This window comes from Hippopotamus amphibius, chromosome 1 (genome assembly GCF_030028045.1).
Source record: "Hippopotamus amphibius kiboko isolate mHipAmp2 chromosome 1, mHipAmp2.hap2, whole genome shotgun sequence".
NCBI classification, from domain to species: domain Eukaryota; kingdom Metazoa; phylum Chordata; class Mammalia; order Artiodactyla; family Hippopotamidae; genus Hippopotamus; species Hippopotamus amphibius.
This window is the reverse complement of record NC_080186.1, coordinates 96,519,684-96,591,772: the sequence shown is the minus strand read 5'-3', so window position 1 is coordinate 96,591,772 and position 72,089 is coordinate 96,519,684. Positions and strand designations below refer to the sequence as shown.

At 40.2% G+C, this 72,089-nt stretch overlaps 3 protein-coding genes across 3 annotated transcripts; 2 read left to right on the top strand and 1 right to left on the bottom strand.

Annotated features, from left to right (window-relative positions):
- The first annotated feature begins 17,094 nt into the window (after nucleotides 1–17,094).
- Nucleotides 17,095–21,546, top strand: LAMTOR5 (late endosomal/lysosomal adaptor, MAPK and MTOR activator 5). The gene is made up of 4 exons (XM_057697509.1): nucleotides 17,095–17,213; nucleotides 18,056–18,117; nucleotides 20,228–20,345; nucleotides 21,014–21,546. The coding sequence occupies exons 1-4, from the start codon at nucleotides 17,179–17,181 to the stop codon at nucleotides 21,072–21,074; spliced, it is 276 nt and encodes a 91-aa protein (XP_057553492.1). The 5' UTR covers nucleotides 17,095–17,178; the 3' UTR covers nucleotides 21,075–21,546.
- An 8,749-nt stretch (nucleotides 21,547–30,295) lies between these two features.
- On the top strand, nucleotides 30,296–50,827 carry SLC16A4 (solute carrier family 16 member 4). Its single transcript, XM_057730171.1, has 9 exons — nucleotides 30,296–30,348; nucleotides 31,574–31,692; nucleotides 35,937–36,069; nucleotides 36,782–36,925; nucleotides 37,097–37,258; nucleotides 38,542–39,054; nucleotides 40,597–40,808; nucleotides 41,475–41,568; nucleotides 50,667–50,827. Exons 2-9 carry the CDS (start codon nucleotides 31,606–31,608, stop codon nucleotides 50,825–50,827), a joined length of 1,506 nt encoding a protein of 501 aa, XP_057586154.1. The 5' UTR covers nucleotides 30,296–30,348; nucleotides 31,574–31,605.
- Nucleotides 43,012–71,528, bottom strand: RBM15 (RNA binding motif protein 15). Its single transcript, XM_057730160.1, has 3 exons — nucleotides 68,663–71,528; nucleotides 63,066–64,624; nucleotides 43,012–56,692 (listed from the first exon to the last, which is right to left on the bottom strand). Exons 1-2 carry the CDS (start codon nucleotides 71,526–71,528, stop codon nucleotides 64,602–64,604), a joined length of 2,889 nt encoding a protein of 962 aa, XP_057586143.1. The 3' UTR covers nucleotides 43,012–56,692; nucleotides 63,066–64,601.
- Between the last annotated feature and the right edge of the window lie 561 nt (nucleotides 71,529–72,089).

The following is a 72,089-nucleotide window of genomic DNA, read 5'->3' as shown; positions in this document are numbered from 1 at the left end:
AGAAAATGTTGAGATCAGCAGGGTATGGAGCAGCACAGTTGAATCCTTTAAAGGGAGGGGGTCTTAGGAAGCACAGCTGGCCAGTGGTCACTACATGCCCCGAGGGCATGGGCCAGCGGCGAGGTACCAGGGACAGAGCTGTGCCCCTTGCCTGCCCTCAGGAAGAAGGAAACCCCAGCCCTGCTTCAAGCTGCCCTGCCTAGAGATGGGAAAATTCCTAGGGCTGGATTAGGAACAGGCAGGAACAGAGGTTGCTTGTGGCAACATAAGAAGAGTCATATTGAGTCTTAAATCAGAAAATGGTAGGAGCAGAAAAATACCCATGGCTCCCCTTGACCCACTTCCTCCATCTACTTCTACCCTTCCCAGCTACCTCCTGCCCTCATTCTTTTTTAATTGAAACATAGTTGATTTACAGTGTTGTATTATTTTCTGATGTACAACAAAATGTATATATATATTCTTTTTCATATTCTTTTCCATTATGGTTTACTACAGGATATTGAATATAGTTTCCTGCTCTATGCAGTAGGACTTTGTTGTTTATTTTACATGGAGTAGTTTGTATCTGTTAGTCCCAAACTCCTAATTTATCCCTCCCCCCTCTTTCCTCTTTGGTAACATAAATTTGTTTTCTATGTGCATCTGTTTCTGTTTCGTAAATAGGTTCAATTTGTATTATATTTTAGATTCCACATATAAATGATATCATGTGATATTTGTCTTTCTTTCTCTGACTTACTTTACTTTGTATAATAATCTCTAGGTCCATCCATGTTGTCTCAAATGACACTATTTCATTCTTTTTTATGGCTGAATAATATTCCACTGTTTATATATCTCACATCTTCTTGATCCATCCATCTGTTGATAGACATTTAGGTTGCTTCCAAGTCCTAGCTGTTATAAATAGTGCTTTATGAACACTGGGGTGCATGTCATCTTTTCAAATTAGAGTTTTCTCCGAATACATGCCCAGGAGTGGGATTGCTGGATGATATGAACTCTTTAGTTTTTTAAGGAACCTCCATACTCTGTCCTCATCCTTATTGGGAAAAACAAACAAAGAAGTCCTGAGGGCTTTCTAAGTATTCTATCCAATGAGAACCTAACATACATTTCCTGCTTATGATTATAAACTAAATCAGGAAAGTCAAAGGATTTAATTCCATAGGCCAATGATGATTGATTATAATGGCTGCCTAGAGAAATGTGTTGAGACTGGGTCTGAAGCCATTTCTGTGGGAGAGAGTGCCAGTGTTGATTGGTGATGTCTGCCATGAGTACAGGATGAGAAACTGTTGGCACACATGCCATGTATTTTCTAATCATGGGATTCTATTCAGAAATAATCCATGTATACTGGATTTATACTGGAAAATATCAATGAGAAAGCAACCAAAGGCTCAGGATCGTGGGAGTTTCAACTCCCAGTAAGAGGCCCCAGTTGTGTTTTTATCTCCGATCACAGAAGCGGATTCTAGCAATGCATTTAGCTTCCTGGTTCAGGTCAACAAGTTAGAATCATAGTTCTTCCTTTGAGAGCTATAGATTGTTGGTGCTGGGAATGGGGTTATGACTCATCAGTGTTTTCCCCATTTCTAGTGGTTCATAAAATAAACTGTTTTTAAGAAGCAAAAACAAACAAGCAAACAAACAGAAAGAACTTTTGGCAGAGAGGGCAGGGCTGAGGCTTGGAAGGGCTGCCCAGGAACCTTGACTCCTGGACTGCCAGCCCTTTCCAGGGAGGTCACCCACCTGGGTGGGCATCCTGGGCAGAGGCTATGTGACACATACACAGGGGCCAAGATGAGTCCTGTAGGCTCAGAGGATTTACCACAAAATGAAATACTCTTCATTTTCCCTCAGTTAGTGGTTCACTTCAGCTTGAGCTGAAAATAAGACCTAGCACATTCAGGTCTCAAGGTCAGCAGTTCCTACCATGTCCATGCAACATCTCTTTGAGAATTGTTTCCCAGAGGCCAACAACTACTTCCCTTCGGGAAACAGGGACTAGAGCGGATGCAAGGGGTCAGCCATCCTAACAGGGCTGGGCATCATTCTCTGCTCTTCTTCCTCTGGTTCCAAATCCACTCCGGCGGGTAGCACACAGCCTAGGAGCATCCTTGTGGGGAAAGCTCTCTCTGACTCTCTCTCTCTGTCTCATAGTATTTGAAAAAGATAACAGGCCCATCCTGAATAGACTTTGATAGATTTACAGACAAAAAGAGTATGTGTCACTTGCAAAGCAAGCCCCTCAGTACAAACCAGCTCAGTCTGCTGGAAAGGGCTCTGTTCCTCTGGGGTGCAGTTCAGAGAGGAGGCATGTGACAGGACACAGAAGCAAACAAAGTTGGCAGAACATGTCTTGGATGAGTTAATGAGCTCAGGATTGAAGATTATTGATGTAGGGAAATGTTAACATTATATGGCTAAGTGGGAAAAGCTGGAAACAAAAAAGAATATACAATGTAATTCCATTATGTGTGTGTGTGTGTGTGTGTGTGTGTGTGTGTGTGTGTGTGTGTGTGAATGCATGGACACACACAAAGAACAAGATAGAAAAGAAAGGAACTAAAATGTTCACATTTTATCTTGGCAAGGAGGAATTGCTAATGACCTTGGGTTTGGTTTATTTGTCTTGGTGGTTCTTCTGTCTTCATGCATTTCTACATTTTCTGTTTTCTACTTGAGCACACGTTCTTTTTGCAATAGAAAATGAAGTAAATGTTACTTTACAATAATTATAAAAGGATGGGGAAGGGAAAAATAAAAAGGAACATAAGTATCGCAATTATTGAGAACTAATAATAATCCTCATTCTGTCCCTTTTTAGCTGGTGTCCTTGAACAAGTTATCTTCCCCGGGCCAGTTTCCTCTCCCTAAATCACCTACACAGTACATGCTTACACAGAGAAGGCAGACCTACTGTTTTTATGGTGGTTGCTTATTGTTCTCAGAGCAAGAGTGCTTAGCAGCCAGCAAAAGATGGTTGTGGTGCTAGGGAGAGATATTTGGTTTCCCCTGCTGAGACCAGGGGTCTAGTGTAGACTTAAGGAAACCTGGTGGATGCCAGGAAATGGTACAGATGGGAGGTGCCCACGCTCACCATTCAAACCCCCTCCAGCACCTCCAACCCAAGCCCAGGGAGTGCCAGCTGCCAGAGACCTTTGGGACCCCAGTCAGAAAGATTCCCATGGCCCCATCCGTGGCCATGACGAATGTGAGCTGACACTCAAGAGTCTGGGACCCAGTTTCCAAACATTTGCTAGCAGACATTTGCTTCCTGAAACACTGTGTAGGTGTTTACTGGGGGAGGGGGGGCAAAGCCGGGCTGAGAGGAGGGATAGATGGATTCACCTGCAAGGTGATGAGGGCCCCAGCCAGGAAAAGTGGCTGGCCCCCGTGGCAGAGGTACGAGGGACACGGGAGATGCCAGGATGGGCCTGAGCATAGCTCCAAAGGCTTTGGGGACGTTGTACACAATGGGAAAGCCCATCCACAGTGGCCCAGCAGCTCCTGCCAAAAGGAGAAGTCCCCACTTCATTCTGCCGTGCAAATCTGGCTCCAAAACACTCGAGTTAATTTCAGCAAGAGCTCCCCAGAGTTCCCAACTGGGCACATAATTTCACCTTTTTAATAGTTCACCGGGAGTCTTCTGTCCTAAGAAAAACAAGAAGAGGAACAGCAAGCATCTGTCAAGAAATTAATTGAAAACAGCAACAAGAGTCTCATGTATATATAATGACTAATTTCTCCTTTCTCAAAGGCAGCCTCGCAGGTCGGGTACTTTCCCTCCGAGGCCTGCTGACCCAGAACCCTGCAGCTGCCAGGAGGAGGCGATCCTGCCTCCAGCAAACTGTAGCTGTTCCCTCTCTAGCAAAGCTACACCTAGCACATCTTTGTACACCTCCCAACCCAGAAGCCAGAGCCACAGACATCACATAACATCAAGGATGGCTCTTCTAAGAAGAGAGGAAAAGATGCCTCTGTGTATTATGTGCACCTGACAAAGGCTCCTGTGTTTGTTCATTATATGTTTCATGTATGTGTTTGCATCCAGTAACTCCTTTCTTGTGCGAATGATGACCAAACTAGGAACCCAGGATTTTAGAGCTGGGAGAAAACCCTGAGATTAGACAGCACCCCCAGTGCCCTGCACAGCACCCAGGACTCGGGGGCAATGCCCTCATTTGATGGGTGAGACTACAGTCATGGTCACAAGACACAGTGAAATGCAGGTGTGCTGCTTCCAAGTGGCTCTATTTCACAGGTCCTTCTTCAGTTCCATTCAACAAACCAGAGCACACAGTGAGGAGGCAAAGTTAAATAAGACAGAGCCCCTGCCCTCAAGGGGCTGGTGGGAAAAGCAAGGATGTAAATGACTGTGATGTTAAAAAATAATAGTAATCATTCAAAACCTGGAAATAAGGCCACAGGAGGACAGTAAGTCCTTCCAACGTCATTTGGTCATTGTTTCACAAGCCCACCCAAGGATTATTTAATTACCTAGGGGAATGTATCTTTGTTTAATGGCTATTTACCATTAATTACTGGCTCAGACTCTGCAAAGTTACATGTTAGCTTGCAGATCATGTCCAGTAAAGATATAATGTCTATCCAATAGAAAGCATAACATCAAAGATTGATTTTTTTAACTGCCCTGTAGGACATTAACCAGTTATGTTTTGTTTTTTCATTGCGGTAAAATACACATCAAATTTTACCATTGTAACCATTTTTAAGTGTACAGTTCAGTGTCATTAACTGTATTCACATTGTTGTGCAACCATCACCATCATCCATCTCCAGACCTCTTTTCATCCTGCAACATTGACACTCTGTACCCATTAAACAATAACTTCCCATTCTCCCCTCCCACCAGCACTGGGCAACTGCAGTCTACTTTCTGTCTCTATCACTTTGACTACTCTGCATATCTCATATTAGTGGAATCCTGCAGTATTTGTCCATGAGACTGGTTTATGTCGCTTAGCATAATGTCCTTAAGTTTCATTCATATTGTAGCATGTGTCAGAGTTTCTTTCCTTTTTTAAGGCTGAATAATATTTCATTGTACATATACACCACATTTCGCTTATCCATGCATCTGTCCATGGACACTTGGGTTGCTTCCACCTCTTGGCTGTTGTGAATAATACTGCTATAAACTTGGGTTTACAAACATTTCTTGAGACTCTGCTTTCAGTTCTTGTGCATATATATCCAGAAGTGGAATTATGGATCATATAATAGCTCTATGTCTAATTTTTTGTGGAACTACCATACAGTTTTCCACAGTAGCTGTCCCGTTTTACATTCCCACCAACAGTGTACAAGGGTTCCAATGTCTCCAGATCCTTCCCAACACTTGCTACTATTTTTTTTTTATTCTAATGGGTATAAGGTTTTGATTTGCATTTCCCTAATGATTAGTGATGTGAAGCATCTTTTCATATGCTTATTGGCCATTTGTATATCTTCTTTGGAGAAATGTCAATTCAAGTCCTAAGCCCATTTTTAAAATCAGGTTGTTTGGTTTTTTTGTTGTTGAGTTGTAGGAGTTCTTTTATATATTCTGGATATTAACCCCTTACCTGATACATGATTTGCAGATGTTTTCTCCCATTTCAAGGACTGTCTTTTCACTTTGTTGATAGTGTGCTTCCATGCACAAAAGTTTTCAATTTTGATATAGTCCATCTATTGTTTTCTTTTGTTTCCTGTGCTTTTGGTGTCACATTCAAGAAATTATTGCCAAATCCAATGTCATGAAGATTTTCCCTTATGTTTTCTTCTAAGACTTTTATAGCTTTAGCTTTTCCATTTGGGTCTTTGATCCACTTTGATTAACTTTTGTATATGGTTCAAGGTAAGAATTCAACTTCATTCTTTTGCACACAGATGTTCAGTTTTCCTTGCACCAGTTGTTAAAAAATGACTGTCTTTTCCCCGTTAAATGCTTTTGGCACACTTGCCAAAAATCATTTGACTGTATATGTGAGAGAAACCACTTTTGTTTTTAACCTAGAAATTTTACTCAATCATTTCCTTTCAAGTGCTTATAAATACCCAGTTCCTCAAAATGCTCTTTGAACCAGCTTTGCAATCTTATTGGTTCCCTCATTCATGAATTACTAAATCTTTGACACCTGCCCATTCCATATTTTATGAGAGCCATGTTGTTAAATGTTTGAACGATATGCTTTGACAGTAACACACAAAGTGCTGTGAGTGTCAGGGTGAAGATCATTTCCAGTTGAGGGATTCAAAAGCCTGCTCATTTCTGAGATCAGCCTTATGATTAATGGGTAGACTTTTGGTAGGTAGACATGGTGGTTTGGGGCGAACACTAAAGACCCCAGAAACAAGTGTTTTCCTTCCTGTTTTCTTCCTTTCTTGTATGTCTTAGACAGCAAAGTCTATTGACCAACACAGATGTGATACTTTTCATGAGAAAGACTTGGGAAAAAAAAAAAAAGCTTCTTGCCTCTTTCATATGTCATTTCTCTTCATGACAGGTCCCTGCTACAGCTCCAGGTCAGTGCCTTCCTCCTAAGCCTCCCTACATCACACACCCTTCCCCTACCTGATGAGAGATTTGAAAGGGCCTGGGCCTTTCAACCCACACTTCAGATTCATCTCCAATTCTGCCTCAGCTAGGGAACCGCATTTCCTGACTGTCTCCATCCCACCACATGGGGCACCCATGAAATATCTTCCTGACAGACTCTAAATGTTACCAGCATCAATTACAGGGATAAACTCCAAAAACAAGCCCAGGACAGAGCAGCCATCTCTGTCAGATCCAAAGTGGTATTAATTAGAAAACTGAACTTCTGGCCACAGAGGATGAAAACTGCCACCCTCAAGTGAACTCGACCTTGGCAGCGAGTCCCCAGCCACGGCTGGCGGCAAAGCCCCTCTCTTTGGGGATCTTTACTCTGCAGGGTGCTTCCGCCCCTGGTCGAATTTAACGCTGAGACTTGAGATCACACCGTTGTGGTCCCCAGGCCTTTCCCACCGGAGCTTCCTAGACCATGGCCGTGATGTTTCCTCAGGCGCTCAGTGGCCACAGCAGCCTGCATGGTGGCTGGACATTGGATGTGCCAGCTTCCGACTTGCTGAGAGACTGTCGCTGACTTCCGCTCTCCTCCATGGGAATCCACGCACAGCGGTAACCCGGAGGAGCCTCAGCAGAGCCTGCACCCTGCGTGCTCCTGAGACCCACGGCCTTGGGCTTGCCCACTCCTCTGCCCCTCCCGGAGCCTCAGCTGTCCAGACGCCCTGACTGAGGCCTCCAGGCATCCCAGCCCGTCAGCCTTAGTTCAGCCTCTACAACTAGTAAAGACACCTTCCCTGTGGGATCATCAGCAGTCGCCAAGGGGCTGACCGAAGAAGGACTGAGTAGAGTGAAGAGAAGCCTCAGTGATCTCAAAGCCGGGCTGCTGGGCTACTTTCTTGGCTGGGTAACCATCGTGTTCTGTGGGTGGTTGAGGACAGGCTCGGGGTCAGCCAGTCTGTTCCTGATTTCACCCTTCACTAGCTCAGCAACCTTGGGCAACTCACTCCACCTCTCTGAGCCTCAGTTTCCACATCTGTAAAATGGTACTCATAATCACACCTCATAAAGCTGCTCGACAGTACATATAAAACCCTTAGTACAGCACCTGGCAATAATCAATCCCCAACAAATTTTAACTGTTTCTTGGGGGTCAGGGGTGGGTTTTGTCCTGTTTGTGTGGTTGTGTGTACTCAAAGAACAGAAGGTCTTAGGGGAAGGACAAGTGGAACAAAGGCCAGAGATTCTGCCACTTGCTTATCTAGACTTTCTCTTTGCTGATCAATATTTCTACCAACTCATAAAGGAGGCTGTCCTACTTTCATATTTGCTTGTTCAGAGAGTGATAAACTGTTATCTCCTGAAAGTAATCCAGCCTGCTTTTAGATGGGCCCTTCTCCACCTTGACAGATGGGATTACACTCACCTCCCTTCCCCTTTGGCAATTGGAAAGATCAATGAGACATTAGTCTCCTTGCCTCTGACTTTCTCCTGGGGGAAATACTGATGGCCCAGAATTAATGTGGCAATTGATTTACTTCTGGTGTCTAAAGGCACAAGACAAGTCCTCCCACTGCTGGGAGGGGAGATGGGGAGACAGCAGCCTCTGGCCACTTTATGGGGCTGGCTCAAAGGCCTGTGTTGTCTAGACTGGTTGAGGAGACAGTTGCAGAGGGACTGATTCACCTGAGATCTACATCCTGGAGATTGGCTGGCCTAGCCTTGGAGTCCCAAAGCCATGGACACTCAAGTTCTACAACCTTGACAAGCTACAGACCTCCCCAGATCTCATTACTTCATCCCTTATGGGATGCTGTGAGATTAACAAAAAATAATGTGTGTGAATAGATGTGCTTTGTAAATATTACTTTTTCACCTGTAAGTACAAGAGTAAATGCAACGTTCTTGAGTGAGAAACCAACCAAGTTTACAGATGTTAAAACTGAGCCCTAGAGAGATGAAATCCGTATTAGTCAGGTAAGTTAGGGAGACTGTCCACCGCCTTCACTGCTGTTGACACTGATTGCTCCCCAGTTTCTACTGGTTCCTTGAGAGCTGGAATAATGGACAGAGGAAGGGTTGGAGAGGATCACTTTCCCATGAGATTTCCAAAGGGGATTCCCCCTCCAACAGAACAGACATTTGTTGGACATCTTCTGTGTCCCGTATGCTTTCCTAGAGACCGTGGAGGGTGGAGGGCAAAGACAGTGCACTCAGGTTCCGAAAAGCCCTTGACCCTGAGGGTTTGGTGATTCTCTTTTCACCCTCCTGCCCTCTCTCTCTTCTCCCTCCCAAAAGCAGCTCTGCCTGCCCCACTGTTTTCTCCTTAGAATCTGGCCCCAGTCTCCACGCAGGTTGTTACTGGTAGTGATGATTGGTCTGAAAAGTTTCTCTTATCCAAAATAAAAGTTGGGTTTGTTTGTTTGTTTTTTTCATTATCTCTAGCTTATTTGCTATACAGAACACACATTCCTTGAGTAAGGAAGCTCTGCCTGATTTACTACTACTACCCACATAGAATTTGGCAAACTAGGAGTGAGAAATCAATTTTTCAAAATGAAACTATAGCTCTACAGTGAGGTCACAGCATGAAGCTGGCCGACATGCAAGACCCTGAGATGTATTTTATGACCCTTATCTCTAGAAGCACAAGGCAAAATGACCAACCTCTCATATTCCATGTATACTGGGCTCACACAGAAGAAAGGGCAGAAAGCTCTCTCCTCCCCTTGCCTTTTGGAATGTTGCCCAAGGAAGTTGCTCTCCAAGCTGTGGAAGGAGCTGTGCGTGCCTCACCCAAGAACTCCCCCTCATGCAAAACAAGAAGCCCCCTTTTAGGAGACACTTGAAATGCTCTCTTGCTGCCCAGCCCCATGTGAATGCCTTTGCTTTGGTCAGGGCACTTTCAGAACAGATCTTCAGCCTCCTTACCAACGAAAGCCAGGCATGTGATCCAGGCTGCAAGGCTTTAACTTACCTACACAAGACTTCAGTTCAGAGGCTCTTGGAAAATTCCACCTTGCTGGCAAGGGCAGCAGCAGAGGGGTCTGGCTTCAGGGGCATAGTGGGTATAGGATTAGTTCCTGCCACAGTAATGGCCTCGGTGCCACAAGCTGTCGTGGGCTGCCACAGGACCGTGGCAGGGGTGGCATGGTGGGGTCGGAGCCTTGTCACTGGAAGCTTAGACTGAGCTCTCCAGCCCTCACAACACCTGGGTAACCGTGAGCTACCCAGGGTCATTTTAAAATGTCTTTTCCTACTCGATAAGCCAGAGGCAGCTTCTGTTGCTTGCAACTAAGAGCCCCGAATGACAGTCTAGTTCAACTTTGCCTCAGCTATCATTTCCTGAGGTCCTGGCAACAATAGCAGCTCTCACCCGTTCGCTGTCTGCAGTGGCCCCAGAGACTGTGTTCAGGGCTTTACATGTATCGTCTCGTGGAGTTCCCTCTCCACCACTGTGAGGTAGATGCTATTCTCATCTTCAGGGAGAGCTGAAAAAATCTGAGATAGAGGACTTGTCCAAGGTCTTACAAGAGGGTAATTCAATGTTGTAACAATAGGTAAGCTTTCAGAGCTAAACTCGGATTCCAAGAAAGAGGGTGGCAGCCAACAAGAAAGCTTCTCACTCTGCTCTGAATGGCAGGATGCGCAGACCTAGGTGGGTCCTCTTGTCCTCACGACATTCTCTACTCTGAAGTAAGGACCCATAACACTTCACTAAGTTCGTAGATAGTGAAATAAAGACACAAAGATATTTCACTGCCCAAGAAAGATTCTTCTGGGACAGTGGCAGAGATTATTGACAAAGAAACACGTTGTTACCCCACAAGCATGTTTTCTGAAGCTCCCCAAGGGGTAAGGGAGTCCATGTCGGGTAGACCGTGTGGGGTAGCCAAAGAAGCTGAAAGCCTGCATTTAACTAAAGCCATCAGTGTGCAGGCCTGCACGGCAAATACATTTTAATACAGGTGATTTCTTTTCCATTCATTTTCAAGCGCTTATTTCATTTACACAATTCCAAGGCCAATAAATCTTGGCATTAAGGCTGATTTGATGTGTGATGCAGACAGTCTAATTAAGGACAGGGTATTTTATTAGCGCCTCTAAATTTCCTTTTCCCTAGTCTACAATTTTTTATACTGGGCTGATCTTTTTTTTATTCATAAGGGCTTCATTCCCATTTGTCATGGCTGCATTAACTGGGCATCTAATGAAGACTTGGATACGGAAGTCTGCATCTCATCTGTCCTCAGTAGCAAAATTAATAAAGCAGCAGGAAAATAGCTTCCTGATCTGAAACGTCCTCAGCCCACCCTGAGTCATCTAAAATATATTTTGCTTGTGTCTTCCAAAATTGGGGCTTAGCTATAAACTTTAGGAGACAGTGCTCAATTTCAACTTCCGTCCACTGACAGCCTGTATCCTACTCCCCTGCCCAACCCATTGCTTGGAGAGGTTTGGACTAGAGGGGCCAGAAGTCTATTTTCCCACTATTACCTCTACATGCATTTATTGAGGACCTTTTCCAGGCAAGGCTCAGGGATATGAAACCGGCTCTAGAAGGTCACAGTCAAATGGGTCATGCCACACTGTTGGCCAATGTAGGAAAAACACCTTAGGAAGCCAAGTATCAAAGTTGGAAATGAGTATATTGGTTTCCCAGGGCTGTCATAACAAAGTACCACAAACTGAATGGCTTCAACAACAGAAATTTATTACCTCACAGTTCTGGAGTCTAGATGTCCAAAATCGAGGTGTCAGCAGGGTTGGTTCCTTCTGACAGCTGTGAAGAAGGGATCTGTTCCAGGCCTCACTCTTTGGCTTGGAGATGGCGGTCTTCTCTCTCTGTCTCTTCACATTGTCTTCCCTCTGTGAATGTCTGGATCTAAATTTCTCCTTTTTATAAGGACATCAGTCATATTGGATTAGGGCCCACCGTAATGACCTCATTTTAACTTGATTACCTCTGTAGAGGAGGAGGAGGAGGAGGAAGACAAACGTGGTGACATTCTGGGGGCCAGGATTTCAACATATGAATTTTGGGGAGACACAATTCAACACATAGTCGTGAGTGTCTCTCAAACTGGTTTAACTAGGGAATTCCCTGGTTGTCCAGTGGTTAGGACTCTGTGCTTCCACTGCAGGGGGCACGGGTTCAATTCCTGGTCAGGGAACTTAGATCCCACATGTTTCATGGTGCAACCAAAAAAAATTTTTTTTTAATTTTTTTAATAAAATAAAATTGGTTTAACTAAAGCTCTAAGCCTGTAGCAGCACAATATAGTTAGAACATTGCATAGAGCGTTAAGAATTCCATGCTCAAGTTCTAAATTAGCTACCTCCCTCTCAGCGCCTCAGATTTCTTCTCTAGAGAATAAGAGAGCTGCACCGGGCCTGCAGGACACTCTCACACCCCCAGGGTCATGCTGCTGGTGAAGCGAGAGAAGTTGAGGCAGCACAGCGGGAGGTTAATGGTGGCACAGGCTCCAACGCTCACAAGCAGGCTGGTCCTGCACAAGGACTGATCTGAGCCTCAGGGATTTTTTTAGCTCTAAAGTGAGGACAGTGACAACAGCTACTTCAATAAGGTTCTGAGGACCAATAAGGCCTGTGAATTGCCTGGCACGTGGCTGTCACTCCATGTGTATGAACTGCTAAAGGTATTACTGCTCTTATTTCTGTTGGGAGTCAGGCTTTGGATGGAGGACTCGGCTCTCGGGTCGTGTCTATGATCGAAGGCAGGGGTCTGCGCCCCAGTGACCTATCCGGGAGCTCATGTGGAGTGAGAGGCTTTAGCTGGCAGGACTCCTGTGAACCTTGTGACATGCCTTTCCCCATCTCCACCGGATTTAAATCCCATCCCATTCTATTTAGCTTATTCACATTCATGTCATGTTAGGGCTAGGATTTCAGGTGATCTTTTTTTCTCACTGTTTTATCTATTTTATACACCCTAGAAAAGTGTAATAAAACATATGTGATTATCTCACTTGAATGCAGCCCTGCAACCTCGCTCCCACATGAACACTACATTGTCTGAGGTCTGTAGTAATCATCTGGCTTTTACCTTCATTGAACTGTTAGTTATCTGCTCATGTGTGTCCTCGCCTAGACTGTAAGCAACTTGAGGAAACAAATGGGTCTTATTACTGAGATTTAGCAAAGCTTATTGATTGACTCCCACAATACATCGGCCCCCTTACATAAAATATCTCATATCATCCTCCCCACAACCTGATGAGGCAGATAATGGAGCTCCCATGTCACAGATAAACCCCTGAGGCTCAGAGGTCATATGGGTAGGCAGTGGTCAAGCCAGGATACAATTCTATGTCTGCCTGACTCCAAGGCCACCAACTAGCCTTGTGCTGTCCTCAACAAGCTGAGGAAGCTTATGGGCCCCCATCTCTCACCTAGAATCCTCCAGCCTGAGTAGGGTTTTCCATGGCCTTGGTGCCCCCTGGTGGCATGTGAGGGCCCGTGCCCCAGCCCCGCTTCAGGCTCATTCCACTGTAGGCCTGCGACCCTTAGCACTTGAAAGAGTGACCAATGGGGCTGGCCCTGGTGCAGCAGAGCCCTCTGTACCCAGGCAAGGGTAGAGCCTCTACCAGAGTGTCCCTTTTTAAATGGACCCCCCCCACCACCAGGAGGATTCTGCTCCTGACAGGTCAAAGAAGAGGGCTTAGGGTCTCAGGCCAACAGCCATGAGATGACCTACAAGGTCTGGTTCACTCCACTCAGCTTCTCATCTCCTGCTTCCAAGTCAGGATGTGTGGGCATGGGCAATCTCTGCAGGACCCTCCTGGGATTTCCATTTTCCAAGAGCTTGTTTATGGAGGAGGGGAGGGAGAAGAGGATAAAGGTGGTTAAAGTTGAGGACTTATTGCTTCTTTATATAACAGAGACCTTTTCTCAAAAAGCCCGTCAAGATTCTTCAATAAATATAACTGGATTCCTATTGCGCTCCACAGAGCTTAGGATGCAGAAATGGAGAAAACACTCTTTCTGTCTTAAAAGACAGAAAGACACATTAAAAATTACATATAAAAACTATAAACATATAAAAAAGTATTTACAGACACATAAAAAATTACAGTGCAGGAATTTCCCTAGTGGCACAGTGGTTAAGAATCCGCCTGCCAATGCAGGGGACACGGGTTCAAGCCCTGGTCCGGGAAGATCCCACATGCTGCAGAGCAACTAAGCCCATGTGCCAAATAAGCCCATGCGCCACAACTACTGAGCCTGTGTTCTAGAGCCCGTGCTTCGCAACAAGAAAAGCCACTGCAATGATAAGCCCACGCACCCCAATGAAGAATAGCCCCTGCTAGCCACAACTAGAGAAAGCCCATGCACAGCAATGAAGACCCAACGCAGCCAATAAATTGATAAATAAATAAATTTATATAAAAAAATTACAGTGCAATGAGGCAAGTACTCTAATTTGGGTATCCTGGGACTTCTCCTTTTATCCCAGAAATAGTTATCAGCATTCAAAACTGAGAATAAAAAATCATCAAATACCCCACAAGCCAAAGAAAGTAGAACACAATTAGGGGTCAGACACCTCCTCTAACTAACCATCACGCCAGCCCCCAGCACTTCCCCGGCTTATATAAGCCACCGCTCCCTCTGCCTACCTGCGCAGGGACAAAACAGCAAGAGGACACAGAAAGAGGGGATGGTGTAGAATAGCCTGCCTTCCCACCTCCAGAGCGACAAGGATGTTTGAGCCAGCGGTCATCCTTTTCCTACTTGCTCATTTTCCCTTCAGAGGCCTTCCTTAACAGCGTAAAAAGTGACCACTGTGGTGCGCTCCAAGGGCAAAGAACAAGATAAACTCAAAGGGCCGATGTTGCCGGAACAGTAACAGGACTCCAGTCACTCTGTCACAATGCGACTATTGCCATGGCCCAGAGCCCTCCCAAGCAGCACACCCTGCCCCTTGCCCATCCCATGCAAGGAAAGATACTTGTCCTGTTCTTCTCCTGCTCAGCACACTGAAAGTATACACACTCTGCCCAGTCAGTAGAAGACTCGCAGTTTCCCTGATTATAAACAGACAAGCAACCCATGCTTATGGTTGACCCTCCCTGGCTACCAGGAAGTCAGCCCACTGCTCTGGCAGTATCCCTTCTCTTTAATAAATTCTACCTTTCTTACATTTCTTACATTGTGTTTGGAAATTCTTTTCCAACCCACGCTTGGACCACGACAATCACCAGCTTTTCTGAGAGTCCTATACAGTAACCATCAATCTGGCTTTGAGATACTCAGAGATGGCCTGGAGCTGCACTAGCTAATGGTAGCCACCCACCACACACGGTAATTGAGCACTTGAAATGTGGCTAGTCTGCATCGAAACACGCTGTCAGTGTAAAATATACACTGGATTTTGAAGACTTAGTCTGGGGTCAGGGGGATGCAAAAAATCTCTGTATTTTTTAAATTGATTACATGTTGAAATAATATTTTGGACATAGTATTTGGATAAATAAAAAATATTATTAGAATTCATTTCATCTGGTTTACTTTTTTTAGTGTAGCTACCCGACCATTTAAAATTACAGATGTGGCTCACATTATGTTTCTATTGGACGTCGCTGCCCTGAAGGTTAAAAAGCAGAGAGAGCCGAGATGCCCCAACCCAACAAAGGTTTACACCACGTGGGACCACAAGGGGGCGGTACAGCACTGCCGAGCTGCCTGGGGCAGGACTTCGGAGGCAAGCGGGCGGGCTCCTTACATTTTCTAATGCTATTCTCTAACGCTATTTTCTAAGGGTAGTTTTAAACTGCTTTTTCTAAAATTTAAACGGCCCATATTATGTGACCCCTAAGTTAATATAAATCATTTCTCTAAGGCAGGAGTCTAAACGTCCTGAATTACAACATTCAAGACTGGAATTTTAAGGCAGCTGCAGGTTTCTCCCCATCACAGCTAGGGAATGAAAAGGGACTCTGAATTCCAGTCGAGATGAGCCTTGAAGCTGGGCCCCAGAACAAAAAGTGGGCTGTAACTAAAAGCTGGAGGTGAGAGGGTTGGAGAAAAGGTAGATCCAAGAGTGATGTTAGGAGGACTTAAGCACAGGGGGTGGGCATTGGCTTATGTGGGATGGGTGAGCTCTGGACATGCTCCCATTTTCACCAAAAAGCTACCAAACTGTATATTGTTACCACCCTTCTGGGGGGCAGTCTGTAAGTGTATATTAAAAGTCTTAAAAATGTCAATATCTTTTGATCCGATAATTCTATTCTAGTAACTTATAAGAAAAATTTTAAACCACAAATATTTGGCTATAAAGATATTCATCCAGCATTTGTAAAAGGCCAAAAAAACACAAAATATCAAAAAAACGATAAGCAACCTAACTAACTGTGCGTTCGTTAAATCAATTAAAGAACAGCTATAATATGGACTATTTTGTAAGCATTACAAAGGATGTGTAAATGAATACTTACTGACATGGAAAGACATTTATGCTAAATTCTGTGAGAAAGGTCAGCTATAGAATTGTACGTCCAGTATGTGTGTCAATCTTGCTTAAAAAAGAAAAACAACAATAACATTAAAAGTATACATTTGCAAAGAATTGGCTGAAAGAATATTCTCTAAGAGATTAATAGTCCTCTCTAGACAGAGACTATGGGTGGGCTTTCTTTTTTATAAACTATTTATTTATTTAATTTATTTATTGGCTGCATTGGGTCTTCATTGCTGTGGGCAAGGGCTTTCTGCCTTGTAGTGTGCAGGGTCTACTCTTCATCTCGGAGCACAGGCTCTGGGCATGCAGGCTTCAGTAGTTGTGGCACACGAGCTTAGTAGTTGTGGTGCATGGGCTTAACTGCTCCCGGGCATGTGGGATCTTCCCGGACAAGTGTCCCCTGCATTGGCAGGCGGATTCTTAACCACTGTGGCCACCAGGGAAGTGCATGGGCTTTCTTTACTTATTTTTAAAATTGATTTTATAATTAAGTTATGTTAAGGTTATTTTTAAGTAGTCCTACCTGGTCTTTATCACAAGCGACACATTTTACCTAAACTTTACCGAGCCCTCGCCAAAGGGGAAGAAACAACGTTTTCGTTAAAAATCCGACACTTTCCCCATACCTATTAGCCTTGTTCCATCTCGTCCTCTAGTCCCTGTGTCCAATCTTTTCCCCTACAAACCTGGGGACGCTTCACCGGGGTCCTGTATCTATCTTGTCCGTCCCCGCCCTACCGCCTGGATGAGACCCCGCCGGACCAGCTGGGTTATTGTAAAACTCCAACCAGATCTGGCCTGACTTCTCGCAGTCGGTGGAATCGGAATCCAAAGGTCTGTATGGCGGAGACAAAGGGACAGGCCAGGAAGCTGGCTCCGAGGGACGACTGCAGACCTCTCTCCTAGGGGGAAATGCCGCGCCATCCCCTCGCCTGTCGCCGCGCGGGCAGCAGAACCCCCGCCCATCCTACGGCGGGCGCGTAATGACGTCATCCTGGACACAAAGAGGAGGCTTCGCCGCAAAGTTTGTCCCTTTAGAGGCGCCGTCCCTGCCCATGGCCCGCTTGCGTCACGTGACCGACCGAGGGGCCACCCGAGACTAGCGGCGAAGAAGGAGGTTACGCGCGGCGGGATGGAGGCGACCTTAGAGCAGCACTTGGAGGACACGTGAGTAGTATCCTCGTCAGCCTGTCCTGGGGTCGCGGCTGGGGAACTTGAACGGGACAGAGGGCGCGAGTTGCGAGCGCCGGCCGGGCGTCTTGGGGACGCCCTGTCCCGGGGCCTCCAGTGGGGATGCGAAGTGCTCCGGAATTAAATCCCGCCGGGGCTCCGCACACTCCCTCCGGATCAGGTCTCCGCTGGCCCGAGCCCAGACCCGCCTGTCTTGCTGAAATTGTCTGGACAGGGTCGTTCTTCAGGAGTTCTAGGAACCGGGTTCGTTTGGGGGAAACATAAACACACCCACCCGCGTATTTCCTTCGGGGTGTAACTAGTTACTTGGCGCTTAAGAAGATGAAAGGCATTTCTCAAATTTTTTCGAATGAGTAACATCTACGTAAAATCCAAAATTGGAAAAATATAAGAAGGAGTACAGGGAAACACCTCCCTCGCACCAGTGCCCGTCAGCTTCGCACTTCCCCTCCAGGAGGCAACCAGTGTTACTTAAGAGTTTTTCAACAGTTGTTTTGAGTGAGTCAGCATGCTAAAATATGTATTTTTAACGAAAGCAACAAAATCCCAACTGTTGCAATGTTTGTGGCCTTCCAGAGCTAAACAGTACCTGGCACAATCTTTTCTCTGATAAGAGAAATTGTTTTTAACTATTTAATTTAAATTAGTTAATTGTAATTTAATTTTTCTTGGGGTAGGGGTGGGCGATAGTGAAAAAAGATTAACACTGTATTAAAGTACTACAACGTCTGGTACATAGAAAGCCTATTTGTGTTATAGTTATTTAAATTCACTTTCCCACATCATTTGCTTCTTTCTTCCTGCGTTCCTGGAATTAGAATGAAGAATCCATCCATTGTTGGAGTCCTATGCACAGATTCACAAGGACTCAATCTGGGCTGTAAGTATCTCACATCAACCCTTTGGTGGTTTGCACAGCACTTGAGGTTGACTGGGAGCCTAGTGTGCTATTATTCTCTAGTTTTTACTTCCCGTTACCCTGCCACTTTCAGGGGGCTTCTGTGAGAGTGGAGATCATCTCCAAATAACAAAATTAGAAAACTGAAACTTTTCAGTTGGTATTTATAAAGGTAGAAATGGTCCTTGCAATTCTAGCACTACACAGTTATTTCTACCAAAATAGTACTTGCATCATTTTAAACTGGGTCTAGAAAGGACTTCAGATAATAACAGCAGTTACCATTTATTGAATGTATGCCATATGGTGGGAGTGCTAAGCTTTGTATACATTGTCTAATTTTCACAATAACCCTGCTAGATGGATGGTGTTACTTTTTAGTCCAACTTCACTTAACAGTAAGTGGAGTAGGCAGTAAAAATGGCAGCTACGGGGTTGGACACACCTAGGTTCAACCCCTTACTCTTCCATTGACTAGTAGTGTGAACTTGGACCAAAAAGAACTTTTCTGAGCCTCAGTTCTTTTACTGAGTTGTTGCTTAATAATTATTATTATGATGCCACTAAGCAACTAAGCCTGTGTGCCACAACTACTGAGCCCTCATGCCACAGCTACTGAAGCCCGAGAGCCTAGAGCCCGTGCTTCACACCGAGAAGCCCCCTGCAGTGAGAAGCCCAAGCAGTGCAACAAAGTCCCAATGCAGTCAATAAATAAAAATTATTTTTTTAATAATAATTATTATTATGGAATTGCATTTATTGAGCTCTATGTGCCAGGCACCATTCTATGTGCTTTACATACATTAAGTCATTTAATCCTCATGACAACCCTGTGAGGTAAAGAAATGGAAACACAGAGGTTGAGTAACTTGCCTAACATCACACAGCTAGTAAGTGGTTGAACTAGGCTTTGAGTCTGGCTCCAAAGTCTCTTAACCACAATACTATAAGATTATACATGTAAAACACTCAGCACAGAACCCAGACATAATGCTCAATAAATGCAAACAATTATAGATGAGAAAATAAACCCAGAAATGAAGACAATGGAAGCCTTCAGCTAAGGTTTGTCAGAACTAGTAAACCCAGAATGCCTTGCTCCTTACTGCTCTGTACTGCAGGACTTTTTAAAACTCTGAATTTTTGCTGGGAGGGTAACTGAAGGAATTAGTTATATAACTCAGGTTTTACACACAAATCAGTTAGTTGGAAGGAAAAAAGCAGATTTTTTTGAGGCGCTTGCCAGGCTCACAAATGGAAAGGCTGAAATTCAAGTGAGGAAATCTGAAACTAAATGTATTCCTTCAAGAAACCTTCAAGGTCCAAAAGACTGCACTGTGAGTCCAGTTAATGTTTTATATAACAACAGTAAATCCATCAACTCTGCCATATTGGCATGTCTGTTACTTGACTTAGTTTCAGGCAGATGGGCTTGTGTTGCCTTTGTATACAGAAAGATATTGTAAAGTACACTTAGTAATTACTTTTTGTACCTGACACCCAAGATTTGGTTATTATCTATAGGCTAAAACAAACATTAGTAAAAAGCCAATTCTGTTGCCCTTTGAAAACCAGCTTATTCTAGTAGAAATAATTACTCACAGAATATTTATATATGCTGTCAAGTTGATCATAGAGCTGAACTCCTGAGTTAAAGATCTTTATATCCTTTGAGGTTGAACTCAGTAAAAGGAAATCAGATTTCCCATGAGGAATTAATTAGTTTCAACAAGTCTCTTGCCCTTACTGACTGGTTTTTGTTAGTCTCACCTCTGAATTTCTTCTTGGTTTCAGTTTGCTTTCAGATTGACTTGATTTATAGCTTCCTTACATGCTTGAGAAGGTGTTTAAAGATGGTGACGGGAATGACTTGGAAAATTGAGTGTTATGGCCTTACTGACTTACAAGCTGTTGTTGGCTTTCTCACTGATGTAACCAGTTGAGTATCAGGGCAGAATCACTTTATGTCAGTACCTAACCTAAGAGACCATGAGCTGAACCTTCTTTTTGTGAATAATTCAGTTCAGTTCTACTATACCTCTATCCTTATTTTTGGACAGTCAGGTAACATGATATCATCTCTGTCTTCCAGGCCGGGGAACCCTATCAGATGAGCATGCTGGGGTTATATCTGTTCTAGCTCAGCAAGCAGCTAAGCTAACCTCAGACCCCACTGATATCCCTGTGGTTTGTCTAGAATCAGATAATGGGTGAGTAGATGGCAGCAGATCCCTTCCTTTCCTTTTCATTAAGAAAAATCCTTGGGAAACTTGACTGGGGCTTGCCCTGTGTTTATCAGTGATTCCTCATTCAAAGTATTTGGAGGGAGGTTCCACCTTTTGGACCACAGGAGCAGATGGATTGATCTCTGAAGCTAATGTGCTTTCAGACCACAGTGACATTTAAATGAAGAATAAGAGTTGTCATGAACTATCAATAAAAGAAAGCAATAAATAACACAGAGGAAGACTAAACAAAGAACAGAAACAATGTCTGTAGTCATAAAAATACTAAAGACATTCCAAGTGAGGGTCCTCCGAAGAACAGTAAGTGAGAAAAGCAGAATACAAGACGATGCACATTATGATCACAGTTGTGTAAAATGAGAAAAAATGTATATATAGCATACATGCAGATTAAAAATGGAAAATATTAATAGTGGTTGTCTTTGAGTGATAGGATTATAGGATTAATTTCGTTTTTATATTTTATACTTTTCTGTATTTCCCAAATGTTTTATTGTGTTTAGATATTGTTTTCATACACAGAAAAATAAGTATTATTTTTTTAGTTGTGTCCTAAACCAAACAGCATCTTTAATCTTATATGGACTCTCCCTTGTAACACTTGACTGAATATCTTCCACTTTGCCTTTCAGGAACATTATGATCCAGAAACATGATGGCATCACAGTGGCAGTGCACAAAATGGCCTCTTGACATCTCCTATCAGTTCTCCAGCAGCCTGTCATAGGGACTCAGCTGTACCTTATGTTAATTATCTTATAGAACTATTAGAGTTCCAGTAATTAGGCCATTCATGTCATGTGCATTGGGCACTTTTCTGTTAATTTTAGAGTAAGCTGCTTTTTGACACTCTGTGGATTGACTTATCAAAATACTAATTAAGGGAAGTCCCGTGCTCTGAAGCAGCAGGTTTAGGTCACTTTGTATATAGAATTTTGTTACGTTTAATAAAACTGGTTGCAGGAAAGCTTGGATCTTTTCTGAATTCTTTAAACTCTTATCAAATGTGTATTTTTTTCAATTATCAAATTGTAATTTTTCTTACAAAGGTAACTGCTCCAAACTGTTCTCTTTTGGAAGCTCCTGAAGTAATAGATTCTCACAGAAGCATCCATGGATATGTAAAACAAGCCAAGCATACTCCTACCCCATAATAAAAACATAATAGCAGATATCATAAGTACTTACTATATTCCAGGAACACATTTAATTCTCATTAACAACCCTATATGGGTTCTCAGTAGCAAAGAGGTGGAAACAACTCAAATGTCCACTGATGGGTGAATGGATAAACAAAATGTGGTAAATACATACCATGGAATAGTATTCAACCTTAAAAAAGGAAGGAAATTTTGACACATGCTACAACATGCAGCACTCTAGAGGACATTATAATAAGTGAAATAAGCCAGTCACAAAAAGACAAATGCTGTATGATTCCACCTAAATGAGGTACCAAGAGCAGTCAAATTCATAAAGATAAGAGAGTAGAATGGTGGTTGCTAGGGTAAGGGGAAAAAATGGGGCGTTACTGTTCAATGGGTACAGAGTTTCAGTTTTACAAGCTGAAAAGAGCTCTAGAGATGGATGGTGGTGATGGCAGCAGCAATAATATGAATGTATTTAATACTGCTGAATTGTATACTTAAAAGTGGTTAAGATTTAAGAAAAATGGTTAAAATAGTAAATTTTATGTTGTATGTATTTTACCATTATAAAACAGTTTTAATTTAAAAACATGAACTAATAAAAACACCACATGAACCAATAATTCAGCACAATTACCAGATGAAGATAAGTTAACAAAAGTGAAAAAGATTTTTCTATACCTCAAAATAAAATAGAAAATAAGAAAACATTTGCAATAGCAACAAAAACAATAATACATTTAGGAATTAACAAAGGATGAAAAAAACCTGTATGGAGAAAAAGTTTAAACTCTTAAGGATTAAAAAATGAGCAGAACTAAATAAATAGAAAATATTGAATATAATGTAACAAAAAGATACCAGATCTGCAAAGAATTTTTCCTGAATTCAATGCGGTGCTAAATAAAGATGGCAGTAGAAAAAAATTTTTTGTAGACTTGACTAACTTTTCTAACATTATAGGGAAGAATAAAGGTTTTATAAATAGTTGTCAAAAAAAAAATCTATACAGTAGGTACTCTTATTTGTCCCATTTTGCATTTGTGTAACTAAGGCTAAAGGATTAGCGGAGTCACCATTTGGAATTAAGATGCTAACTCGGAGCCTTACTTTCTACAGCCAGACCCCTGCAAAAATAGGTATGTTTGTCCAGAAGAAAATCCACCATTTGAAAGTACAGGACATTATCTTCTCTTCAGCCTTTATCATTCTCAACAGCAGAGTGGTGCACAAGCAGGTACAAAAGACTTCATTTTGTTGAATTTTAACACAGCTCCTGTTGCTCTCTAGCAATTTAATATTTGACAGTATAAAAAAAACTCCAGAATAATGTCATTTATTCAAAAATATCAAGTACCTACAAATATAAAGTGCTTGCTTAAGCACAGTGATCTATTATAATTTAATGAATGGTGGGACCCCTCCCCAAATCTTAACTCTTTTTCTGCACAAAGAGTGAGCACAGGGAAAGATTCAGCTAAAAATAAAACCTTGGCACTGCTGTACTATACTCTAAGTCCCTAAGTGCCAGAAAGTATTCATGGACTGTATTTGTCAGTGGAGTGAGGGTAACAGTAGAGACAGGAAAATCATACTGCATCCTTGCTGAATAACTTTAGGGCCAAGAGCTAGAAAGTCAGAGGCTGACAGAATTATTGATGTTTAGTTTAAGATCCTATAAGTTTTATTAAGTTGACTGGGTACAGATGTTAAAAGTTAACTAATATTCCAGGGCTTCCTAGGTGGCGCAGGGGTTGGGAGTCTGCCTGCCAATGCAGGGGACAACGGGTTCAAACCCTGCTCCAGGAGGATCCCACATGCCGTGCAGCAACTAAGCCCGTGTGCCACAACTATTGAGCCCATTTGCCGCAACTACTAAAGCCTGCGCGCCTGGAGCCCATGCTCTGCAACGGGAGAGGCCACCGTACTGAGGGGCCCACACACCACAACAAAGAGTAGCCTCCGCTCACCACAACTAGAGAAAGCCAGTGTGCAGCAATGAAGACCCAACTCAGCCAATAAATTAATTAATTTAAAAAAATTAACTAATATCCCAATAGTAGCTTAAGAGTTCTTTGCTCTTGATATTAAGCCCCACATGGTTAATAAGAACCATTTTTAGTGAACTAAGTACCAATAGTAGATCTGTTAATGTGCAGTTACTATATATACATAGTCCTCACAACAAACTTGCAAATAATATTAGTCATATTTTACAGATTTGGAAACTTGCAAATAATATTAGTCACATTTTACAGATGTGGAAACAGATTTTTACAGATTTCAGAGAGGGTAACTTGCCCAGAGTCTACAGGCTTAAAGGATGGCAAAGTTGAGATTCTCACCAAGTCTGCACTTCCCACTATAACTCAAAGCTTTCTGTATAAAAGATAACGTTTCAAGGGATTCATCTCTGACAGCATCTTTGCAGCTTTCCCCAGCCTCAATAAATGACTCTGTTCTGCCACATTTCAAATCTGACCCAGCCCTTAGCATCAGAGCTCTCTATCAATACAAAGGTAGCCTCATGTCATCCTGTGATCAGAATCATAGATAGCTCTGCTTTAAAAGAGCAACAAGTACCTACCAAAAACAAAACAAAGTCTCACAGATGTTTACTAAAAAATGCTTTCTAGATTATGTTAGTAACTACATATAACTCTCTGAAAAATATTCACCTTCCCTCTCTGGGGTTTTGTCTTGTGCTAAAGGTTTATTTGATCCTTACCAACAGCCCCACATAACTGTATAATCTTTTCCATTGTTACGCTTAGAGGCCATCTTCCCAAACCACTAAGCTGTGCTTCTGCTAGCACTTGAATCAAAAAGTATTATAGAGTAGGTTTTAAGAGCCTGAGAAGCCCCTTACTTTTTAAAAAGGAACATGCGTAAATATGTGCAGATTTTCCAGATAAAGCAAGAAAAACATACTCTGGTTTAAAACCTGGAATGTTGGTGTTGGGGAGATGAAAGGCAATTTCCTGCTGACTTTTTTTTTTTGTTTTTGATGTGGAGGGTGGAGCAGAGGAAGGAAATGGGATAAGAAAACTGAATTATCTCAGTAATTTTCTAGGAGATTCAGCCTTAACCATTTCCAAAATCCAATAGAAAAAAAATTTTCAATAAAATTAAAGTACACCTTATATTTATATACATATAATTAAAATAATTATAAAGTTATATTTATAAACTTATAAAATTAAATATAATACACCTTTCATGGGAGGTATTTGGAGTTAAGGTAATCAAGTATAGAAAAGCAATTAAAACAGGGCTTGGAACTCCAAAGTACTAACCAGAATCTTCAGTCATTACACAGGTCACACAAATAGGCAGCAGATTGCCATTTGTAGCCCAGGAAATGTATCTCCCAACTCTGGAGCCCCACACCCTGCCTTGAGCATAATATTAAAAAATAAACTGAGGCATATTAAACATGATAACAGTTTACCTGAGGGACTTCTTTGGTGGCACAGTGGTTAAGAATCCGCCTGCCAATGCAGGGGACATGGATTCGAGCCCTGGTCCAGGAAGATCACACATGCCGCAGAGCAACTAAGCCCGTGTGCCACAACTACTGAGCCTGCGCTCTAGAGCCCTCGAACCACAACTACTGAGTCCACGTGCCGCAACTTCTGAAGTGTGTATGCCTAGACCCTGTGCTCTGCAACAAGAGAAGTCACTACAATGAGAAGCCCAGGCACCGCAATGAAGAGTAGCCTCCGCTTGCCACAACTAGAGAAAGCACACGCACAGCAACGAAGACCTGACGCATCCAAAAATACAAATTTATTTAAAAAAAAAAAAAGCAAGTAGGGAAAAGGCAAAAGGAATAAAGTTTTCAAATAGGAGAGAAAGATCTTGATCCGTGATCTCAGGAGAGTTGTCCATCTCAAGATACTATCTGCTTCTGGGGAGGAGTCTCCATAAGCCAATTTTCATTTTAGGTCTCCAGTTGGTACACAGTTCCAAGAGTCTGAAGGAGCCCTTTTTGGGAGATATGGACCCAAGGTTTAAAGCCCTGAAGCTTGACTGCTGTCTTGGTATGGTCCCTTCTAAGGAGGTTCAAGGGTAGTCTTTGTTCTTAGTGATTTCAAATCAGAACAGTGGGAGAAAATTGGAACTCTTAGTTTGGAGAGTAGCCAGATATTTGAGAAAACTAGAACAATTCAGGATCCAGTTTGGTTTACAGGTATATAACAAAAGCTCAAACACAATGAATAGGACTAGAATCTGATAGCCACAAGATCGTATTATAGTTTTCTATTGAAACATAATTTTTTTCCAATCACCCCCATTTCTATCAAAGATAATCATAATGAGATTAATTTGTTTGCAAAATAAGTCTAGTCTCATTAAACTTGGCCTGATTATTTACAGAGATGCAGTAGGAGTAATTGACCATACAGGCTCCTTTTTAAATCTGTTTTGCTAGAACTTTTCATAAGAAATCTTAGATTGAACTTTTAAAGGCTTTCCAGATTAAAAAGCCAAGTCAAGGATTTGTCACTTCAGACTTCATCTGGAATACCTATAGAGTTAGGTGAATTCCTCTCTTCTCAAGGTCCCCAAGTAAGGAAGGTCACTTTCTGGCAGGCCCAAGAACCTCCCAAGATATCCTGAGGTTCTTGGGCCTGCCAGAAAGTGACCTTCCTTACTCACCTGGTAAGATTTCTGGGAACCCTGTAAACAAGATGCCAGGCCAGTTTTTCTTAGGAGCTTTATTGCCTCCATAAAGTCAACCTGAGTTCCTTAAAACTGGTCATATCTGATTTTATGCATGTTCTCAAATATGACATTACAGTCAAAGCCTTGGTGATAATAACCACTGCTTCCAATTGTGTCCTGTTATAAGGACATGTTCTTATTGGGCTTATGTAAATCATTATATTGCCATGAAAATAAGAATACACAACAAATTTCCAAGCTCTGGAGGGATCAGGTAGGGAGAAAAAGTGTTTCACTTTTGTTTACAAAAGTATACTTTACCAAATTGCCTTAAGTCATAAATAGCTTAAGAGAAAAAGGTTTCCTTAAATTTGGAAAAACAAAACATGAAGGAATCAGCAATGTTTCAAAGAAAAAGTTGTAAAAAAAAAACATTATAATTGTCTTCCTCAGTTCATTTGTTATTAATTCTTGTTCAGCTTGAATCCAGTTTTTTCATTAGCTCTGAAATTTCTTACCCAGTTCACTTTTATGATCTTAAACTTATCAGAAACCTGTATTCTAGATCTTTCCATGAATCTCTAGACAAAGAAGCACTTTTGTGAAAGCATCAGAGTAAAACAAAAACTCTCCACAAATGACAAAAAGACTTTTTAATAAAGTCCTTCCATACCTTTCCTTACCCCCTAAGTAGACACATTCTACTTTCCTTCCTACTTTTCACAGGCAGTTGTTTCCTTTCACCCTTATATTTTTAGTAGTTTTAAATGACATATAATGATTAGAATTCTTAATCCTTAGAATCCTTACTTTCTAGTGTCAACTATAAGTTGGAACTTGCCATCTGCCTGTAGAAGGACTAAATCATACTGTGCTGCTACTGCTGCTGACCTTCAAGGGAATTCAGGGTGGAGACCAGGAATGAGGCACTCTGTGCTTTGGAGGATGGGTGGAACAGGTCTTTAGATAGTTAGATGTTTTCAGGAGCTTATTTTATGAGCCCAACCCTTGCATCTCCTCATATCTAGAAAAACACTACGTGACTAGCAGAAACCCTTTACCAAAAAATGTGTTTGATTGCATGTACTCCTCCCTTACCAAGAATACATATATACTAATCTTCTCCCCTGTCCCTCTGGAACAGTTTCTCAGAGCTATCTGGGATGCTGTATTCCAGGTTGCAGTCCTCATTTTGCCCCAAATAAACTCAACTTGCAACTCTCATGTTGTCCTTTTTTTTTTTTAAGTCGACACTAGTGAAAACTAAGAAGTAAGCAATTGTGGACTGTCTGTTACACTAGCATTCTGTGGACTGGCACATTTATAAATACATTTCATAATTTCCAGAAGTATATTCTTCCTCATAGTAAATTTTTCAATGTGGCATAAAATGCATTTACCAATAAACACAAATATCTTTAGTTCTTCTGTAATAAGAAGCCAAAGTAGATAAAAAGCCAAAAGTAGATAAATTTGTGTTCAATAATTAGTTTCAGTATTTTATCTTATTTAGAAATGATCTAGATAGTGAATATCTATAATTTAACTTACTATAACTTTCACCTAGTTTCCAAATCGCCCCCACACACACTTTTGTTTTTGTCCTTTTAATAAGAATCACCTCCCTGACATCTGCATTTCAAAGAAATGGCTCTAGAACACTTGAGATGTAGAAAATTTACATCTCAAAGCTCAAAGGCACAGAAAAAGGATGTAAGTTCCATCAATGAGGACTCTTATTCCCTCAATCCAGATGTTTTATATCTGCAAGCCTTTTGAGCTGAATAGGGGAGGTTTCCAGATTGGTAAAAAGGATAGGCGGACTTTTCATTGTTACTAGAGCTGCATTTCTATTCTTGTCAAAACTTGATTTGTAAGACAAGTAATTGTTCTTAATTCCTCAAAGAACTGGGTTGCAAGTTGAATGATATCAAGAGGCCCAATGAACCCACCCATCCAACTATATTATTTTCAATTTGCTTCTTTCTGTCAGGGAGATTGCCAACTAAGATGAAAATTAAAAGATTCCTATGTTTCAGATTTAGAGCTGTGCACCTTTTGAATGTTTTAGTAAATTCTAAAACAGTGGCTTCAGAATGTTTTTCTTTCCCTCTGGGTACATAATTTCATTTCAGCTTAGTGGAGAAGGCCTTTTAAAAAAAGCTCCTATCAGGCTCTGAATATCAGCTTCCAAAGTAACCAACTTTTTTTTTTCGTTTGTATTTTGGCCGAGCTACACAGCATGCAGGATGGCATGTGGGATGGTTCCCTGACCAGGGATGGAACCGGCCTCCACAGTGAAAGCACCAAGTCCTAACCGCTAGGAACTCCCCCAAGCCGCCAACTGCTAACCACAGAGCTCACTAAAAAAATCCTTTGAAATATCTTATGAACACATTTTAGGTGGAACAAACAGTAACTCTTTCTGGCAATACTGAACAAACTTTTCTTTTACTTTTAAATCAAAGGTATCCCTATCAAATGACTCAAAACCAAAACCATGATTTAACCATGGATGCAAGGGGCATCCCCAGAGAAGGTGCAAAAGATATTATTCCCCCAGCCCCAAGATCCAGAGCCACTCCCAAAGATAACCAAAGAAAGAAAGACTTAGACAATTCCCCTGGTAGCAGGCAACCCACATTTCTGTCCGGCCATATTTTGGGGGTTCCCAATGTGACAACTGAGCCACCTGCACACATAAGAACAGTCAACCTGCATGCCCTGATGGGCAGAAAGCAAAGTCAAGTTCTCAGGATATAAAATAAGATAAATGGGAAAGCTCTAGCAGTCCCTGGGAGGAAAAAGATTGATAACCAATGGGGACATAAAAATTCACAAGCCATCATTCAAAGACCTAATGCTTACAAATGTTGTTCTCCTGCCAATCTGAATCTAGAATGGAAGGAAGAGTGTGAAGTTGTACCTTCCTCTCTCAACCAGGCACCACAGGTGGAGGTCCTGGAGAACTGACTTTGGTAAGAATTCTCACCCTTTGTGGGATTCTGCCAGTTTCCCCAGGATCCCATCAGTAGGCTCCAAAGCATGTGGGGTGTCCCAGCAGGTCTCATCCCAGTCATCAGAAACTGTAAAGGAGGAAAAATAATTTTCCCTCTACCCTTTGTAGTAAGCACTCAGCTGAGATCCCTTTTTCTCTAGGGCACCTCATAAACGGATAAACTGTGGCCACTGTTATACAAGATTATCTTTGGTAAGGTTAGCCTACTTGTTCACCCTTAAAACAAAATTTTACTCCCCTGAGGTATCATACAGGACCAGCCCAGTTTAAGTCTGGCCCAGTCTGACCGCGGACCCAGGCAGACTCTAGCCGGTTTCTGGACCCAGTCTGGAAAAATGAATGCTCAAACAAAGCCTGACAGTTCATAAGGCAAAAGCTGCAGAGCTGGGGTGGGAGAGGGACTCACCCACAATTCCAGAGGCAGCTAGGAAGCAGCGAGCCAATGGGCTGCGCGGGTACCTACCTCTGGCTGCTCGGGGTCTCCTTCCTTTGTTCCCTCTTTCGACACCAGAACTGTTAAAAGACAAACTGAGGCATATGAAAAAAATTAAAGTTTATTTGAACAAAAATGGATTCAAACTTGGCAGTGTCAAACTGGAAGATGTTAGGAGCACTCCATCAACTGGAGCTCAGGGAGAGGCTTTCATAGAGAGATGACAGAAGCGAAGCAAGGAAGCCACTGATGGGCCATAGCTTAACTCCAGGCTGGCTGCTTCTGATTGGTCATCCTTAGGTTTCCGTTTTGTAACCCTGTTTCAGTTTTGGTTTGCTTACATAGGCCACCTTGGCATTAGAGCCACCTCAGTGTGACGGCCTCCTGGTTTAATTAACAACAGTTACCCAAAGGATTTTCTACTTGGTTTACTCTGATGCTTGCTTCTGGGTGGAGGGAGGGCCTAGAATGATGTCAAATCACAGTCTTTTCTCCTCCCCTCAGGAAATAAAGTCCACTGGCAGGAGGACCTAAATTGGCTCTAACCCTGGGCTCTTACAATACTCGCTTGTTTTCACAGGGCAGCAGAATGAAACGCCTTAGAAAAAGAGCAACATTCTGGAAAGCTGCATAGGTTATTTTTCTTCCCAGATTGCCTCAAGTCTGTGGAGGATTCCCTGGCTGAATACCACATCAAAGGTAGGATGAAAATGGGACTGTATGTTAGGGTTGGTTCTCTATAATGTCTTGAAAAACTGGCATCTCTCCCTGTTTGGCCTGCTCACCAGGCAGACGGCCATGCCACACGCCCTGCTGGCATATTCTCCTTCCCAGGGAGAAACAGCTGCCTGCCTACCTGCCGGTGGCAAATAAAGAATGCTGCCCCACTCCCTCAGAACATTTACATTTTCTCTTTGCTCTTTCTATACATATATATTTATTTATTTTACTGAACCACTTGTGAGAAGGTAGCAGGCTCTATGACACTTCACTCCTGAGCTTCCTAGCACACATCCCTAAGAAAAACCACATTCTTCTGCAGAACCACAAGACCACCATCATCCCCAAGAGATCTAACCTGGTCTACTATACAGTCCTCATTCAAATTTCCCCAATTCAGCTCCCAAAGTCCTTTCCAACTTTTTTTCTGGCCTGGGATCCACTCAAGGAACAGTCATTGCATTTTTTTGTCATGTCTATTTAATCCCTTAGAATATTTTCATTTTAGCAAGTGCTGTGAAAGGGAATTTCCAAACCTAGAGTTCCCCATCCCTTTTTTATTTCTCTAAAGTCAAGAGTTTACCCAGAGGACCAGAGGGTGGTGCACAGCTCACCCTAGGATTTGGCTTGCAGACCTGGGGGGAGGACAGTGCGAGGAGTGGCCACCCAACAATCAGTGAGGCCAGGCTCTGTGGTCAACTCCTTCGCGATTCCTGCCTGAAGTGAACTGAGTGGCCATCTTTCAGAGGCCATTCCAACCGGTGGAAGAGAGATTCCTGAGGTGGCCCTGATGTCCCTCACATCACAGCCTTTCATTATCTTTTTATCATTTCTCCCGTGGTTCTGCCTGGATCATGATTATGGAATAAACAAGGATAAGGGGACAGTGTAGTTGGGCAGACTTTATATGTAATTAAGGATACACTCCAAGAGAACTGTCAGCACCCTGTGGACTTCCAAGGGAAGCCAGGCAGCAGACCTCCACAAAAATCCCCCAAATGGTACAAAGTCACGCCTGTATTTTTGAGGTTGAGATCAGAGAGTCTATAAACAACTTTAGAAGTGAGAAGAAATCATCTATTTTTAAAGAAGTTGGCTGGAAAAAAACTATGGTACAAGTGGTTTTATACCACAGAGAAAAAGCAGGTTTGAAAGTTCAGATCAGTTTGTCAACTGAGTCAACTCCGTCTTGGATTTGTTACAGGGATCTTCTGCATTTAAAACAAACAAAGCATCATGCTGAAGAGGGAGCAGAAGGTCCGACCCTACACAAAAACCCTGGATGGAGGTTGGGGATGGATGGTTGTGTTTCATTTCTTTCTGGTAAGAATTTACTTTCCCTTTTGCTACTGCCTGAAAGAAGGCTCTCTGGAGAAAGGCTCAGAGCAAACTAAGATCACTTATGAAATCCTTGACGTTTGAATGGAAAGGGGGTTAAAGCAAGGCCAGGAACTGCCAGTGAGCCCAAGAGAAAGTTGAAAATGTCCTCCTTGAGTGAAAGCAGAAGCATTCCCATCCTGTCTCCTACCCCTCCTCCCTACCATTCCTTAAACCTACAGACTGCTCCAGCCACCATCAGCAGCTCTGCCCTGGCTTCATAGCAATTAGGATTTAGGGACAATCATACATTTAACCATCCCAGAAGTAGCACTAGAAAGTGCTAAGAAGTGCTTTTGCAGGGGTAGGTGGGAGGGATTTTCCCCAGCTCAGTCCAGCATAGCCATAACACTGCTGGAAGCAGTTTCCTTCTCTCCTGGGGGTGGGGACCTTTCTTCTGTTCTGCCTGCTATCCACTTCCCAACTCATTGCCGCCAACCATAACTTAGGCTAGAGTTAGGCCCAATGTAGATTTCTGACATGTCTGGAAAGGGAAAGAAGTATGTGGATACTGAAACAGGAGCCTGATTTTTCTCCTTCATCCATAAGCAGCTGGACTCCATACTCTGTCTTTAAATTAACTTCTTTCCCTCATCCTCTCAGAAGCTCTTGGGGTTGTTGTGTGAGACAGCGGTGATGTGAATCAGCATGGTCATTCTGATGGGGTTGGTGAATCCCATCACATCTATACCCCAGACAACCCTGAGAGTGGCACCAGCTCCACAGGTCCTCTTAAGTGTTCCCAAGTAAGTTAACTTTGAGATGTACTCACAAAGATACCCTTCCCTCCTGATCCTCCTCTCCAGCTCAGCACTACAGTAAGAAGCTCTCAGGGAAGGGAGGGCAGGTCCTGGTGATTATTAACTACCCTGCAGCCCACAATGTAGAAACACTACACCTCCTCCCTTATGACAGAGAAGGGGAAAGGAGGGGCAGAGGTCCTCAGCCAGGATATATATAATACAAAACTCCTAACCAGAGGACTATTTGTTAAATATTAGCTGCATACCAAAGAATGTGGAATCTTTTTTTTTTCCCTCCCAGAAGTGTTACAAATAAGGAAACTAAGGATGCTCTAAGTCTGAGAACCTTCCTGTGGCTGGGCCACCTCCCATATCAAAGGCTTTGCAGAACTGGCATTGTTGGTGAGGATCTCTAATTTTCCCACTTTTCTCCCCAATAACCACCCTTCTTTTTCTTGTATTATCCTCTGAGGATAGGAAGTTATTCGACAATTTAGTTGCTGGTAAGAAAAGGTGTCTAATAACCAGATTAATAAATAATGTCCCACTTTTTTGGATGCGATCCTACTTATAAAAAGCACACACACAAAAAAATATTTTGGGTCCTCAAAATGTTAACAACTCAGGTCAATCACCCACAGTGGTATTGCAGGTACTTACATAACAATGTTTTTGTGTCTGCATGAGATGCAAGTCTACTTTTCTATAATAGATGAGCTCCTGAAAAGGTGAGTGGAAAAACCCAATAATGACATGCTCTTCAGGAGCTCCCTACTTTTTAAAAAAAGGACTCATTCTAACTAACTTACCACACTTTATAACTACACATTTGCATGACTGTTTTGTGTATTCAGCCTGTCTCCCTGGACTGAATGTTGCATGAGTGCAGGGGCCATGTCTGTTTGTAAGCCCAGCCCCTAGTGAACAGCTCGAAACATAGTGAACACTCAATAAATACCTGTTGGCAGGTGGGAGGATGGATGGATGGATGATGGGGTAAGTCCACTTACAATGTCTGATGTGGACTCTGGAACAGGCCTGAAACCCATCAGCCTTGGTCCAAAACATGAGATGAAATGGTATAATATAGATTTATCTAGTCTGCTTAGTTAACTAAGGGAACATGTGGACCTTGCGAAAAAGATTTTTAGTATCTCTGAGTCAAAACAGAAACAAAGTTGGAAGATTACAAGTTAAGGGAAGGAGGGAGGGTAGATACAAAGGCTGTGTCCTTGGCCTTCTTGATGTACACAGTGGAAGGCACAGACCCAATTATTAGAGACAAGTTATATCCACTTACTGCTGCTACATCCAGACATCAAGGAAAGACCAGAGAGGAAAGGTTCTAAACTGGTGGGACCAGTAGCTAGTCAAATTCAGGTGGCTAAGAACATAGAGGCCAGCATCTGTAGATGCCAGCACAGAACCATATCCACAGGAAAAGAGGAAGGGTAATTTTACAGAATGATGCCTCATCGTCCTATTCCTTGCTCATGAAAGGACACAATCACCGCTCTGTATTTTGAACTGAAAGAAACAAGTCTGGGTCATTTAAGGTTCGTGTATGTTCTCTAGCCTCATTTCCTGATAGAGGTGCCTTTGAGGAACATTATGATTACAAGTGCTTGATAAAATGCTTTTTTCATTTTTTAATATATAGCCCTTGTGTCCATAGCATTGTTCACTCTAAATAAGGAAAGTCTTGTAGCTTTTATCAAATCAGAATGGGAAAAGTACATTAAGAGAGATCCTCCTCACCACCCCATCTTTTGCAACCATGGAGCACTACCATTGACTCCTAGTCCCTTACTCCAGACAAGAAATAATACTAGTCTGAAGTAAGAGTCTGGCAGTGAGGATGAAGGGGGAGGCCTTGGTTATTTTATGCAGTAGGTAGAAGCTGAGGGAAGGAGGTTCCTAAGTGGAAGTAGGTCTCTTATTTGGGTAAGTGGGTGGATGGATGGTACCAATCAAGAGAAATGAAAAGAAAGGATTGGCATGGGTTAAGAGAAAGATGAGTTTGGTTGTGGATAAGTTAACCTGAGTTAGAAAGACATGGTAGACAGTAATATGAGTCTCGAGCTCTTGGGAAAGCAGAATGGTTACACAAGATAAAAACATAGTTAACAGTTTAAGTATTAAGTGCTAAGTATTACTTTACCAGAATTTTCTGTCTTCACAGTCCTATGAGCTAGGTAACATTTACTTTATCTCCACTTTACAAAAGAGGAAGCTTAACTTTCGTAGTTTGCCCAAGGTCAGACCCGTAGTAGGAAGCAGAGCCAGGATTCTGGCTGAGGCAGGATGACTGCAGATGGAACACCCATGAGTTCAAGGGTGGTAATTAAAACCTTGAGAGTGAATGATTGTCTAGGGGAAAGGTATGAAGTGAGATGAGTGCAGAACCACAGGGGGAAATATTTACCATGTGGACACAACAAGAATCGGTGAAAAGGAACCCAGGATCTGTGGTCCTTCCACACTGCATGGCCAGCTTGAAAGCACAGAAAGTGGCCTTGAAACACCAAGGCCACTGAAAAAAGGAAAGGGACCACTAGGAAGTCCCTGGAGACAGAGTGAGTACATGTGGTTCCTGGGCTTTGAGTGACTGCAGAGCCTGGCTAGGCCCCCCTTCCAGTTCCCCTCAGAACCTTGCTCCTCACTGCTCCCCCTTCTAATCAGAATTCCAAGAGACAAATGCTAGTACTCCACTGAAAGAAAACCTGACCTCAAAAGGAGAGCTCCCCCTAGTGGAGAGAAGGGGGGTGGTGCGGGCAAGGATGGTTAGGTGGGACAAAAAGAAAAGGGTGGGGCACAGGACCCAACCATAAGGTGACCATACATCCTCATTACCCTTGCTGCTGTTCAGGCATGAATTAATAGTGCTACTTTTCACTCTCAAAGAGTTTCAACTGGATGATAAATTATTATGGTTGCCCTATTTATATACCAGGTGAGGGAGGGTACTCAGCTCCAAAGGAGAGTTAAAGCAAAGTTAACCTAAGGACAGATAGAACAGTTCTTTCGGACCAATGCACATCACTCACAAAGGTAACTTGAATTAGCTGTTTTTAACAGATGGTATTGTAACAGGATGGTATAGTGGTTGGTCTGGAGTCAGTCTACCTGGGTTCAAGTCTTAGCTCCAGCACCCCCATCTTGAGCAACTTTTAAGCTCTCTAAATCTCAATTTCCTCAATTTCTACTACAATATTGACACACCTACTCCATACCTTTTTAATGAGGATTAAATGCTTTCATGAAAAGTGATCAGACACTCTAAGGGGACAACTGCCCCATAAAATATAAAATGTTACAAAGAGGAACCCGCAGACGAACAGGTAAAATACAGGTGAGCCAGGGAATCATATCCTCCAGCAGTTCCAGCCTCTCCTGTAATGGCTTACTCACCACCTGACTTAGACTCCTTGGTCTGCTTTGATTTAGGTAAATGTATTTGTGATGGGGATGACCAAGACTTTTGCAATTTTCTTTGTGGTTTTTCAAGAAGAGTTTGAAGGCACTGCAGAGCAAACTGGTTGGATTGGATCCATCATGTCGTCACTTCGTTTTTCTGCAGGTATAAAGCCAGCAATAAGCTTGCTGTCCAAGGAGAAGGACCACAAAGGGCAATTCCGAGAAGACATGTCAGTCACTCAAGACTGAAGCGTTACTAAAACTCAGGTTCATTTATCAATATGTAAAGCTGAGAAAAGTACGGACTTGCAGTGTTTAGCCTCCACCTGACTTGGCAAAACTGGAAAAATTAGGGTTCAAAGTTGAAGAATCCAACTATTTAACTCCATGATTCAATTTTCATGCCTTGTTTCTTTCAACAGTATCTTAATATAGGTTCAGTGAGCCAGTCTCTCAACTGGGAAGTCAGACCATTGACCTGATCCTCTAAGCATACTCATAAAAGATAAAACATTTAGTCCTAGTTGGAGCTAGAACATAATGTAGCTAAATAATTGAACTTTGTTCCAGTTATAGGTCACTAGATGCAAACTTTTTTTGCAGAGGTTTTATAATGCATTTTCAGTAAGCTTCACTTTCAAACCTGCTTATTTACAATCATCTTTTCTTTAAAACAGAAAAAAACCAACAAAAACTCTTCCAAAGAGCAAAACAGTGTGGGACAGGTAATAAGAAACCCAATACAGACACCTTTTTGAAGTATACACAAAAAAGTAGAGCCCTCTTTATCTCCCTTCAGATGCCCATTTAAATTGCACACCAGAAGATAAGCGATGCCAGAGCACATTTAACTAGCATTTGTTTCTTTTCCCAAGGTCCCCTAGTTGCCGTTTTTTATGACATAACTGGAGAGAAAACTGCCTCCATTCTTGGGGCTTTCCTTGTTACTGGTGGATATCTGATCAGCAGCTGGGCTACAAGCATTCCCTTTCTTTGTGTGACTATGGGAGTTTTACCCGGTGAGTCCATTGTAAAAATAAGACTTTAAAAAATGGAACCAGGAAATTTCCCTTTTACTGTCTGTCCACGAGTTCAAAAGGCCTACTTATCTCAGGTCCAGGAGAATATCTTGTTCAGTACCAAGCCACTTAATATGAAAGTGATTACAAGCTATTATGTTTTTCTTTTAGGTTTGGGTTCTGCTTTCTTGTACCAAGTCGCTGCTGCGGCCATTGCCAAATACTTCAAAAAACGACTAGCTCTTTCTACAGCTATTGCCCGTTCAGGGATGGGACTGACATTTCTGTTAGCACCCTTTTCAAAAGTCCTGATAGATCTATATGACTGGACAGGTGAGTCATTCTAAGTTTCTGAACCATCAACTCTGCAAGATTTAACGTTGAGCTCTCTCCTTCTGATGACTGAAGAGGAAGTGAGCATGATTCTGAAGTAAAGTATCCTTCCTTGGAGAACACATAGCAAGGGACTGAACTACTAGCAGGCTTCGCCCGCCCACATGGGTAACTCAGAGTTCATTATAAAGTTCAAGTCTGAGGGGATGGAGGGCAATCTGTGTGGCTGGGGAAACACACCTTTGCAGGGAAAGCAGTACTCCTGGGGAAACAAGGACCCCCTACTCCAAGCATTCTCTTTTCAAATTTTCCCTTTAAGAAAAAAATCTGCATTAAAAAAAAAAAAGTCTCCATCAGATTCACTAAAATATATGGAAAAAAAACTGGGTAAAAAGAGGATTATGTTCCTTAATACTTAATCTTTTATATATTGTCAACTATAAATTTTCACAAATGAATAAAAACCATTCATTCCACAATTTTCTTCATACCTAAGAAAAAACATTTGGATTAAAATTACCTTAAATTATTGGAAAAAATCTATGTATATGTACATATACATGAATATACATATGCCTATTCCTATCTACAGAGTAGTTTTGTAGAACTTTTCCTTTCCTGATTAAAAAACCTACCGGTAGTCTCATGGTGAACAGGACCAGCTGACAAATCCATAAGACAGGACAGCAGAACCTACAGCCCAATCCTATCTCTAGAAGCAACACACTCAAGTCACAGCTTTGGTCAGGACGTGCTGAAGTCAAGAAACTACTCAACTTCAAAGGCAACACTGGCATCTGTCTTCTTTCAAGGAAATTTAAAATGTCATGAGATGAAAGGCTATCTCCTCTTCTAAAGCAGTTTCCAAATGATTCCCATCACCTAATTCTGTATTTTCTGTTCCTAAATCTACACCCTCACTTCAGGATATTTAAAACACATTGTAATTTTCTAACATTTGAAATGACTTTCCCCCACCTCAAACCATTTTTTTCCTTTAGCACAAATTACCCTCCTTCCAGGCCACCTGTTGGCACAACTTTCTAGTTTTCTATCTCCAAAGGACTCACTGTTTTCACACGGATACAGCAGTGAGTACAACAGTTAAGTCAAAGGATTTAAATAATTCCAACTAAATTCAAGGACAAAGCAGTGTTTTCAGGAATTATTGCAATATGACTGAATATTTAGTGGTGGGACCCCTTCTGAGCCCAAGTATACAGAGTATTGTGAAATGAGAGGTAATTTTTAGCTTAACTTCTCGACTTCTCTCTCCTATTTAGGTGCCCTTATATTATTTGGAGCTATCACGTTGCATTTGGTGCCTTCTAGTATGCTGTTGAGACCCATCCATATCAAAAATGAGAGCAATTCTGATATTAAAGATAAAAGTAGCAGTTTGTCTGCAAGTGGTCCAGAGGCAGCATGTGGGACAGAAACATCATGCTGCAATGAGATACAAGAGTCTGCCATCAGGGACAGTACTATGCAGGATGGACAACCTGGTATAAGTTTAACAGTCTCACAAAATCAAAATGAAGAGTTCAACAATGCACCTAACCAGAATAGACTCTTCCGAAAAACTAATGAAAGTTATACGGAAAAGGCTATTTCGTGGAGCTGCAAACAAAAACTCTTTGATTTTTCTCTTTTTAAGAATCCCTTTTTCTACATATTTACATGGTCTTTTCTCCTCAGTCAGTTGGCATATTTCATTCCTACCTTCCACCTGGTAGCCAGAGCCAAAACACTGGGGATTAGTATAATGGATGCCTCCTACCTCGTTTCTGCAGCTGGTAAGAAACATAAACCTCAACCTCACCTTCAAAAAGAAAAATGAATTTAATTTTACAAAAATTTATTAAATTTTATTTTTAAAAAGCTGAAGAAAAATATTTTTTTGAAAAAAAGGAGTTGTGGGAGGGCCAGAAAAGCAAGTTTTTTTGAGGCTGGTGGGAGCAGCAGGCCTTTCCCTCCACAGATCTGTCACTGAATCTTGCACACAGGCTCTCCCTACCAGACAGCGGACCCCAAACCAAATCTTATTTTCATATGTCAGTATCTAAGTATTTGTTATATACTGAACTTAAGGCTGACATTTAAAATGAACTAGAATGAAAAATAAAAGCAATCATTTTAGTAGTGTACTTATAAAAATGTATGGAAACAGAATGCTTGATCCAGAAGATATGGATTCTTTCAACTGATGAAACGGAGTTGAAAAAAATGAAAATGAATGAAATGGAACTGGTTTGCTCTATCTGGAAATTCTCAGTAGCTCAACATTAACTTTTGCTAATTTCTGGAAAAGACTACCAGACCCTTGCAAAACTGACTGCATCCCATTTCCTACTGCTTCAGTCAAATAAAACTTGTGTACACAAGGAAAAGATACATAGCTAAACTGACTTTTTTCCACTGAAAGTCTGGTAGTATCAATTTAGATCAGATTAGGGCTTTATAACAGGACCAAAGAACATAATAAAGTTTTAGTGTGTATCCTAGGAAATAACTATAAAAATAGATATAAACATGGTAGTATGCATTTTTAATTCCTTTTTGTGGAGCAACTTATGTTTGAACCACAGGAAGAATTTTAAGTATAAAACAACTGCAACTCATGCTCCTCTTGGTGAAAATCTCAGTATTTTAACTGCTACTTTAACATATAATAAGATAAAGGATAAGAATGTTCTGTTATCATGAAACTAAGTGAAAAATGTTATTCTTAAATTTTATTCAAGTTACACCATACCTCCAGTGTTCAAAAGATTAGCTCCATTTCCAGATTGCCTACAAATTTTCAAGTTAAGTATAATAACCTTTGGAGGAGGTTTTAACTACCAAAACCTCATAAGCAATTATGAGAAAGAGTCTCAACATCTATTTTTTTTTTTCAACGTAAGACGTTTATTTATACTACAATTGTCCACCATGGCTTTCCCAGGACACTAACCTGTGGATCTACTAATCTTCAAGAAATTTCACTTTCTCACCTGTAGGACCTCTTTAAGGGAGGCCTACTGAGCCCAGGGTCCTCTATAACCTGGTGTTCCCAGTTTGGCGATATAAGCTTTCCAAACAGTCAGAAAAAATACCTGGCAGAGTCCTCTATCCAACTCTGGAAGAGCCTTTTTGGTATTTTATTATATGTGTTTGGAATAGGTAAGCAAATGATAGAATCTATTGATAGACAAATGAAACCATTTTTTTTCTATGTCCTAGCCTCAGGATGAAGTCATATTACTTAGGAAAAGATGCCTTACGCATTTACATTTTTCAAAGGGGCTAGGAAAATGGAACTAGGATTTCATAAGGCCTCTTCAATATTGTTCCAGGTATCACTGAGACAATCAGTCAGATTATCTCTGGATGGGTGGCTGATCAAAACTGGGTCAAGAAGTATCATTACTACAAGTCTTACCTCATCCTCTGCGGCATCACTAACCTGCTTGCTCCTTTAGCCACCACATTTCCTCTACTTATGGCCTACACCATCTTCTTTGCCATTTTCTCTGGTGGTTACCTGGCACTGATACTTCCTATACTGGTGAGTAGACACACTCATTTATGTTCTTACACCATTTAGTAAAAGTATTAAGAATCACCTCCCCAAAAGAGAAACATATTTTGTATTAATGTTATTAAAAAAATATCATACCCAACACCTCAGAAACCTTGTAGCTATATCCTATCCAACTATTCATCTTATCTTGGTTGGGGGTGGGGTGGGGTGGTGAGAGGACTACCCACATGGGACAGGAAAGAAAGAAAAGCAAAATAGGGATCAGGATTCCATTTTGCTTATCAGGCTCCCAGGTTTTTCTTTTCCTTCAGCTCCAGAAATCTCCTTGGTTCTTTCTAAGACATCTTGGAAGAGTTCCTTAAAAGAAAAAGGGGCTTCCTGACCAGCGCTGGCTTCTCTCTTATTGAGAGAAGTTCTGTATACTTTAATAGGGACATTGTGTTTTTAACTCCTCTCCATCTTTACCCCAAATTGACATTAAGTCCTAGACCTGAATGGAACTGAGTGATACAAATTACTGTTCCCTATCTGCCTCAGCTCTTTCATAATCAGGGTAAATGCCATCCAAATCACTTCAGAAGTCAACTGTTCAGTTTGAGACGACATACACAGTATTTGTCCCTCTGTAGGCAAAGGTCTCTACAGGATTTCACCCTCAATATGACTAACACTGGATTCTAATCCCTACAGGTTGACCTGTCTGGAAATTCTACAGTACACAGGTTCTTGGGGCTTGCCAGTTTCTTTGCTGGGATGGCTGTCCTTTCTGGACCACCTTTAGCAGGTAACAGCTTAGCCACATTCTGGCTTCAAAAGCTATGAAACAAAACACTGATCCATGATTAATGGTAATACGTAATGACAATATCAGGTTAAAAGAAACTGATGATTATCTCTGCTGTTCCTATACCAACTCACAACTCCATCAGTAATCCAGGAGAATCTGAGGGTTAATTCAACAGATGTGCACTAAGCAGATTCTTACATTCTCTTGGGAGTCTTAGAGCAGGGACTGCATGTATATCTACTTCTCTGGGGAGACAATCCAGAGTTTTATCAGAGGCCCAAAAACGTATAATGGTTCAAAACAAAAACAAACAAAAAACCGCTAGCACCTTTTATCTAAACAGCAGTCATTACAGAGCTTGAAAGCTGCAGGCCTGACCCCCTTGCTCTTCAGATGAGCCGTACAGCTGTCTTGGACTAACGGCCAGAATCTGTAGAGAGGATATGTGGGACCACTGGTGAACATTAAATACAAGTATAGTAAAACTTTGGGGAATTCTGTTTTTAAGTTAACTTAAAGACTGAAGCATTGTTTTACATTCATTTTTTTACCTGTCAAGACATTTTGTGCTTGCTGAACATATAATCTAAGACTATTAAAAGAATGACTACTCACACAAATATTTTTAGGAAACAGACGTAAGCTTTAGCATCTTACACTATAGGTTCTCAATATAGCTGAATTACAAATTACTACAGCATTTCCAATCATCCACAAAAAGGAATTCAACCTAAAACTTACTTTTGCTTCCCTCAGTCCTGAAGTAAGACACAAAAAGGGTCTGATCTTGCCCCTTTATCATTTTTTTAACTAAGTTTTATAATGACATTAGATGTGCACCTCTATAACCTTAAGACTTAGGCAAATATCGAAAGTACAAAAACTTAATAAAAGAAATTATTACTGAAAGTAAAAAAAGTACCACTATCTGAGGTTCAATTTAGGTGTTATCTACCTAAAGGAAAAATTTACATAAATATACAACTAAGTCCTTATTTGCATTTATGAACATGCCTCTTCCCATGACATCTAAGTCAGCCAATATTTCATAACTGGAAAACGGGCTAGAATTTTATAGCCAACAATTGTTATACAGGGTGTTAAAAGAATACCAAACACCAAAGGTGCCTAGCAGAGCTACTCTATGGCTAGTATCCAGATCAGTGAAATAAAGGAAACAGAGTTCAAATATAGTTTGCTGATGAATTTTTTTCAATCTGTACCCTTCTTCACTGGCTGTCCCAATGACACCTTGGAACTTTTCAAGCATATTAGGCCAAAAGTGTAGGGAAGTAACAAATACCAGGACACAGAATATCTTATTCAAGTGATAAAGGCAAGTAACAAAACTACAACATGTCTACATGTTTAGAGATATATGTTTTTTGTATACATTTTTAAATGTTTAAAGAGTTCAATGTATGAGAAGATAAGGCAAGTTTTGTGAGGAGAATTACTTAAAAGGAAAAAGCTATAGATGCATCTGTGGGTCTTGAAACTGATTTGTTGGTCACGATCTTTTAAAATTTTTTAATAAAAAAGGACCACGAGCAGATTAGAAATCAAGAGTGCATCACTTTATTGTGAAAGTTATTTCACACGCACACACACCTATGTAATAGAAAACATGTGATGTAAAACACATTTCTAACTGAAAAGTTACAAGCCTTTTATTACCCAATGTCCATGATACCCTAGCACTGTATGTGAGGTTAAAAAGAGAGCTCATGGTAGACTTTTTAGCTGCTAACTCTGAGAATATTATTTAGGCAATTATGAATTTTATAAGTTCTACAAAAAACTCAAAGGAAGTGATAAGGCTGTTGCTGAAAGCTTAAGTATAGATTTTTACTCAGAGTATCTTAAACAAGATTACAGTAATTAATATATAATTCTATTAAGTTTCTTTCTCTGTACCATGATCTCTCATTGACTACAATGTTGTGCTAGGCTTCTTGTTGAAGGGAGACTTCAGCAGAGCCCTCGCTCCTATAGGTCACTGCTCTGTGAAATGACAAAGAAGGTTTTACAAAGGCCATTAGACTTGTTCCTAATTTCTGACTCCAGCAGCAACTACTAAAGAACATCAGAAATACTAACTTACAGATCATTATTATCTTTAGTTTTATCAAAAGGCTTACTGATTATTAAATATTAACTTCTGAACCAAACTTAGATCTTCCAAACTGTACGATATCCTCATTTTTTACTTACCTAAATTTGTTATTACCAAAGTACAAAAGTTGAAATTCCTATAAAAGATTACAGGCATTTAAAATGAGGAATCTAGCAAACAGTAAAATGTTGCACAATAATCCTCAGTCAAAAGATTAGTTAAAAATGGTACATGAACAATATTTCTCCTTCCTGTATGGAAATGAAAAAGAAAAACAAGTTAGTCCTATGCAGCATATTTTAGTAATTCAAGGAAAAACAAACAAACAAACAAAACCATAGGAAACCCAAGGAATCATATAACTGAGATTTTTTTAGTTATCTTTTTCTTTAAAAAAATGTAAAAAAGAGCATATGGGCAAGAAATTATTTATACACCTTTTCTAACGGTGATTATGTTAAGAAATATAGTGCAACAAAATTCTTCATTAGATCTTGGCTAAAACTGACAGGGACTGAAATAAATAATAGTTTAAAAATTAACCCCCCATACTCCCCACAAGCGATCACCCTGCCTACTCCATCCCACAGCCCCCTACCCACCATTCTTGCCAATACTCAGCAACAAACTTAATTTTAGTTAATTATATGGCCTGCTTCAGACTGGGTCAGTTTTGGGGTTGTTCTAGGTTTCCTGACCTAGGGAGGTCAGTAGAACCAAGTGCAAGCCAAACGCCATGGTTCATCCAAACCCAAATGCTGTTTTTGCTGGTAGATGGAATCCAGAACTAAACACTGATACCAAGATGGAAGCCTTGGAAGGTTGTGGAAAAATAAAATATATTGATATTTTAAAAACTTAATAGACATTTCTAATAGACTTTGTTAACAAAAGTATACCTGCAGAAAGCAATATAAATACAAAAATAGTACCTTGGACAAAAAAAGCAAGTATATAATCATATTCTCCAATGTACAAGACAGATATAAGTTACTTATGTGAAATTCCTAATCTTGTGCCAGAAGCATTTGACATGTGAACTCAAAATGCTAAGGGCTGTTTAGTTTCATTTAAAAATAAAACCATCAATGGCCCATATTAGCTGCCTATAAAACAAATGGAATGTAGTTCCTCTCTCTTCCACATACCTCCCCATTCCCAACTGATGAATGCGTATATTATGCTAATATATATTTTAATATATAAAATAAATCACAAATATCTCTGAAAACTTCCTTAAAATGCCATAAATAATTGTTTTGTTTTTGTTTTCACCACCAAAAATTTATTTTCCATCCATACAGTTGATCTCCCTTATCCATTTAGCCCTCCCTCCTGCCCCTTCCCCTCTGATAACCACTACTCTCTTCTCTGTATCTGCATGTTGGTTTGGTTTGGTTATTTATTTTGTTTTTGTTTGTTTCACAAATAATTATTTGATTATAACAGTATTCATTCAATAATTATTAGGCAACTTATTAGCACAGAACTCTGCTAGCTGCTACATGGGACACAAAGAAGACAAAAGTTATTCATTCAATGTTCTTTCATACCTTATTGGATCATGGCATAGCACTCACTCTGTCAGCCATATACACTGCCAGGGCTTAACATTAGGACTTAGTGTAGAATGTCTAAAACTGAGAATTGTTAGAATTTGCATTTTTCTTCCACTTCATTAACTGAAAATTTGGTTGAACCACTGTAACCCATGTCTCCATTTTCTTACCTTTAAATAAAGGCATCCTAAGCTTTGGTATGATAAAATGACCTTAAAATCTAGTGAAGCTTCACTCAATCAAGCAGGCCTTTCACAAAAGTAATTTTTTTCAATAAATTCAAGGAGAGCTATTTCTAATGCTAAATAGCTATAAGTTGATTGGACTCCAGAATAAGCTAAAGTTAACTAGTTCCTAAAGAAGAAATACATCTCTCTCCTGCTATTATTTTTCAACCTCACAATTCATCAGAAATACCATGGAGCAAAACTGGTAATTTTGCATTAACTCTTTATCTCTGTTTTACAAGAAAAGACAATGGCTAAAATGGAAATTCATCCAACTAAGCTTGTCTCTGTCCCATTAACACAGACAAGTTCATCTCCTTGTGAAATGATAGGTCATTTCATCTCTCTATTCCATCCTCATTTCAGATATAGTTAAACAAATATTTCATCCAATCCTCACTCCAGCTTTTATCAACCATGCCTTCTACAGTTTTATCAGTCACCTTGGCCTATCAGTTGAGAATTTCTCTATGGCTTGAAATTTTATTTGGAAAACAAACGCACAAACAACTCAACCTTTTGGTCTGCTATAAATCCATTTTGAAGACTGGGGGTGTGGGGGACAAGTGAGAAGAAAGAACAAAGTTCTCTGTCCTTTAAATCCTGAGGAATATATTATACCGAATAGGCAAAAGAAAATAATGTAAATCATTTATTTATCCAGTGGTTATTTTCCCTATAAGCAACAAACTCCATAGACTTTTACTTTGATTCAGCATCCCTAGGATTAACGAATCCCTACAGAAACATCAAAAATAAATTCCAAATAGCTCTCTATTGTTTAAAAAAGGAGAGAGGGGAGATAGCACTTCCTTTGCAAGGCCAAGGAATCAAGGTTCAAAATCCTAACACAGACCACAATCCTCTTAATAAAACTTACAAAACAGAGCCAATACTTAAAGCACTACCAGTAAATCTTATGGCAAATTTCTATCATGGGGCCTCTAGAGAGTTCCTGTCTTAAAAGGCACTGAGGTTTATATTTGCTAAACCACGTTTCCTAAGATTTTCCCCTTCATGGCACATATAGGAAATATTTGTACAGCACACTCAAAGTAAAATGACAAAGCTGCTAACAGCCAGGCGGCAGCTCCAGTGACCCCAGGAATGGGAGAAGATCACTGTCTCTGTATACCTTGCAAGTCTGCCACTATTCTACAACCCAACAGCTAGGAACTCTGGTTCAGCACTGGCTAGTCACTTACAGAATTCTCAACAACTAATCTAAACTACCATCAAGGAGCTTTGAAATTAAGGTCCTTCTAGGGGTATTTCAAATCTTAACAAGATGACCAATAATAAACTTACAGTAGTAATCCTATTGAAAAGGATTCATAACTCAGCTAAACAGCAACTTCTGAGATATCAGAGATATGCACACTTTTTAGACAAGATGTTAAACTCATTTTTAAACATGTATGGCTTAACCTATAAAATGATATAGAGTAGTTTTAAAATGCTGACATATAAAAAAATGAATTTAGAATTCTATATTAAACATCAAACTTGAAAGATTATTCTAATCCCTCGTTGACTGTAAGAAAACTGGTTTGCAAAACTGTTTAAGAAAGCTGAGCCTTATCCTCTTAGTTGTTTTAAATCATCACAGGAAACATTATTAGGCATTCCTGCCCAGAACAAGGGTTACAGATATAGATATAAGGAAACAATTTGGACAATTGTATTGTACATAAGAATCAACCGGGTGCCACCTAGAAGGAAGTATGCTTAGGAAGCCAATGAATTTACACAAATTGACATGCATCTTAAGTGAATCTGATGCAGGTCGTCTGGAGACACTGCGGAAATGCTTAGAGGTGACTTCAGCTTAGGAAGTCTGCACCAGTAGCCAGTGTGCTCCTCAGAATATTGGCTCCATACAGCATTCTCTAGCATGGAACAGAGGCTCAGATCCATGCACGCTTTCCTTGTATTCTCTGCCATTAACAATGCATTTGCTGTGACCACAAAGAAACCCAGTCTTTGGAATATCAACTTATGTATTTCCATTTAAAAACGATTACAATGCAGTGGTTTCTGCACTACCAACAATAACCCTGAAACTGTTTAGGGTTGAAAGTGCATTTGTATACAGCTATTTCATGCTATTATTAAAAAAAAGTACAAAGATCTAATAAAATCAGACCAAATGTACAGTCGTCGTCTTTTTTTTTTTTTTGGCCACGCCACACAGCATGCAGGATCTTGGTTCTCCGACCAGGGATCAAACCTGTGCTCCCTGCAGTGGAAGCTCGGAGTCCTAACCATTGGACTGCCAGGGAATACCCTATACAGTCTTCTTTTACTCTCAGTGGTGGGGAAAGGTTAATTATTCCAACCAAATAGAGATGTTTGGTTAAAGCAATGAAGCTATGATTTTAACTTACCTAGTAGCCACTTCAATTTAAGCTTGATTATGAAGCTGATATTTTCATAGGACAATTAATAATACAATATAGTCCTGCATCTTACAGTTCACCTCATATTTGCTATCATAAATAGCATCTTAAAAAACTGAATACTCAACTGCAGATTATTATCCTACTGAATGGCAATTAGAGACAGAATTTTTAAATATACTAATCTCTCAATTATCAGGCATGAATGGGAGAAACAGATTTAAAACAAATTATTTCATTAAACTTTGCATTGGGAATTCCCTGGCAGTCCAGTGGTTAGGACTTGGCACTCTCACTGCCGGGGCCCAGGTTCAATTCCCGGTCGGGGAACTGAGATTCTGCAGGCTGCTTGATGTGACCAAAAAAAAAAAAAAAAAAATTAACTAATTAAAAGAAAAACAAAAAACTTTTGTATGGAAATACATGGAAACAGTTCTAAAGCATGCTAAATAATTCCCTGACCTGGTAAGAATATATACTAAATATATCTTAATCTTTAATGTTTCTGAAACACTTTCTAACTTTAAGTGTGTGTGTGTGAGAGAGAGAGAGAGAGAGAAATGAAAGGCTTACATGCAGTTTTCTCTTAAACTGTTTTAGTCCCTCCAGGATTTATAAAACAACAACTCATTTTCACTGTTTTTAACTTTACTTTCCTGACCATCTAGCAGTACTATCTACCTCCTTGTCTAAGAATTTCTAGTCTTTTCCCAGAGTATTATTTCTAATACCCTGTCTTATAATTCACAGGTTATGTATATACTGGTAAATTGCTATAACTAAGGGACTAAGGCAAGAATGACAAAGGATAAGAGGGGGGTGCTGTTGCTTTCCACAGTTCTTCCTTTACAGAAATTTCTAAAAAAAAGTGATAGACTGGTCACCTGTTTCTTAGGTCTAAAGATCAATCAACATAGTACAAAGATTTGTCCCTGTTGGTTTCACTATTTTGCTTAACTCCAAGAAATATTTAATTGAGGTCACCGATCAAACAAGGAATTAATAAGTAAAAGCAACTTAAAGTTAGCTGAATTTAAAATAAACATTCCATTCATTCATTAAGAAAAGGAAACAAAATGCTAATGAAGCAAACAAACAAAAATTAAGAGTCTCTATCAGAGCCAAGTAAGAGAATAAAGAGAACAGGAAGAGAAACACAAATATTGTATGCTAACCCACATATACGGAATCTAAAAATGGTACTGATGAACTCAGTGACAAGAACAAGGAAGCAGATACAGAGAATGGACTGGAGAACTCGAGGTTTGGGAGGGGGCAGGGGGTGAAGGGGAAGCTGAGACGAAGCGAGAGAGTAGCACAGACATATATATACTACCAACTGTAAAATAGATAGTGGGAAGTTGTTGTATAACAAAGGGAGTCCAACTCGAGGATGGAAGATGCCTTAGAGGACTGGGGTGGGGAGGGTGGGGGGGACTCGAGGTGGGGGGAGTCAAGGAAGGGAGGGAATACGGGGATATGTGTATAAAAACAGATGATTGAACTTGGTGTACCCCAAAAAAAATAATAAATTAAAAAAATTTAAAAAAAAAGAACAGGAGACAAAAGACATACACAATCAGACAGAAAAAAAAAAGAAGAGGTATACTCTACATATTCAGTGAAAAATCATGTTGCAAGATATAAAAATCAAAAGACACAATGGGAGCTCCGTGAAGGAAGATATTTTCATCCATTTTTGTCCATGGATATATCCCTAGTACCCAGAACTGTGCTGGTATACAGTACCAACATTTTTTAAATAAATGATCAGAATAACAGCCTTGACTTAAGGTTTTTTAGGATTTTAAATATAAAAATTTATAAAAGCCATATTGTAAGTTTGCATCTACAAACATAACATGCATACAATAATCTAGAAAAGACTGTGAACCCCTAAAGGTCCTGAGCCCTTTTTAGGGAGCCCCTAAAACTATTTTCATAATAATATTGAGACATTATTTGCCTTTTTCAAAGAGCTGACTTTTGCAACAATGTATAAACATTGGTGCCTTGCACAAATATTCTGTGCCACCACAAACTTACATTTTAAAAAAAACAAAAAACATTTCACTTAAGAAGTTCTTGTATGTGCCATTCACCAAATGATTTTGAGGACCCTCCCAATTCTTGCTTTAAAAGAGCACTTTGATTTCAGGGGGAATTACCGTCACTGTTTAACCCTCTTGGCCAAGTAAGTCAGTTCCTTTGCATTTGTTCTCATAACCTCCTGAAACATCTCTCACAGCCCCTACCACAGGTGTCCTTTTTGTGGTTGATACCTAAGTCCCCACTGAACTAGCTGGTCTACAAGGGCAGGAGCCTGTCTGTTTTGGCTCATCATCATATCCTCAACACCCAGCACGTTGCTGGGGACATAGCAAGAACTCAAATGTTTGTTCAGTGAAGGGAAAAAGACAGATGATAATCAGTTCTCACTTTTTTCTTTGGAAAATAGTAATTCACAATTTTTTTCTTTGTAAGAATAGTGGTCTTCTAATAAAATTCACTGTAAAATCGTATGTGTCCCTAATTTTCTCCAACTTCCATTACAAGACTGGAGATGGGCTCTGGGTCCACAATTATTTTCCCCAAGGTTTAAACCCCTAACTCACATGGAATTGATTTAACTTCATCAATAGAAAATAAAACAGGTAAGCAGCTTGACTAACTTTCTAAAGGGTCACAATACAGACTAGTAAGTACAAAAGGCTCCTTCCTTCAAGGAATGGTTTATGGCTGAGAACTAACGGAAAGGTTTGCATCACTAACAGAAATCCTTCCTTCCTTACAGGCTGGTTATATGATTATACCCAGACATACACCGGCTCCTTCTACTTCTCGGGCACATGCTATCTTCTCTCTTCAGCTTCCTTTTTCTTTGTACCATTGGCTGAGAGATGGAAAAACAGTCTGACCAGAAAAAGAGAGGACTGCAATCAAGTGAGAGCTTAACAAAAGAAAATCTAAACTAAAAGTCACTGGAAGCAAAAGCATGGAAGAAAAGTACCCTCAATTTGTAAAATGAGGTGAACCACATAGTTTTTTAAGGTTCCTTTTTGGTTTAGCATTCTGAAGAATGTCTAACTGGTGGTAAGAAAAGAGTAATAGCAACTTAAACTCTTTGTTAGTATTTAATCAAACAGGCTAAAATTTTAATCAGTTGAAGAAGTTACTTTAGACAGTAAATGAAAATCAGAATGTATTGTAATAATAAATTAACCAAATTCTCAATTGTGCCATGGTAAGTCAGTAAAATATGTAAAGATGGAAAACCATTCTCCTTAATTTAAAGCAGTATTAAACAGAGCCACTGAACTCTGGAATTTGAATGAATACTGAAACATTGTTTAGTGGCAGGAATAGCATATACCCCCTAAACAGTTTACCTTTGCTTCTTAACTTGAGATAATCTTTGTTTCCTTTACATTATTTTGTTTTTTAAATTTTCTATAATAAACATGTATTGCTATGTAATAAAAAACAAATAAAAACTGCTAAAAAAAAAAAAACACAAAAAGTAAACCTTTACTTCAAGATCATTTGAACAGTACTCCTACCCATCAAAACAATGTTGCTTTTTCACTATATCTAATTATTGGAAATGTTCAAGTTAAATATCTAGACATTTACAAGTTTTATATGAAAGCTGAATAGGTGGCTCTTAACAGGAGATAAACTAAAAGATGTTTCTTAAATATGGAATAATTATGTTACCTAATCAATGTTACTCAGACTAAGCAATTACATGTGGATAGAGAGGTCTTCATTACCTGGGTGACTTTAAAAGGAAAAAAAAAAACCACCCTAGAGTTCTCTGCAATACCAATCTCCTCTACAATCTCCTTCAGAATGGTCCTTAAGACTATTATTACTATTATTATTCTTTCCATTCCTCTTTGCTTTAAAATAGCTATTAATTCCCTATAGAGAAAAATCCTAAACTGAAAGCCTGGTTTTAACTCCAAAATGCCATACCCTCTCACTCTCCACATGTGCCTTTGTACAAGCTGTGCCAGTTACAATCCCAAAAGCTTGCCATTCTCTGCCAGGCACAGTCTCACTTATCCTTCACAATCTGACTCACCAAAGGCCTCTGGAAAACCTCCGCCAGCATTGTCATTCTCTCCTCTGGAATCTCATCTAACCTTTAACAGAGCACTATATGAGCTGACATGTCAGTTTTTTCCATCAGTCTGCAAGATCAACAAGATGGATGCTGTTGTATTTCCCAAGGCCCAGCATCAATTCTGAAACCAAATTAACCTGGGTTCAAACCTGGGTTATCTTAAAAACGGTAGTTGGTCCTATTTAAAATGTATAGATTTTACACTTAGATGTAAATGTCTAACATTCTTTTTATATTTTAGATATAAGACAATATGAATAGACCAGAAACAGTACCCCCCTCAAGTTACCCAACCTCTCCGAGTCCCAATTTCCTCCTCTCTAAAATGAGGATACCAAGCTACCTCACAGCTACACAATGAGGATTAAATGAAAATATACTTGTATCAAGCAAAATACCCTTCATACACAGTAGCTGATAATTTCCTTTCTTCTTTCTACATCAAAACACAAGATTAAGAAAATCAGTGATTTACCAGGAACCACTCTCATCTGTCCCCCCATTCCCTTTTGAGCAAGAATTGTTCTCAAAAGACTAACTACCTAGGGCAACTAGATTCTTTCCTCCCATGAAAGCAAACTATACATTTTAAGTAGAACCAACTAAAGGGAGTTACCTGGTGGCCTAGTGCTTAGGATTCCGGGCTTTCACTGTCATGGCCAGGGTTCAGTCCCTGGTTAGGGAACTGAGATCACGAGAGCCTTACAGCCAAAAACAACAACCCCCCTCCCCCAACAAAACTGTAAAAGTAGCACCAAGGAAAGCAGAGGTCCCCAACAATTTTGGCACCAGGGGCCGGTTTCGTGGAAGACAATTTTTCCACGGATGTGGCCAAGGGGAGGGGGAGGATGGTTCAAGTGGTAATGCGAGTGATAGGGAGTGACAGACGAAGCTTCGCTTGCTTGCCCACCGCTCACCTCCTGCTCTGTGGCCCAGTTCCTAACAGGCCGCACACCGGTAATGGTCCACACCCTGGAGGCTGGAAATCCCTGAAAACAACTCCAAGTCGAATTCTGATTTACACAGGCTTTATGACTCTTACACAACAGAGCAGTTCTTCATGTTACTCGCTGCTAACAGCCCCTCTAATCCTGGGTGGTGTGGACTGAGAAAGACAAAATCCCTAGCCTACAGGAAGCTAAAGACTTCACAGCTAATGTATTCATTGTATTAACAATTAACTTAAAATGTTCCTATTCATTTACTCCCACCCTTGAACAATATTATAAGATGTCAACACACTTCTAAGTAACCATAATCTAGAAATAACTATCTCAGACATATACAGGGTTTCAAGAAAAGCAAAAGAATACACTGATTTTCTATCTCCTTCCCCCTCAAGATATCTCATGGGACAAAGAGGAAACAAATAGCAGACTTAGCATGTGTTTGGAGAAGTAGGCTGGTGAATAACTTTATTTCAACATCTAATACATACTAGTCACTGAGGCAGACATTTTACATTAATCTTAATTTAATCTTCACAACCTTTAGAAGAAAATATTATGACTATTTTACAAGTGAATAAACTTAAGGTCAAAGAAATTAACCACCCAGTAAGTAGAGGAGTCATAACTCAAACACAAACTGACAGAAAACCCTACACATTCCCCTTTAGACAACCCTGGCCTCTTGGCAGTACCACAGGATTATAAAGCGAATTTAACTGTAAGCAGTTATAATAAATTTGTTCTAATTGAAATTGGCACAAACTTTTCACATCTAGATTGAAATGAAAAAGAGGATGCAAAATACCTAAGAACCAAAACAAATTAAAGCCACAAAACACATCTGCTATAATGCAGTAAGAATGTAGTTGTTAAAGATAATGAACTTTTTTAGGTCTTCCAATATTCACCAACCCTGACCAAAGAAGGTAATGCCTAAGTATGGGCCACTTAAAATTCCTTAATACTAAAATATTAGTTGAAATGTTTATAAAGTATAAGAATTATCTATAAATACATATATTTGGTAGAGCCATGATAATTTGAACATAAAAGTTCAGTAATATTTTCTTCACAGTTACTCACTGAATTATTTAAAACTATTAAGATACCATTTCTTGCCACTTTTACTCTAAGAAAATGCCATACCATCATCATAAAAGGAATTTTCTATATACATTGTTCATGAAATATTATTTCTAATACTAAAACTCTACCTTATAGTACTTCTAAGTTTTTGATGTTCTTTCCCACCTATTACCTTATCAGCATCATGTCAATCCTGTGAGGAAGATGGATAGGTATTAATATTCCTATCTAATACCTAAGGAACAAAAGCAAATTAAGACCAAGTTATTTGCCTAAACTTACAAAGCTAGTCCTAACAGAACCAATTCTGAAAACTAATTAACAACACTGATTAACAACACAGCCCCTGGCTTTTCTTCTTTAATGATTCTTTACGAGTTTAAAATTTAATAATAGCAACAATTATATAGACAAATAATTTGTGATATTTTTCAAATAACCTAGGCATATTAACATATGTGATGCTATATTTGTTTGCAAAAAACTAGCTCCGTAGTAACATAAACTTGCCTAACTACAAAATTAGCTTTTTCCATGAAAGAAAAAAAAAAAACACACCATGTAATAATATTTGATTTTAGATGTAGTTTTTTTTTTTTTAATTTGACTCACGGGCTTAGTTGCTCCGTGGCATGTGGAATCTTCCCAGAGCAGGGCTCAAACCCGTGTCCCCTGCACTGGCAGGCAGATTCTTAACCACTGCGCCACCTAGGAAGTCCCTAGATGTAATTTTTAAAAGAGACATACTCCAAACCTAGTTTCTCTGAGGACCTCATTATAAAACCAAAGCCCAATATTTTTTAAAAACCTTAAGTGTTTCTCTTAAAACAGAATCAACTTGTAAGAGGCTTTACACATATATATACACATATATATTTGCCTCATTTGGCTACTCATTCACCACAAATATCTCCTAAAGGTCTCACATTTATCACCCATGGTTTTAACATACAGACACAAATGAAAAACAATAAAAGTCCTTGTAATCACCTTTTAAATAAATCAGTTTAAAATTCATGTTTTATTTCTATGAGAGGGAAGCTAGCATTACCTAGGATCACTGAGGCAAATAAGGCAATCATTTCTTTAACATGAAGAACTTACTCTCTGGTGTGTCCCAACAGAAGCTAACATATCGTAAAAATCTACTTCTATCCAAAATGATGGTCAACAACAACGTAGTGATGTTGTTTCAAGGATGCAGAGCATAAGATAGGGTGACCAACTGTCTGGCTTGCCTGGAAATTAGGGAGTTCCTGGGACCTGGGACTCTCAGTTTTAAAACCAGGACAAGCTGGCCACCCTTACTAAGGAGTAAAAACACATCTGGATATCTGGATACGTGACAGCATGCAGCTAGAAACTAAAGTTCTTCCTAGCTATGTTTACCAAGAATCACAAATTCAATTTATTTTTATATCATTCAAGCTCCAGTGAGCAAACAGAAATGAATAGTAGTACTTAAGGAACAGAGGCATATATTTTTAATGAAAATTCACTTTCAAGCATTAACTGACCAAAGACTTGTGAAGTGAAATTTTACAAACTGAATTAACTTTCCCTAATTAAAAAATTTCAACTTTCACTTTTATATTATTTTTATAAAACTGATAATTTGGGCCAAAATAAAGCCAAGATGTCCCACTCTTTGGTTGGTGTTAACCAACATCAACATTCTTTCAGCAAGGAAAAGAGAAATCTATCCCTTAAGAGCAGTATTTCAGGACCAAGGAAATGATAGATAATTTTTAAAGAACAAGAGCTAGTATTACCTTTCTTCAATATCCCAAAGCTAGTCAGTCCAGTATAAATTATTTATATAAACACCAACCTGTAGATCAGAGGAGTTTACTACACTTGATTAAACCATTTCAAGCCTAAATGCCCCAGCTGTGCAGCACAGTCCTCTGAAGCCATAGTAATAAGAAGACTCACCAACTGGCAGGTGTCTTAGGGTCTACGATTAATGGGTAGTCTGCCTGGATGAGAACATATGCATATGCCCAAAAGACGACCTCATCCTGCTTGGCTAAGAGAGGAGAGAAGCTAAAAAACCAGTCAGTAGTACAGTACTTGTTTTATAATGGAAAGAATCAGACTTTGCCCCAGAAGAGACTTATAACTCATGCAGACTTTTTAAATGTCCTCTGCACATATTTTATACCCCAATTTTCACTTACCAGAAAAGTACGATAGAGTAAGATCTAAGAGGAGAAAAAGCAACACCCCAAAATTAGACATAACTGAAAGTGACAATTATCATACTGAGTTCACTGCTTCAAGATACGTGAAGTCAGAGTCACGAGAAAAATAAATCCATATTTAAACCCTCCTATTACATTTAATGACTTGATGTCAGTTTCCACTCAAGTAAAAATCAGTAGTTCATATTTGAGTTTTAGTTCACTAATGTTTATATCCATATGTGAAAACTGATACCACGCCACAGTTAATAAGATATGGGTTTATAAATATGGAGTTTAAAAGAAACTTACCCTTTCCCTTTGTGCAGCTCTGACTTCCAACCCAGTTTCTACAGAAACAGAAGGACAAGTGCCAATGCCAGAAGTCTGCCAATTAGAACTCATCTTTTAGTTGCTGAATAATAAAGCCATATCCCAAAGTCGGCTATAGGTTTTTGATTGTCAGTAGTTCCTAAAAAGAAACCCAGGAGGAAAAAAAGACATTTAACCAATTACTATACTTAGAAATGTTCCCTCCTTTAAACTTGGCCATTAAAAAAAAAATGGAGGTAGATCCAATACCATGTGTTAAATTTTTTTTTTTAAATTAGGTCTTCAGATATCTCTAAACTTAAGGAGCAGCAAACACAAGAAAAGGTGTCTTTGAAGGTTCAAAATATCTTTAAACCAATATACTAAAGAAAAAACACGTATCACAGAAATAAAGTATTTCCAATCACCAAATCTTAAAGTTCAGATGAATTCATCTTTTTCGTGGAATGAATTTTCAGTATGAGTATAATACTGCAGAAAGTAAACTTCATAAATGAAATTTGTCAGGAGAAATAAATGACACAGGTAGTCTCCACTAAAAAATAAAAAAAAATTTAAAAAACACCTCTCATGTCTCAGGAGAAATCTATAAATCATAAATGAACCCTAGAACAGTTTTCTAGAGACATTGACATTGCTGTTGATGAAAAATCCCTCTAAAACACATATACCAATTTAAAAATTAAAAAATCGTGGGATGTGAGAATAATCTGGCTGCAATTTTTCATTTGATATCAACATGGTTGCTTGGTTAATGTACTTTAGAATCTTTTATCATAAAAACTTACACATTAAAAACAGCGTTTCTGTATCTAAATTGATATCATGCAATTTACAGTATTTTCTGAACATTCACACTGGTCCATTCCCTTCAATATATATGAATCTTAATATTTATCACTGTGAACTTTAACATAATTAGATTCTTGTTGCTATGTGAGGAAAATTAGTTTATTAATGCAGTTATTATCGTATTATAACTTAAAAACAAAAGCAATTAGGAACCACTCCTCAATCCCGTCCATATCCATCCCCTCCATAGAAAGCTCTGAACCTACCTCTACCAAAATTTCTAAATTATGTGGCACCTATCAGTATAGTACCTCAAACATCCTCACCTGCATCTATAAAAAATAACATGTTCTATCTCACAATGAAGAGTGGACTAGAACAGAATAGGAGGGAGAAAAAAACATATATATGTGTGCAACAAAGTAAGCAAGAACCAACCAACTAGGAGAGACAACAGTAACCCCTCCCCTGACTCGGTGGCAGAGACCACTGGTAATTTTCTGGTCATCAGAAGCTCACTACCTATAAACTCTTGTTTCTACTTTTCTTACTGAAAATATTTTTTTATATCTTTAAAAAGCAAATGTCACTGACTAATGCACAAATCTGAGAATCTTGTGCATGAGGGATAAGATTCTAATCACCCATTTTTACTACACAGAACATTTATGTATCTACAACTTAATAAGTACTTCTCAAACTTTCCAGGACAGAAGATTCACCTAGGGATCTCAGTCCATTCAATGGGTCTGTGTGAGGCCTTGCAGTTCTACATTTCTTAACAAGCTTCTAGGTGACGCTATTTACTGCTGGTCTGAGGAACACACTTTCAACAGCAGAAATTCTAGAAGGCTAAGCAATATACATACTGTACCTGAACCCAAATTGTACTGAAAGTTTTTGATCTTCGAACAGTTTTTAACAAGCTGATTGTCCATGTGCTGGTCAGTATATTTAAGATTTGTCTCTAGAACAGTGGTTCTCAGCCCTGAGAAAATATTCTAAATAACATGGGCACTTAAAACAACACTGGAGCCTTGGCAGAGCTCCACTGTACCTAGATCAATTTAAATAAACCTACGAAAGAGTTCTAGCTATTGGTAATAAAAAGTTCCTCAGGTGATTTTAATGCATAGCCAGGTCTGAGACTTCTGCTACAAAATCTCTAAAGAGTGTAGTTTATTGAAGTGATGCCTTAAAAATATTTAATAAAAAAATATATGTATATGGTACATCAAAGTGTCAATTTTACCTGTAATAATAATTCTACCCTGAACATAGATGCAATAACAAGCTTACGCATGCAAGTTTTTCATTAAGCCCCTTTCTTGGGTAAAAGGAAAATGTGTTGGTCACCTGAGAAAGGTCAGATACTAATTCAGTACTTTAACTGTATACACACATGTATCTGGTTTACACAGGATAACAGTCATTCCACAAAAACTCTCTAAATTGATTTTTAGTATGGAAGTTTGGTTTGATACCACTAGAAAAATAACAAATTATGATATACAGAAAACATGGTCAGTGTGTTACAGCACAAACTATAAGTGACTACAGTGTAAACTGTCATGACAGTTTGCTGAAAGCAGAAATAAAAAATGACATGTTGAGAAAATGAGGAGGAAGACCTCAGGGTGGCCAACAACTACGAGCCTGAAGAAGAAATAAAATTTCTATTACAGTATTTAAATAAAAGAACACTACTTATCTCTGAGCCAAGAACATATTCATAGTCCTGTAGAGAATTTGAAATGCTAATTTATCTTTGAAGGAAATATTATCTCTGAGGTGTAATGGCTGAAAGATTTTGTCTTGAATTACTTACACTGTACTTGTCTTCAATTTGCGTAGCTAATTAATTAATTTTTCAATTATTTGGGTACCTATTATATACCAGGCACTGTTCTAGATCTTGGGAATAACTGAAAGAAAGTTGAAAGACATTCATTTGTTACTTTCCTAAAACACACAGTCAAATCTTGATCAAATCACTTCATCTCCCTGCTTAAAACTTCCAATGGCTTTCCACAACATTCAGCTTCAGAGTACAATATAAACCTTTTGTCTTTGGCAAGGCCCTTAGTTTACTACCTTCCCTTCTTTCACGAGAATACAAACTTCATGAGACATAAGGAACTTGTCTGTTTTCCTCACCAATATACTCCCAAGACCTAGACTATTGCTTGATAAATAACAGGTATCTAAATATTTGAAGAATTAAATAATTAGCTACACAAATTGAAGACAAACCCAGCACTGATACTTCAAAATGGGAAATCTTTCAACTATTTACAAGTCAAACATACACTCAACTTTACCTATAATTCCATTGTATCTCAATCCTATTAGTAACCTAGTTAGGAGGTAGTAGACAGAAGTGATGGTTCATTCATGGAAACAACTTACATTGTGTACATACACACATAATCCCAGAATCACTTTCAATTTTAAGACAAACTAGAATCACGTTATTTTTTAGATTAACTGAAAACTCCAGGATATCTCGATCAGTTCCTGGCTATGCACCCCTTAGCCAAGTCATGAAATTCTTCTGGTATCCCTTTAGCATTTCATAAACTAAATAGCAACCCTTCTTCACAGACAGTTATAAGGTAAAATTAAATACTAACCTAGATTGAATTCCTGGGAGAAGTAACTACATGACTATGAAACTATTACTTAAGTGACAATTTTAAGTGCTAAACTCCACGTCATTTGCAGTTTCATTCTGCTTGTCCCTTCAGTAGCTTTGAATTTATCTTCTGGAAGCCCCTCCTCTCAGCTTCAGAATCTGAACACTATTCTGGCTGTCCTAACGGAGCCTCTTTTCTAGCACCATCTTCCCTTCTCATGCCTTAAATATTACATTATCCCAATTTAGTAGAGTTTAACACTCTACTCTCTGTGGGGCAGTGTTACTCAACCCATGGCCACTGACCACAGACTATATTATATATCAGAATTACCTGGAGAGCTTGTAAAAGAATAAAGACTCCTGGGCCATCCTGGCCCTAACAAATCCCAGAATTTCTGAGGTTGGAGCCAAGGGCCTGTATGTTTCCCAAGAATCTCAAATGCTGATACACTATAGTTTAAAATCCAAAGTTTCTCAAGTTTGCAGCTTTAATCCCATTCCAGCCTCCTAAAAAAAGTGAGGTATGACAATATAGGGACCAAAAGCCCTAGCTAGAACAAAAGACTAGTTAGAACCCTGCCTCTATCACTTATTAGCTTCAGATTATGGTCTGTATTGAAAAGCAGATGAGACAATGTTTGTCAAGGACTTGGCAGAATGCTTGGCCTCAAGTATTTAATAAATGATTGCTCTTAGTACTATTGCTTTACATCAGCATCCCTCAACTGATTATCCATTCTCACTCCCCACCTGCCTAAAACTGGCTTGCCTTTTAGGATTCCCTATTGTGTTGACCCAAGCATATTACTAGTTTTCTAGACTCAGCCTGCATCTTTTCCGTGTATCAACAAGCTCTTCTATTATTATTCATGCTTCTTGGCCTGACATCTCAATCCCAACCTCCCTTCACCATTCTACATCCTTCTCCAACTAACAAATTATTTTGTAAATCCTTTCTTGACCATCCCAGCTTAAAGTTCATATACTAAATATGGCCAGTAAAAGTTCAATTAATCAAATTTGGCCTGGGACATCTCTCCCATAGTTGCTGTAAACTATGAACTTTTCCCCCTGATATTTAACTATTTATGTGTTTATATCTAGTTTCTCCAATTAGAGTACAAGCTGCTGACAGGGGTAGAGACTATGTGATACTTTCTTCTATATGCTCAGCATCTTAGTTCTTAACATACAGCCAGCATTTAATTTATACAGGAACCCTACTTGAATGCTTAACATCACAACAGGTTAAGTACTTTTACCTCAAGACTGAAATCTCTTTTTGGTTGCTTCTTAGCAACAATCTTGTTGGAGGTTTGAAGGAATTTTGTTACTCAATAAACTCCTCTGCTTAGAACTTATAACTAGGTTATAATTCAAGTTTTTAAGTAAAAGGCTCTTTTAACCAAGAAAGCTTAAAGAGAGCAAACTGGAATGGGAAATGGAGGTGATGGTCAGATAAGCCATAACCATACAGCCTACTGCAGTAAGAACAGAAGATGCTGTACAAGCCATAAGCACTAAATTTACTGCCTCAGATAAACAGTTTGTAAAATAATATGACTTAAGTTACTGAAGTGGCAATTTATAAAATCTAGGTTGCTCTACTAAAGTCAGGATAATCCTCATTTTCAATTTTAATACAATCAGACCTTTCAAAATGAGCACAAGTCAACCCAGAGGTGTTCGTCAAACTATTTCCTTTACAGTAGAACCCTAAATTTAGATCATACAAAAGACACTGGAAAACCACACATATAACTCAAAAGGGCAGTTTCCAACTTATAAAACCAGAACTCTAGATCTAACACTCAACCCAATTAATATTGTTTCTTCATGGTGTAGCTGGAAATAAAATGATTTCATGAGTCGTTTCAAAAAATTCTTTCCATTTTGCTTAACATGGTTTCATATACAAATAAACAAATGCCCTGTCTGCAACATTTTTCCTTCTTGAGAGATGAAGCCTGAGATCTTAGAAAGATACTAAACATGCAGAAGTATGCAGAGTATAACAAAATCTTCCTCAAATTGTCATAGTGATATTAAATATTTTTTTACTAATTGGAAAAACTACTTAATAGGCTTTCAGTATGGACTAGTCAGAGAAAGAAAACACACTGGAAATTAACATTTCCAACAGGAATAAACTGTTTAAAGAAATACATGAGAGATCATTTAGCAAAGCTTTAAATGGCAGCCAACTCATAAGCAGATGTTTTAAAACCTGTTGAAAATGACATACCGAGAACCTGAAAACCACTGTACTTCACTTTTCCCCTTTGGGAAGAGACAAAAACCAAAAATCTCATGAAAAGGAAAAATTATTTTCAAAATTTTTGATCCCATTTAAAATAAAGCAAGGAAACCTAAGTTGTATTATACATTTAAAAAGTTGTACTTGTGTTAAGCTGCCAAAACCTCACACTCGGTTAATGTCAGAGGGAAGGGCTGGAAGGGCTCAGAAGGTTAGTAGGACTAAATGGACAATGAAAATGGTTAAGAGCTAGATTTTCCTCAATACTGACCATTCACCTAAAGTTTGTTGTAGCTACCTAATTTTATAATTAAATAAATCTCCCTGTGGAAAAAGAAAAATATTAACTATTTTGGCTAAGTTAGCTATCATTCCCAGTCTGATAATACGCTTTTTTGCTATATATACTAAAATATTCTTAACTTGGAACTTCAGAAATCAGCGTTTGTAATAAGCAACATTTTTATACCATTTGAGTTCTTCCAGCACCATTAAACAACCACTAACAGTGAAGACTATGGTTAAGAGAAAACATCAAATTTTTGTAGGTCCAAACCCATACAGGATTTTAATACTTAGGCTCCCACATTAAAATAATTTTTTCAAACGTTAAAATAAACTTTAAAACTTAAAAAAATCAAAATACCAAGTAGAACAAAAGTTCTGGCCTGCAACTTTGTTAATACAACACTTTGGTAAGGGGAGGAAGCTAGTAACAGCAGCAGAGTGCCTAAAGACTTCCAATCAGAGAAACATAGCCCAAAACATTAAAAGCCCTCACCCTATTAATTATAATGCATTTTTGACCTCTAAAAACCCTCTTACCTGTTTACAAGAGTTTATACAGCTGTTTGCCACTGGAACACCACCTTGCAGAGTATAAGCGTGGCATCCTTTGTTGATAATCACCTGTTGCCTAAGTAATCATCATCCCGCATGGAGACAGACAGCACTAGGGCTCTTCCATCCGAGGTTAAAATTCAAAACAAGCCCAACAAGCCTGCATTTCAAGGTGGTCTTCGTCTGCAACTAGTTAAGTTTAAAACTGGCAAACAACAATGGTGTCTGAAGCCAATGGTGCAGCACTGCTGGCTTCCTCTTGAACTCCAGCGTTGTCACTGTGCACCGAAGTCTCCTGCTGCAAACAGGGGAGTTGTTCTCCTGTACTGGAAACAGCTTCCAAAGCTCAGGAGCCCCTGTACAGGATAATGCAGGAACTAAAGGCAAACACTTTTTCCTCCTTAAGGATGCCTCCATTTTTTCCTCACAATCTGTACTACCAACCGAAGTGACTGGGCCTGAGTGTGCGTTCGTACCTATGAAACCGTCACGGTGCATGCACATCCAAGGCATGTGGAACCACAGGTCAAATAAGGCACAGATACCAAGTAACGGTTCTAATTACAAACGCTAGCTCTCAGGAACTCTTCATCCATTCAGAACTAAACCCATCACTGCATAACTCTGGTAAGAAGCCCCTGAAGATGGAGGAGCTCCTCAAATGTGTCAGGAAAGGCTTTATTAACATCATCATTAACATTTAAAAAGCAAGCGGAGCATTTCTCCTTCTTTTGGCAATTTGGTGCAAATGTTAAGTGCAAGATAAAGCAATTTCAAACTTTTCTTCAAATTAAAAATGAAACTAAGGCCAAACGTGATGGGTGAACAAAATAAATCAAAACTTAAATTTCAGCAACTCCGGCTCTTCAAACCAGCAAAGCCCCCGACTCGTGCACTGTGGTGAGGCTTACGGTGCTTGCCCCGGCTTCTTGCGTGCCAGCAAACAGCACCATTTCCTCATCAACTTGAGGACTGAGAAGCAAAGGATCCCCTTCACTGCAAACAAAGGGGGTCACAGTAACACTAGTGATCCTTCAGAATTGACACACTGTGATAGTCAAAATGATGGTCTCCCTGCTTCTTGCTCAAGACATACAAGATCTGAGCAGCAGCAAGTACCCCCTCAGCTGCAAACAAAGGGGTCAAAGGTTTGCCGTCAATTCACTTCCAGGCAGAAAAACATTTTCCTCAAAAGAAACAATTTATTTAGAATAAAACAAAAGCAGCTCAACTGTGAGCGCACGTTTGAGTGACAGCTACTTTTAAGCTGTGTGAGCCATAAAAAGGGTTTTTCTTTTCCAGAAATCTTGTGTACACAGCACAAAGCAAGGTCATTTTTTTTCCACTTAAAACACCGGCATTGGCATCACAATAGCAGATACACAACTTTAAGCTGCCATTTTAGTAAAATGCACAAATACTAAACAGATTAGCTTTCTTCCATCAAGAGGCCCATGTAAACTCCACATAAGCCACAACTTCTCTTCAAAAAGGTCCATTAGAGCTTTGAATTCCGTATCTTCATCCGTTGTTCACCAGTTTTGCTTGCGGGGGGGAAAAGAAGGTTATTCAGTACAAATGTTTACAATATTAAAAATATATATATTTCCCCTATGCCATTATAGATGAATATAACATTAACAAGACCTTCCTGGATAGTCCACCTTGACTTCAAAAAGCACCAATAATACCCACTGGCACAAACCTTGAAACGAATTTACTGTATGAATAGACAACAAGTAGAACAATAGGGTGGATTTTTTTTAAAGACTGCAATCAAGTGAAGACTGAAAATATCCTTTGTACTCATGTAACTGAGTAAAACATGCCAAAAAAATTCAGAAAAAAGCAAGTTTATAATCAATATATAATCAATATATTCTAAATATAACTTAAAAAATGAAACTATAAAAAGGTGGAGTTTAGTCAAACTTTTACCCCCTCTATTTTCATTCTGTAATTTACATGGAGCAATACAGACCTACTCCATTATTGTATTTAGGGGTCAAGATACAAAGCCTTTTAAAAATCCACCTTCACCTGTGTTACTAAAGACAGCAGCTGTTATTTTCTTTTAAGAAAACACTCATACAAACAATCGCTAAACAGCCAAAGAACATTGCAGGACTTTTACTTTCCAACTCTGTTTAAATCATACATATAAAACTCTTCATTAAGCTAGACAGTTCACTGTGGTTACCTGAAATCATCTCCCTTTAGGCACATCACTACAACCAGAATGTTAACAGGGTCAGCTCCATTTCTTTTCGTGTTCTCATACCTAACTCCTATCTCCAAACCAAACAACTGTGGCAGAGACAGAAAAAAATGTCCAGAAATTCTCTCCAAAAATTTTTTCACAAAAAAGGTCATTAAGGCCCTCTTCTCAAGAGGATTTCCTAGTTCTGTTACCACAGAGTTTTTGGTGAATGGTTCCTATATGGACCCAAACTGCAGTTCAAGCTGTACCTGCATAATGAGCAATTTCACTGTCTGAAGAATGTAGATTTAAAATCAGAAAGACAAAAAACAAAAAGTTGTCAGTGAAAACCTGCTCATAAAACAGTTTTTAAATAAACCTAAACAAGTGTTGGACTCTGAAAGCAACACACACCTTACTTTTACTATTGTATCTCAAATGATCTAATTGAGTTAAGAAGGGCCAGAGTATATATATTACCTTCAAAATGTGACAAAGGCTTATAGCAACCAGAGTTCGGACATTTTAAGATGCAATCCTTAAAGGGAAAATTCTATCTACTCTCAGGTGAGAGTCAAAATATACATCTTAAATTAGGAATTTAAATTTTTTGCATGGAAAACTCTTTATAGGAATCTCAGTTACAACCAACAAAATAATATTAAAAAATTGGCTAGGAGCTGAATGATTAATTTTTCATAAACTTTGAAGTTGTGATTAAAAATCTACATTAGCTTAATGGTTTTTTTTTTTCACCAGTAATACTTAATAAGTCATTTAATAATATACTGAAGAAATTCTTTCCATCCATTTGAACTGAGTTCCAGAAAAATAATTCAACAAACACATTTTTTTAAGTAAAAGAAAAAGAACAATTGGTTGTTACAAAGAACATCCAATGCTGAGATTACGAAATTCTGGCTAATGAGAATTAGAACCAGATAGTTTTAGACATTTGCTTTCATTCCACTCTGAAGTTTTAAGTAGATAGTTTACCAATATTATGAACCAGCACAACAGAATGAGCAACACAAAAGATTCATCTGAATGATGGCACTCTGTAGGTAAGCACCAAACTAAACATAATTAGTTATAATACACACATTTAGAAATGGTATCAAGCCATTGTTTCAAAAAAACATTGAAGCACAAATTGCCCAGATCTAACAAAAGCCAGATAAAGATGTCAGATAAAGATTCAAACAAACATGGAGCAAAGCCCACAGTAAACTGTCACATCAACTTAAAAAAGAAAAAGAAAAAATGCCACATACACTTTGGATTACAGTAAAATTAGATGTCATGGACTTCACTCTCTAAAAGAGTAAAATCATCTGTCCAGCCATCTCATCAAAAGATATTCAAAAGTTAATGGTTAGTGAAATTATTTAAACTGGAAAAAAATGTATCTAGCCACAAATTGTACTTTGACCCCACTTATGCACAGACTGCACACTTGCATTAGTTTCTGAACAGGTGTCTACTCCACATTAGCATGCCAAGCAAAGCTTTTTAAAAGCAACAAGGACCAAAAGTTTTAACTGTAGAATTTCAGGTATTTTCCCTACAGGCACACCAAGGACCTTCGTGCTCATAGCCTAGTATGTTCCTTCTCTCAAAATGGCTAGTATTTCCAGTTTAAAAACAAAAAATACAAAAGCTTCCAAACTTAAAAAGAAAATTTATAAATGCATAGTGAAAACCAAAAAGGATGACAAAGCAGTGATGAGGCTTTCATGCTGACATGCATTAGACACCTGTCATAACGGACAATTAAAAATTCCATGACATTTCCCTGGGTTATTATTGGTGCTATTTCAAAACTATCAGCTTTGATAACAGAAAGAAAACAGTTGGGTTCTGCCAGGCTTTCAAGAAGTCACTTACACAGAATAGAAACATGACCATGATCCAAAGGTCCTCAACTTTCTAATCATAATTAAATATCAAGGGCCTTAGCCAAAGTCCTCAACATTTAAATTACGGGGGAAAACATACTTAACAAATGACCTGGGGTGGGGGTGGGGTAGATGGGGGGAAAAAAAAAGGCGAACAAGGAAATCACCAATTACTGTTAAGCAGCAAAAGCCCTTGTTAGGAACCAGAAGTTGACATAATGTTCAGTTTCGAAAAAAAACTGTGAGAGTGGGCTACATTATTTTTTATTAACTCCAGGTGTCTAAGAAAATAAACACCACTAAAAAAGGATTTTTCTAAACTACCATTTCAATTCTGTGGTTGGACACCAGTGAAAATATAAACACAAAATTTCAGAGATATTTAAAATATTTTCAATAATGTAATGTCATCGCTACTGTTTAAATATGAAAATAAAAATACAATCAAAATTTGTAGAGTATGTCAAAGGCATTTCACGATGACTTAAAAAGATTCTGCAATCCAGATATGGCTGATTTAATGCCCGCTGAAACAAAAGATGACTTAAGAGCCTGCAGACAACTCTTCTTTCTATTATTGAAATCAGAAATTTGAATGGATACAAAAATAAAAACTCATCTCTGATGAAAAACACAAGTTTTGAAATATGCACAATTAAATTAGAACTGTACCTGCTACACCTCTCTGAAACAGTCAGTAAAAACACCACCACACACCAACTGACCAAAGAATTCTGATTTTAAAAGCACCTACTCACTTCCTGCATACTAGTGTAAGCATAAGACATATGTGGTTTGTAACACAGTCCTGAATTTTTACTTAACAGTTACCGCTACAAACCAAAAGTGCATATACGGGATACAGAACTCAAGGACTAATGATAAAAATGTGTATGTTAAAACAAACTCTGGGAATAAACCATGTATTTTAAGAAAAATACTCAAATACCTGATTAAAATAATCACAATGCTATACAATTTACCAGCTTAGACTAATGAGATTCCTGATCAAATTTCAGCCGCACAAATAACATTTTTGGTACAGGAATTATTTACCTACATACCAATCAAGCCAATTTTAGGTGTATATTATCATCTTTATATAGTCAGTGGGCTCTTTGTTTTCCAAATTCTGACTTTTCAAATTTCTGGTTTTGTAACTTTGAGGATTTTTTTAAGCTCAAGGTTAAAAAAGAGAAAACTGCAGAAAAGAGGAAAAAAGTTACTCATAAGAGTAGGAACTCCTAATTAAAGTAAATCCATTTGCCTGCTACCTTTAGGGCATCCCTTTCACTTAAAATAATAGCTAAACTCTCCTGACTTCTATTTTAAAGAGGTTTATAAAAATATAAAAAAGAAAAAGCTACAACTAAACAACTAATTAAAAAGAAAATTTCATCTGATGCTGTATCCCATCACACATCACAAAACAAGAACCATGTCAAAGTACTAAACACGAGTTACACATGGACTTTAAGACGCACCACGGACAATGATCATGACCAGGTAATCTTCTTCAGATTTGGCCAGTGCCTTGGCAGGGGAATCCAGGAACTGCTGGGAGAACTCACAGGGTGGGAAGGCATGAAGGACTCCGGTGTTTTCCTTGTCTTTGTTGCCCCCCACAGGGAGGCTGATCACCCCAGCGGCCTGCTTTTGCTTTAAATAGGACACGAGGTTCCTAAGTGGCCTCTGAGTAGAGGTGGCAGTGTCTGATGTGGCTGAGGAAGAGGAGGACCTGCTATCAGAACTTCCAGGCACAGCCAGAAGAATAGCATAACCATTGGGCCCTGCCACTTTGATGCGTCGAGTTACTTCATCCAACTTGGGCTGGTCCAAACGAAGACGCTGAGTGATCTTGAGCTGGGCCACTTTGCCTCCAGTTGAGCCCTCCACAAGAAGACTGCTAGCCACCTGGAGATCACCCTGCAACAGATGCATGTTGGAAGGAAAGTTGCTGTTCTTCAACAGAAGCATGCCCTGCCAGGCCAAACAGAGTTTGGGAGAGGCTGCCGCTGCAGGGGCTGTCCCACCATCCTGTTTCTGGGAAGGGGACTTCAGCTTCGATGAAGCAGTGCTGGTGCTGGGTGCACTCCCATCGGACCGGTCTTCTTTTTTCAGAGGGCTTTTTCCCTCAGTGGAAGCAGCTGTCCGGTGCTTCCTATCCCGTTCAGCTGATGCAGAGTTTTTACGGTCTCGCTTGTCACCCTGGCTCTTCTCCAAACTACCTCGTCGGTCTCTGATTGGAGAGGGCCTTTCCAAGAGAAGACGGGAAGATCGATCATTGTCGCTGTTGTAGCGATCCCGGCTACTGCTCAATTCTGGACTGCGGTCAGGAGAAGGCGCGCAATGACGTTTCCGTGGACGGTCACTCTCTGGGGACCTATCCAGATGCCGTCCCCCACTCTCCTCAGGCAGCCTTCGCTTCCTAGGTTGGTCTCTGCTGCTGGGCAGATCTCGATCACCTCTGTCCCGGTCCAAGGACCAGCCATCCCGCCTGCGATCCAGGCTATCCAGTGGCTCATAAGCAGGCACAGCAGTAGCTGCAGTCCGAGTGCTGCGTTCACGGACTGGGGGCGGGGGTGGCACCCAATCAGAGTCAGGATAAAGATCCCTATCACGATCTCTGTATAGTAAGGGTGGTGTCCTATCCCGAGCACCCCTCAAAGGGTCAGGTGCCCGGTGTCCAAAAGCATCTGTCACCAGTTCATAATGAGTTAAGGGCAGAGGCTGCAAATACTGCTGCTGGTAACGATGTTCTGTGTCTGCAAAGTCTACTCTAAGGCGACGATCTGGGCCACCAAGTGGGAAGCCCCGCATATGGGTCCAGGCAGCATGAGCTGCATCCAGGCTTTCATATTGGATATATGCCCAACTATCACCTTTGCGGTAGTCAATGGTGCGTATGGTGCCAAATCGGTCAAACTCCCGTGCCAGGGCAGCAAGGGGCACCCAAGGACCCAGGCCACCTACCCAGAGGCGGGTGGTGGGTGTAGCTTTGCCATAACCAATTTTGATAGGATTCCGAATTATAATTTTGCCAGACATTGCTAGTTTGGCCCGGTGAGACATATCTAGGTTCTCAAATTTGAGAAAGCCATAGGTACTGGTCTGGCCCCGAGAAGGCCTCTTGATATCTACTTCTGTGATGACTCCGAAACGGTCAAAAGCCCTTCTCAGATCACTCTCTGTCACAGTGATGTCTAGGTTGCCCAAGAAAAGCGTCCGGTTAGCGCGCTGATCATCCTCGGGTGAGATCTCATCCACCTCTCTGAAAGGAGCAGCACCTGCTCCAGCTCCCACCCTTGGCTCAAGACTGTAGGCTGGGCGCACTCTCTCATAGAACGAGTAGTCTCGCTCCCTCTCCAGGTCTCGGGGCAATGGTGGCGGAGGTGGAGGGGGCAGGCGGCCAAGAGCCAACTGCTGCAACCGGTAGTCTCTGTATCCCAAGGCTGCGCCACCAGGGGAAAGTGATCTCTGGCCTCCACCACCTCCTCCAGGGGGGTGCCGGTGACCACCTACAGAGGACCCGACCACACTGGCTGATGGAGGATAAGAATCTTTGTCTAAAGGGGAGCGGCTGCGGCGCCGGCTCACATACACAGCTTCTATCTTCAGGGGTCGGTCATAGAGCACCAGGCGGCCTCTGGCATGCTTGGCCGCCCGCGCGTCCTCTGGCCGCCGGAAGTTCACAAAGGCGACTCGCTCATCCCCGCTGCCAGAACCCGAGAGATGACTGATTTTGACACTTACATCACCGAAGCGTTTGAACTCGTGAAACAGCCCGTCCTCCACCGCTTCGTCACTCAACTGGGACCCCAACTCGCTTATCTTCAGCGTCTTGTATTCCCCGCCGTCCCCGCCGCCAGGAGCTGAAGAGGCGGCCCCAGAGGAACGTGACTCCCCGCCTCCACCCCGGGAGCTGCTGCGCGACTCGCCCCCGCCCGAGGAATTTTTGGTGCTTGGGGAGCTGTAACTATGCAAGCGGCTACTGGAGCTGCCCCCACCGGTGTCGTACTCGCGGCTACCACCTCGGCTGCTGGACTTGTCCAGATGAAGGCTGCGCCGCGACCCGCCGCCGCTGTCGGTCTTTCCGCTGCTGCTCCCATTGCTGCCACCAGAGCCCCCTAACTTCTTGCTCCGCTCCCCGCGGGAAGTCGAGTCCTCACCACCACGGGAGCGTTTCGGCTTGACTGGGGAGCGCTCTTTTCCCTTCATTGTAGCGGGTCGTCGGAGGTCTTCTCCGCGGAACTGGTTAACCCGCCGCCCCGCGCTCGTTTCACACAGCGGAACCGCACGCCGCCATCTTGGACTCCGTCGCGGCAGAGGGTCCCGCCCCGCAGCCCTCATTGGTCAATCAGCGCCTCTCTTCTACAGTCTCATTGGGAAAACTATTTGTCTGTCTTCACATCTCCCCGCGCTCCGGGAAGACGCCCGCCCGACCACTTTTATTGGGTTCCCAACGCCCTAGTCAGAGTACCTCATTGGTTACATTCGTTGTCCATCTTAACGGTTCCTCGCGCCAGACTGTAGCTCCGCCCCTCGTCCTCTATGGTCACCTGACCCGAAGTCTGGAGGCGTTGATTGGACAAAAAGTCTACCCTGTAACGGTACTTCTTGAGCGGCGAAAGCAGCGATCCCACCTCCTCATCCCTTTCATTGGTTTATGACCCCGTCCTTTAACCTACTATTTGGGAAGTCGGGCCATAAGTTCTAGCTTTTTTTTTCTGAGAGGCCGGCTCACAGCGATCTCGCGCGCGCGCGAGAGAGAGACAGAGACAGAGAGAGAGAGGGAGGGAGAAACAGAGAGAGAGAGAGAGAAAGAGAGAGAGCGGGCTCCCTCTTTCGACCCCCTTCCCAACTCCTCCGGCGGCTGAAAGAAGTTTAAATCTGATTGGATGTGGACGAGGA

Coding starts and splice junctions, on each gene's coding strand:
- LAMTOR5 (XM_057697509.1), top strand. CDS start 17,179: ATGGAGGCGACCTTAGAGCAGCACTTGGAGGACAC. Junction 17,214..18,055: donor GAGCAGCACTTGGAGGACAC/GTGAGTAGTATC, acceptor TCCTGGAATTAG/AATGAAGAATCCATCCATTG. Junction 20,346..21,013: donor TGTCTAGAATCAGATAATGG/GTGAGTAGATGG, acceptor TTTGCCTTTCAG/GAACATTATGATCCAGAAAC.
- SLC16A4 (XM_057730171.1), top strand. CDS start 31,606: ATGCTGAAGAGGGAGCAGAAGGTCCGACCCTACACAAAAACCCTGGAT. Junction 36,070..36,781: donor GTCACTTCGTTTTTCTGCAG/GTATAAAGCCAG, acceptor TCTTTTCCCAAG/GTCCCCTAGTTGCCGTTTTT. Junction 36,926..37,096: donor GACTATGGGAGTTTTACCCG/GTGAGTCCATTG, acceptor TTTTTCTTTTAG/GTTTGGGTTCTGCTTTCTTG.
- RBM15 (XM_057730160.1), bottom strand. CDS start 71,528: ATGAGGGCTGCGGGGCGGGACCCTCTGCCGCGACGGAGTCCAAGATGG. Junction 64,625..68,662: donor GGTCATGATCATTGTCCGTG/GTGCGTCTTAAA, acceptor CCCCCCCGCAAG/CAAAACTGGTGAACAACGGA.